General features: G+C 39.1%; 1 protein-coding gene across 1 annotated transcript; it reads right to left on the bottom strand.

Moving 5' to 3' along the window:
• Nucleotides 1-6336: 6336 nt before the first annotated feature.
• Nucleotides 6337-34222, bottom strand: LOC306980644 (uncharacterized protein; the record flags this gene model as incomplete). Its single annotated transcript, XM_079580072.1, has 5 exons — nt 6337-6414; nt 6517-6666; nt 6956-7222; nt 30853-31155; nt 34192-34222. The coding sequence occupies 5 exons, from the start codon at nt 34220-34222 to the stop codon at nt 6350-6352; spliced, it is 816 nt and encodes a 271-aa protein (XP_079436198.1). The 3' UTR covers nt 6337-6349.
• Nucleotides 34223-51362: the final 17140 nt, after the last annotated feature.

Below are 51362 nucleotides of genomic sequence, written 5' to 3'. Positions count from 1 at the left end.
CAAAAAAGTGACAATAATCCAGCAAAAAAAAAGACAAAAAAAATCCAGCAAACATAAGGGAAATAAAAAGTGACGACAATGGCAAAGAGGAGAGAATGCATTTGGTTTTGGCGGGTGGTAAGAGGTTAAGTCATTTTCTTTGCCAAAGCAGTCAGATAATGACTCTTGTCCCATTGTCAGTTTTACTTTCTTGTTTCAAGTGTGATCACCCTCAAACTAGCAAAGTAAACTCGGTCCGTTCAGAAAAAAAGTCTAAATGAGTGAAAACCGCAGATATTTCCTCAACTGAAGTCATTTGTACCAATGCTTGATATATTTACTTTTTGGTGTGAAGCCAGGTCAAATGAGTTTTTAAATCTGTGAGACAGACCACAGAAAACAGACCATGATCACTCAAAATCGTGTTGTACATTTATAGACTATCACTTTAACCTCTTAACTCCCACCTGAACGGATCCCATTTTCTCCAGTTTGGCTTTACCCTAATCAAAAACCTTCTTGGGGAAAAAGCACCAAAATAGCCACAAAAAATTAGAAGAAAAATAGGACGTAAACGCAACAAAAATGTGACAAAAAATCAACAAAAATGTGAGAAAAATTCAACAAAAAAATGACAAAAATTCTACAAAAATGTGACAAAAATTCAGCAAAAATGTGACAAAAATTCAACAAAGATGTGACAAAAATTCAACCAAAATGTGACAAAAATTCAACCAAAATGTGACAAAAATTCAACAAAAATGTGACAAAAATTCAACAAAAAAATGACAAAAATTCAACAAAAATGTGACAAAAATTAAACAAAAAAATGACAAAATTTCGACAAAAATGTGACAAAAATTCAACAAAAATGTGATAAAAATGTTATACAAATTCAACAAAAATTAAACAAAAAAATGACAAAAAATCAACAAAAATGTGACAAAAATTCAACAAAAATGTGACAAAAATTCAACAAAAAAATGACAAAAAATCTACAAAATTGTGACAAAAGTTCAACAAAAATGTGACAAAAATTCAACAAAAATGTGACAAAAATTCTACAAAAAAATGACAAAAAATCTACAAAATTGTGACAAAAATTCAACAAAGATGTGACAAAAACTCAAAACAATGTGACAAAAATGGGGGGAAAAAAAGAAAAAAAACATTCAAAAGGTGATACAACACAGCAAAGTGAGGAAAAAGGTAAGTTTTGTGGGTCTTAGCTTTCAAATGAGGTGTTACACAGGCCTGCATTTGGTTTAGGTGGGTGGTAAGAGGTTAATAAAAATCATTCAACTCAATTCAGCTATGACAAATATGGTGTATAGGAAGCACTAAAGTGAGGAAAATCAATCTAAACCAAATTTAAAAAAAAAAATAACATCTGATTTAAAGCATTTTTTTTTTTTAATTGATGTTTAGGTTTTAATTTTTATTTACACAAATGGCTGCAGTTCAGGCTTAACGTATAATGATCTGCTTCTGTTTGTCTCTTACAGATGTGACCAATGGATCTTCTTCAGATCTGAACACAGGCGACGAGACAGGCAACACAGGCATGATCATCGGCATGATCATCGCTGCAGTCGTTCTCTGTGGGATTGCTTACTTGGGATACCGATGCATTTGTCAAAGAAGGACCAAGCGTACGTATTTTCTATTTCATTATCTTACACTTGTAATCAAACAAAAAGCTCACAACATTTCTCCTGCCTCCATTCATCATGCCAAAAGTCCATAGGTTAACTGCTAATGGTTTGAACACAGGGAATGGACAAGATGGACAAGCTCAAGCAGACGACCAGGGGACCGTTCCTCTTGAGGTCCTCGAACCTCCAGGCCCACGGAATGATGTCATCAACGAGGAACAAGAGCCTCTTCAAGATGACAACGCTGCAAATCCACAACCTGAGGAAGATGGAAACTAATGAGGGCAAGTCACCGAGGCAGCTTTGTGTTTGTAGAGGGGATTCCAGTAAACAAGCAAAACTCCGGTGAATATTGAATTAAAGTCCATCTAGTATTAAAGGCAGTGGATGCAAGTTGGTAGTTTTATGCTCACTACTGCCCCCTCAGGTCATACGTGTAACTGCACCTTCTATATTTAGCTATTCTGACCGAAGTAACAGTAACATATAAGGAAAATACTTCGTTTTAAAATTTTTAAACTCCGTATAGTCCCTTTAACCATCTTTACCATTAGATTTTATAGTTTTTGAAATAGTTTTTCTGTTTTAGTAACAAAATAGTTGAACTGAACTGTGATTTCCAGAAGTATGTCATTTGAATATTTGAAATAATACATTTAAATATTATGTATTTTTATACGTTAAAAAAACGTAAAATGATTGTATATTGTAAGTGTTTACTGTCATTCATTTTATTGAAATATGTAAGACAAGAAATAATGCTGCTCCCAAACATAACTGTATTCTGCCTAGCGGTGTGCAATTAATCGAAATTCAATTTCGATTATTACACTAAACGATTACAAAATTAGTATAATCGGGAAAAAAAACGATTATTTGATTTTTTTAATTTTTTTTTTTTTTTTAATATTTTTTTTTTTTTTTTGCAAAGCAGACTTGCCCTAATTCTGCCTCAGGGTTACAGCACATTTTAATGCTGATGTATATACTGTATATAGAACTGAAATCTGGAGGTTCTTAGCTTTCAAATGAGGAATCATTTGTGTCTGTGAAGCAGACAAGCAATCTTTTTTGTTTTGTTATTTTCAATCTGAGAGCTGCTTTTAAACAAACAAAATGTATCTGAATGTGAAGCATCAGGTGTATGTAGAAAGGTTTATCGAGCTGAAGAGCGACTGTGAAGTTTGTCTGTCGTTGTAATTAGAGGCATTTTCAAACCTTAGCTCCACCATGTATCAAAATGATCCATGGAGAGTAATGTGAAATGACATGAAGTGTGTTTCATAGGTTATGCTTTTTTTTTTTTTTTTTTGCCCTTTTTTATGTAAAATGTAGTATATTCAATAATAATAATTTCATTTTTTTACCTGTGTATTTATTCCTTATGGAAGCTGTGCAACAACACTGTAACTTCAAAGGCAAAGTGACATGTATGCCTGGATTGTTTTCACTTTCTGTAAAGAATAAACATTTTACTCTACATACAACCTTTATTAGCCACTTCCTTATAACTGGGACCACTTGTTTCTAATCTCTGACACCTTCCCTTCTTCATATTTTCATTTTATTCCCCTTATTTGGCAGAAATTGAATTTTCCGCCTGGCGTTTGTCTGGTTTTCCTGTTTCTATCATGTTCATCATGATCATGTCCCATGTATGTTCGTCAATATGCACTGTCCCGACCAAATAAACAAACAAATCAACAATTACATTAGTATGAGCCCCTACAGCATAAATATGATGAAAATATCAACTGTGCTGAAGACAAAGATGTATCACACTTGATGGTGCATCATGAGGGAATGTTTTATAAGCAATAAAATAAAAAAATAAACAGGGCGAGAAACAAGAAACACCCTTAGACCCACAAACATCCCCTTTTACATGGAAATCCTCTGGAAAACCACAGGATGAAGGCCGTGACTGAGTCGAAATGGAGCTAAATGGACCTTAAAGGCACTATACCTGATTTTCTTCTGGTAGTGGAACGAACTTAAACAATTGTGGAAATAACTCTGTGCATCTAATTATAAAGAATTTGTATCAGTTTCATGAACTCGCAGGTGAGTTTTCCAGCATTTCCGTCAAAATCACCCAGAGAAGTGACCCTGCAAGTGTTAAAATGTGCTGATAAACTAGTCCCTGTGGAGAATCGGGATCCTACAAGTATGTTTAGAAAGTTAGGAATGAGTTAGGACCAAAGCTAACATTTTAATTCAGTGTTTTCCTCTTTCATTGTTTCTTAAATCAGCTATAGGGCCTTTAAGATGAGAAACTGGACCAACATTCCTCATTTGCAATCATTTTAAATCACTTTAAGGACTTTCGGTTGTTTTGTTTCCAGTATCTATCGTTGTTTTGTTTCCAGTATCTATCGCAGGGTGCCCAAACGTTTTGTCTCCGAGGGCCAAAATGAAAAAGTGCCTAAGGGTCACGGGCCAATCACCGCGATGTCAGCGTGAGACACATATAACTGCAAATAAAAATAGTTACTTTATTTTCTTTTTTGGTATACATTTGCATTTAATTCTATCTATGCAAATATGCTACAAAAGCCAAGTTTTAGTAGAACACAATCAGTTATTGTAGCAATACAGTGCAACAACACCACCTGTACCTGCACTACAGTGACTTTACCTCATTCATTTCTTTAAAGAACAACTAACCCCAAAATCAATTTTTTTGTCTAGCTAAGTTGTATAAATGGGTATCTTATAGTGTTGTCTACATGTATCTGTCACTATTTTAACAATTTAGTGCATATCTGTTGAAATCCTGTCTTTGTGTCCCAAACCGTCTGTGTGGCGCCATCTGCACCTTATCGAGTGCATTACATGCTTTACTGTTGGTCTCCTTTGTGATTAGCTCTGAGCGGGGCGCTTACGTCAGCAGGAGGGCGCCGACGTCAGCGGCCTCTCTTCTGTGGAGTATAAAAGCAGCCCACTCCGCACACGCCCCCGTAGCGAGTTGGAGTTTGGAATAGCGAGTGTCTTTATATCGATTTTCAGGTTTGCGATTTATTAGCGTAGCTTTTAGTTAGATTTATTAGCGTAGCTTTTAGTTAGATTTATTAGCTTGTCGTAGTTTAGATAGTTATTAGATTTAGTTGTAGTTTAGTCTTAGTGAGAGATTAGTAGCATTTAGCATAAGAATTAGCTAGGTTAGCTGTATTTAGTGTTCTGTATTGTGTAATATTAGGTGTAGTGTTGTAGTCTTGTTTGTTAGGATGGGGAGAAAGTGTAGTGTTGTAGGTTGTCATAGTTCTGTAGGTTTACATTACTTTCCTCAGGACTTAGAAATTAGGCGCCAGTGGCGGCGCGCAATTGGCCTGGGGGAAAACTGCGAACTCCCGCCTCGTGCTGGAGTTTGCAACCAACATTTTACTTGCGATTCCTTCGCCAACTCCTTGGAGTTTGAGCTGGGCTACAGTAAGGCTCTTCGTTTGAAGAATGAGGCAGTCCCCACCCTTGCTCTTCCACGACTGAGCCCACCGACACTGCTGCCCCGCCAGCAGGACGATTTCAGGCGCCAATCTGAGGTGAGTGAGAATAATAACAACCTAAAACTGCTACTAATGTCATGTAAGTAGAATTTCGATAGTGCACGTTGAAATAGATTGTAGTAGTGTCTCAAACAATGCAGGATCTGGCGTGTAAATAAACTATGCACTGGGTGAGGCTTGTGGCTGCGTGTGCTCCAAAGAAAATGCCATGTTAGACCAATTTGAAAGTGTCAGTTCAGCATAAATTCTTTCATAAGTCATATATGTCAACGACCTTTGCAATAAAATTTGGGAAAAGTTGGGAAGTTGATGCTACGACGCTCTATGACTGACAAATACCAAGACACCAGAACAGTGTTTCCTTAACTTTGCGAAAGGAGTGATACAGCGCCCCCAATTTGACGCTGGTGGCCAAAAAGTGTACTGCATCTATATTTGCCATTGAGAATGAATAAGATAAGTAGGTCTCTCTCTGGCGGGCCAACCTAATTGTTCCGGCGTGCCAAATTTGGGCACCCCTGATCTATCGGATTCTACGGTGTTGGCATCAAAAGAGCAGAATCTCTTTGATGCCTTCACATAGCCTTTAGAGTGGAACAAGTATCAAACCTGAGCCCAAATATCAGCAACAGCACAACTTTACTCTCACTGTTATGAAGGACTTTATTTTTTTTTACTTTTGACATCTTTCACATTTGTTGTTCACCTTTGTATAGAGACATGAGTCCAAGTTTCTGAACAAAAAGCCACATCGATATATCTGCAAATGGATTCTGATCTTTAATGCTCATTTCTGTGCCTCACTTTATTGTGTTTTGTGAAATGGTTCTATTTTAGGACTGAAGTTTTTCTGGGTCACTTGCTTCGGAACTGTGGTTTTCACACCTTCAGTGTTTAGCTTCTGACGCTCATTGTTACCGAGAACTGTCACATCATCTGTAACGGAAAACAAAACCTTTCAAATACCAAGAATAATAAAACACTGCCTGAACAATATATTAGCTTTATTGCAAAAGTAAGATACAAGCTTATATTACGTGCAGTGAGGCCAGCAGCTGCATTCATGTTAGATAGGCCCAGTATTTACAAAGACATTCATCATAAAAAGGGTCAAAAAGTAACTTAAAAGTACTTGTGTGTGAAATTGTGCTAAATATGTGGCTTATTTCGATGGGGATGTTGGTTCAGAACGCTTTATCGCTGCAGTTGCATTCATGGTCTTCTGACTCTCCGTAGAGACACGCGCTCCAGCTCCTGCTTCTTCTCCTCGGCTTGAGCTGCAGAGTCAAAATAAAGCTTGTTATAAATTCCGTCCGTATCAGCGATCCTTAAGTGAGAGAGGCGACTTTTACAAACGTCCTGATGAGAGTCAGGCGTACCTCGGGCCCATGTGCGGTAGATGCAGAGGCCGATGCAGAGGATGGCGGTGTAGAGGATGAACAGGAAGACGAAGATCAGGATTCTGAGGAGAGAGATACTCTTCGGCTGAGGAGGAGGAGACGTGGGTGTGGCGATGGTGGAGGGTCGCTCTGTCGATCACAAAAGCATTCCAGTTTCACACACACAAAGAGAGACGTCTTAAATACATCAATGTCAGTTTTACAAATAATCTGAAAAGAAAAAAAGAACTATACACATGAGTCTTTTCACTAATCACTCATCAGGATTCATTTAGTCGCTACATCACCCCATAGTGTCAGTTTACGCATTACAGGCAATGTTAATACATGGGAAATACAGTAAGCAGAGGGCAGCCAGTTTTGGTCATTTTGAGTTGTTTGCATGTTTGAAATAAGTTTTAAAAAAAAGAAGTCAAACCTTTGTGCAGCACGATGAGCTGACTCCCCAGAGACTGCTCCTTAGTCGGGTGCACACACATGTACATCCCCTCGTGAGCCTTGGACACGGGGGAGAGCACCATTTTGCCTCCAGGAAAATTCCCCTTATATTCACCATTTCTGTAGAAGGCGGCCACAAAGTCGGACGTTGGTCTGTGTTGTTCCTCCGCTCTGTAGGAGCAGCTCAGAGTCACATCCTGACCCTCCTCCACCGGGAAAAACGGGCTCTTCAGGATCACCGGTCTGTCTGGGAAATATCGACAAGTCAGGAATGTAAAATGCATCAGGAGTTTAACCCACAACCTTCTTAAGAGTCTCTATGACTGTATAGAGTCTAGAACATGAAAATGCAAGCAATTCTTAATAAACTGGTCAAACTTAACATTATGTGGTGGGAGATGAATATAAAAGTGACAGCAAGTATAGCTCATATAATAATTATAGTTAAACTGCTGTCACAAAAAAGTCACCCGCTGTAGTGCACAGATGGGAGAGTGTGACCAGTGCACAAAGCCCTCTCCAGCACATCCCAAAGATTCTCAATGGGCTTCAGATCTGGACTCTTTGACGGCCGATCCGTCTCATGCTCCCTGATCCACTCTTTCTCAATGTGCCCCATGAATCCTGGCATTACTATCCTGGAATATGCCTGTGGCGTCAGAGAACAAGAAATCCACTGATGGAATAACCTGGTCATTCAGGATAGTCTCAGGATAATCTCATTCTTTGGGCTCAAAGTGTTGCTGAAACTAAACTGACCAACAGCAGCAACAACAGATCAGAACAGTTAGTCCTGACTGTAGTATAGTATATAATCTGTACTTAGTGTCTTTGTGAGCTTGTGTGTGTGTTATTTGAGTAACATGAACGTGCCAGGGTCTGCAGATTGTGATTCTGAACAGGTTTTGAATATACAGTAAGTTCACTACAGGCTGAGTTCTCACTGGAGACAGTGATGTTGAACGCAGTGGTCGTGCACTCCTCCTTGTCCTTGTCCTGGCACCAGTAGCTCCCGGTGTAAGTCCTCTGCATGGGGCCCACTCTGCAGCCCGCGTCCTGAGGTTTACCCCAGGGCGGGGCACACAAGTGGGGGCTGGGCTGGGACCTGGTGCTCCTGTAAACACTCCAGCCGGGTGGGCAGGTGATCCTGAAGCCATCGTTGATGAAAAACTGCGATCTGTTGGTGGAGAGGCTCAGGGCGGCTGTGAAGAACCATCAGATAGATCAATGTCTGCCGTACTTTTCACTTTTAGTTAAACAGGTATAAATACTTTATTGTCCCAGTGAGAAATACAACACTTAAGACTTGTTTTAGTCCTTTCACAACAAATCTCTACATAACGTGCACCTACAGACACCAAATCTCCCAGTTTTGCAACAGTATTTTCAGATTTGAATTTGGATCTAGTTTCTTGCCTTATTTCTTGAGGTTTGGACCAAAAAACATGGCGACATTTTAACCGTTTTTCCATTTATTTATTTTTGCAAGAACTACATTTATTAAAAGACACAGATTCAAAATGATAAATAAAGCCATTTAATCCTGACTTTAACCATTCTGTAGATTTTGTTGCAACAAATCAATGCAGTTTGTTTTTTTCACATAAAATACCTAGTTTCCAGATGAAAAAATATTTTTTTTATTTTTTTTTAACTCATGTGCATTGTCTTAACTAAGTGCAGTCTTGTGATCTGCAATTTGCAACTAGTCGACCATTATATCAATAACTGCATTATTGAATTTTGGTCAAGTGTGCAGCCCTGAGTTTTGAAATAAAGCTAAACTAAATAAAAGCAGAATGAAAAAACAACAACATAAAACCAGACTTAAAATAATAAGTTGATTTTCAGCACAATCTAAAGGGTTCTGTACAACCTTAGATATTGTGAGAAAAGTTCAAATAAAGTCATAAAGTCATATTTACCTGCCACTGCGCAGACTAAAGCGGCTGCCATCGCCGTGTGAAGCTGCAGAGTGACTTTAGCCACATCCTGATTTCTATAGAAATGTTGAGGAAACGTACCTCTCATAACACCCACAACAGAACAAAACAATCTGAAACATACAAACTACATCTGCATTTAGACTGATCTGAGGGCCACACTTCGGACTGATTTCAGCAACTCAAGTTGTGTTGCGAAGTCTTGGCTTTTAACTGTTCAGGGCGGACTCTGTGCAACTACTTCACTCAACTATTATAACAATACTAATAAGTATAAGGCTTCTAGGGCCGGTGTAACGTCGAGATGCACTTCTTTGTCAAGCTGCACTGACAGTATCAACGCGCATGCGCACATGTCTTTGTCTCTCATTCAAGTTTCAAGTTTCAAGTGTAATGGTTTTGTGTAGCCCAATATCACAACAGAAGTCGCCTCACAGCTGCACCGAACATGAAGGCAATAAAACAGAGCAATAAATATGACAATTAAAAGTTCAGGTAAATATAACGGCAAATATAATGTCCAAAGGTGGCGACGAGCGGCGTGGGCGTCCCCCGTCCTTAGACTCTCCAGCACGGCAAGGAAAAACTCAAAAACCCGGCAGGAGAAAAGAGAAACCTTGGGGAAAACCACAGAGGGAGAGATCCACTCCCATGGACGGACAGGCTATAGAGACCCAGGGCCGAAGGATCCCTCAGCAGACGGGCCAAGATCACAGACCGTCCAGTCCTCAGATTCCAGAGTGCAGGTTCCTCCGTTCACTCATTCAAAACGAGTTATGAACAGCTGGTAAACTTTGTCTTGCATAATACTACGTAACTAAAGAGCAGTCGACTCTTTCCTCAGCAACTTTTATTACATTTAAACGCTCATGCTTTCTGATTATTGACAAAACTTGTACTTTTTTTTGTTTTTAAAGCCTATTTTTTCAACAGACAGGTATTTAAAGGCAAATTGTTTTAGCAGCTACATCATTTACTAATTACATGTAGAATAGACTGCCTAATTCGACAGTAACATTTATGAAATCATGTTATTTGCTAAAAAAGCGGAACTCGATGGCTGAATGTAAAATGACTCGATACTTGTCTGACCTAGAAGTAGTGCAACTCGACAAGCCGTCTGTTTCGATTGTACACCGGGACTTTTTTCGATTAATTACGATTAATTCATCACATAAGGTTTAGTGCGACTAAAACTATAATCAAAATTAAAGCCACACCACCACCACCGAATTAAAATACGAGCATTTGTTTTATGACAGATACTGCATTCTAATCATGGAAAATCCCTCATAAATCTACAAACAAACATTAGGGGCATGTTTTGTACTGATGGTGATGTTCCGCAGTGTGTTTACAGCCTTGAACACATTTTCAGCCCTTTAAGCCTGAAGAGCACCTGATTGATTGATTGAGAAAAACAATAATAATAAAAAATAGCATTCTAGCTCGAAACGGAGTGGGAAGAAGACAAGCTTATTAACTCCCACCCCCTATTCAATTAACCTCTTAACTCCCGCCTGAACCGAGAGCATTTTCTCCAGTTCAGCTTTACCCCAATCCAGTAGGCCAGTGTTTGAAAGCTGAGATCTACAAAACTCATCTAAATGGATCTTTTTCCTCATGTCATCATTCCATCTTTTTTTTTCTTTTTGGCAACTTTTTTGTCATTTTTTTGTCATTTTTTTGTCATTTTTTTGTCATTTTTTTTTGTCATTTTTAGTCACATTTTTTGTCATTTTTTTGTCATTTTTTTGTCACATTTTTTGTCATTTTTTGTCTTTTTTTGTCACATTTTTGTAACCCAGTGTCTGTGTACATTGGTGTATGAATGAGAGTATGAATGGGTGACTGGATCCTTGCTGTAAAGTGCTTTGAGTGCCTAATGTAGGTGGAAAAGCACTATATAAGTTAAGACCATTTACCATTTACCATAAATTTTCACCTTTTCGTCTAAGTTTTCTCACTTTTTTGTCACATCTTCATCATTGTTTTCGTCTCAGTTTTGTTGCTATTTTCACAGCTTTTTTCCAGAAGCTTTTGGATTGGGGTAAAGCCAAACTGGAGAAAATGTGCTCGGTTCAGGCGGGAGTTAAGGGGTTAAATAATAATATGGTTGCAACAATAACAATGTTTAGTTGTTTTTGTCTTACTAAACAATTGAGTTAAGTTTGTTACATATTTACAACAAATGCAACAATGCATTACATTAAGTCAACAATCACAGTATGTTACACTTTATAACAAGTGTATATATTGTTTTTCCTATGCCTTATTTATTACCATGTTAGTATTACTGTTATTCATCATTATCATCATCATCATCATCATCATAATCATCATCATCATCATCATCATCATCATCATCATAATCATAATCATCACAGCCCATGTAGCATGACTTTGTGTCAATGATACAGAGCAAACTCTACCTTTATTCATGAAAGGTGTTGTGATGTTGCTAAGACAAAAGACAGAAGGAAAAAAGGTTCCTGTGTCTGAGAGCGTTGTACACAATGAAAATGTGGAAATTGTGACTTCTTACAAATATCTTGGCACGGTTTTTGATGGGTAAAAATGTAATCCATCCATCCATCCATCCATCCATCCATCCATCCATCCATCATCTTCTTCTTCTTCTTCTTCTTCTTCTTCTTCTTCTTCTTTTTCTTTTTCTTTTTCTTCTTTTTCTTCTTTTTCTTTTTTTCTTTTTTTTTCTTATTTTTTCTTTTTTTTCTTTTTTTTCTTTTTTTCTTTTCCTTCTTCTTTTTCTTCCTTCTTTTTCTTCCTTCTTCTTTTTCTTCCTTCTTCTTTTTCTTCTTCTTCTTTCTTCTTCTTCTACTTGTCCGTTCCCGGGCCGGGTCGTGGGGGCAGCTGTTGGAGTTGCCCAAATCACATTGCACCAGCCCCTTATGGCTCCTCCTGCAGGTGGTGGGTCCACAGGAGGGCGGCCTCATGACTAACCGGGCCTGTTGGTCTCTCAATGTTACTGTAACTGGAGTCTGGAGTTGGAGCTTTTCTCTTCCCACTTCTCTGCGCTCTCTTTCATGCAATAACCACTAGATGGCAGTCTCCGCTTGTAGTAAATAAATCTCGTTTCATATCATTTTAAAGTTAGGAAACACGTGATTTATCATAATCGCAATAGATTTTAAATACAGGCAACTTTTTTTTCTTTTTTTTTTAGGGACATATCACTTTAACAAATCCATCCAACTTTACTTTTTGTTGTTGGAAACCAAACGTCTTGGATTGTAATCTGAGCTGCACGGTCAATTACGCAGCATATAAAGAAGTAAAAGTGAAAGTAATTGTGTCATTTAGTCGATACGCTTCGCCATAACCACCGTGACCGCAGACAGAGGCTCCAATAACGCGACAATGTGGCGTTTTTTACTCGTTTTTTATTCGTTCCTTGCGGCGACATTTTTCCTCCAGGCCGACGCACAAGGTGAGAGTGTCTTATCAAAGTCTTGAAGTTTGCGGAGAGAGAGAGAGCGGAGTGTGGAGGGAGATAATGGGAGAGATAATGGGAGAGAGAGAGAGCCGCGATCAAAGACGACTCACGCGTAAATGAGGTCGATTCATGTTGAAAGTTTAGACACTCTGGCTTATTGAGTCCTTTAGTGAGTCCTGTAGTGAGTCCTGTGGGGCTGGTGGGCCAATAGCACTTATGATATTGTCCAATAGCCAGGTGGCCAAATGTATTTGTGGCTATACCTGTTTACACTTCCTGTTTTTCTTCATTTACAGGGAGAGTCGCCAAAATATTAAGTAATCGTAACGTGACTTTGAAATAATTTTACGAGCACCAGTAAAAAGTAGCAACCCAAATAAATACTCTAGCAAACGCATAAAAGGTTGTTTGTAAAAGAGTTGTAAAAGTCAGATTAATGAGAAACAAAACATGTGATCATGGAAATAAAAATGCCAATATTTCAAATAAAATCCTATAGAAACATAAAAAGGAAACATTTAAGTAAGAAAAATTCAAAACACATCTATTTTACGTCAAGATTTTTTGCTTTATTCACAGTGAATTTTACTGTTATTTTTTGCTCAGATACTTGTTACTCAAGCAGAAGTAAAAAAGTATTTTTCATTTTACTTGGCCACATGTAACTGAGTACTATCCACCTACCTAAAAGTACTTGAGTACTGTCTGTGAGTAATTGTTTGTATTCATGTTTCAGCTGTGACATAAATGATGAGAAACAGAACATGACATTATGTGAAACTCCTGATATTTCATGAAAATACCATCAAACTGTATTAGAAATAGAAGTACATGTACTTTAGGTCGACATGATGTTTTTTGTCACAGGAAACACAAGGAACTATTTTCTTAACATTGGAGATGAACCTGATATTGCAGATTTGCAGATCTTCCACACATTATTGTTCTGTTTTCTGGCTCTGGATGACAAATATATTCGTATAGGTATCGGAAAAAAGTACTGTTTATAAATTGTTTGGTAAAATCTCGAGTCAACATAGCTGTGTGAGAATTGCTGTATTTTGTTATTCAACAAACTGACTGAAACAGGGATTATTAGTTTAAATCGTGATTGGCAGGTCCCGAAGCTTTGTCTGGCAGGAATCACTGTTTTTTTTTTTTTTACTGTTTTTAGTGCGGCCGTGAACCTCTTCACGTTTTCAGACAAAGATATTCAATTTAGTTAGAAATCGATCCAAATATGGGTTGTTATAATGCTTTCAAGACATGGTTTAAACCCCATGTAGCTTTATTTTAGGCTCTTTTCAGACCTGGTGTGGGCCTGATTTTATCCTGCTCTGAACCTGGTGGTACTTGGAAGGTCAAACATTTCATCAGTACTTTGTGTGGCTCAACCTTTTCAATTGTAAAGAATCTAAGCTTTCAACCGAGGTATTGTCTGAGATTTCTCCCAGTTCATTTGGAGAGGACTGACATGAATGTATTTCTCTCCGCAGATTTTATTGTGACATGTGACCCTGTGCTTGTGGAGACGTCTGTGAGCAGCGACGTTAACTTGACCTGTCACGTAAAGCCTCCAGAGGACTTGTCTGGTGAAGCTGTAAAGTGGCTTTTCCAATGGCAACAGGGTACAAAAATAGTGCATGTCAGATCGAACGGTGCGGATGCCCATGAGGAACAAGACGACCATTTCAAAAACAGAACAAAACTCCACGTGGATGGTTTGAGCATCGGAGACATCTCACTCACAATATTAAACATCTCTATAAATGACGAGGGGAACTACACTTGTCTAGTGACCATCTGGAAAGACAAAGACACACCATCACCACCACCTCCAGTAATTGGCACTGTCAAACTTGTTGGTAAGAGATGCATGTTTTTTATTTATCAGAAAACATTTATGGAAAATGTGTGAGGACACGCTAAAGGTTTATTAAAAGGCTTCAATAATCATTTCAGGACAAAATGCTTTAGACAAATAGAACATCTCTGACTAACTCAGAATTACTGATGGGATTTTTGGCTCTTTTTGGTGAACTGGATCATTTGGATCAGTTCACCAAAACGAGCCGGCTCTTTCGGCTCCCAAACGGTTCTTCATGTTTTTATTTGCAAATACAGTACAGTATAAATTTAGCAGAGTTTTTGATCCATGGCTTGTCAAATGAACCTTTCGACTAATCCCTGCTCAAAAGAACAACTATGGCTAATTAAGAAAGAAATGAAAATGTCACTTTTAAAGCTGGTATTAGTTTCATATGGACTATTTTATGAACAGTTAGAATCCTGAGTGTTTCTCTCCAGCCCCTCTGCTGCCTGTGTCGGCTCCGCCCTGATCCTGCTCCAGTCTGTGAGCTGCACCAGGCACTGAGAGGGAGGTTTAGCCTGGACTCCTGTATACTGCTGCTGTTGCTTTTGTAATGCGCTCATACACATGAGTGGAAAAGGCAAACATTACAACACATCGCATATACTTTTAACTCCACAAACCCAGCGTAACTCTATCTATTTGTAAAAACCTAATATATGAGGCTGATTTTTCTCAAATCAAAGTGACTTAAAGCTAGAGATGCACAGACTACACTGATGGATTACATCAGTAGAGATCTGGATTTTGTGTTAACAGCAGGTTCACTCCTAACACACGGGCTGCTCACCTCCTTTCTCTCCCCTTCTCTCCTCGATGGTGCCATTCTTTTTCCTTTCCCTCTATCTTTCTCTTTTTTTTCTATGAGAGGCGAGTGTAGTGCAGAGCTTAATAAACAAACAAGTATTAAAACAACAATGAAAAAAAACAGCTTGCAAGAGCCTGCTCTTTGCACCGACTCGTTCACAACCGACCCATCATTGCTCAGAATAATCAAAGTCCCATGAACTCTGCCCCAACAACTCCAAAACTCAAGATGTAATGGCTATAAAACCTCCCAAAGTTTCCCAGTTTTAGCCTGACATAACGTTTTATACTCTTACAAACACATATCGTTACATTATTCATGTTAACAGAGTACAGTTTGTTCATTGGTCCAAGTTTGCTGCAGTTGGGCTGCCTTAGCTTTCATCATATTTAGTAATAATAATGCTTATAGACATTACAATCTGGACATATGCAGGGACCCGAAACAGACGTTTTCAAGGCCTGAACTGATGACCTTTCACACACCTTCCTTTTGGAGACTCTTGTGCAGGCCAATTTACATCATGCAGTGCTGATTCTCAACAATTATTGTGACTATTATGATTTTGATTATGATTAAACGATTAAATGTTTTTGTTGACAGTGAACAGTGGGTCCTCAGATGGCAAAAGAAGACAATCCACAGGTATGGAATACATTAAAACAGCAGTATTATAAAGCAAAGCTTGTATGAAAAGCAGAGGTTCTTAGTTCTCACTGTAGGAAGCTGCCACGTTCTGAGATCACGTTATGGTGTTGTTTCTTACATGACTTTGACTGATTTGTTTTATTTATTTAACCAGGAAGTCCCTTGAGATAAATCTATTTTCTGAGGGAGACTTGGCCAAGAGGCGCTGGTGACATGTTGACATGCAATGATACATATATTCACTGTTTTAACGTTTTACCACGTCTGTGGGTCAGGCCAAGTGAGGCAGGGGGCCAGGGCTGTCCCGCTTTAGAGCATATAACAAGTATCATTCTCAGAAATAGACTATACAAGAAAGCCACAAATTAGCATCAGCTACACACTGAAAACCCTGAAAACATCTGTGTCGTTCACTCGAGCACATCTGGGGTTGGTCATGTTTGCAGAGGGATGGGAGGGCAAACAGACCACATTTGACCCTGGGATTTAGTCCTCCCACCTCTGCCTTAAAGCTTCCTTACTGATCTCAAGTATTCGCTGGTGCATGGCTCACCTGGATTGAAAAACACATGTTGTTTTAAGCGGCCCAACACAGCACTGACATTAATTTTGCATCAGTGGATGGTTAAACCATGCCCTGTACTGAGAAAGACTTGAAAAAATGACGACAGATGGAAATGAGCCTTTTTCCTACATGTAAATCATTAGAAGTTGTTGGTTCGCTCACTGTGTTTATTTGTTTTCAGAAACACCGTCCACAGTGAAACCAACTGATGACCCAGGTAAAGGTAGCAAAACTTTGAGCCTCGTGTGACTTTTTGTTGGTTTTTGGCTTATAAAAAAGAAGAAAACATCGCTGGCACCCAGTGCCTTCTCTTACGCACCTGGTCAAGTTTTTATTTTTGGTTTAGAAAGTAAAGTGAAATCCACAAACATATTAAAAGAAACAGACAAATAACCTAAAATTATAATAATGAAGTAATGAAAGAGAGAGAGAAAAAAACATGAGAAAGAAAAAGGTGACGGGGTTTTGTTCTCGAGGGTTGCGTTGGAACCTGATCAATTCAATGTTAAAGCGAGACGCTGCAGGTGGTTCAGGTCAGGTCATTATATTAATTAGGAAAAAAACATCAAATATGACTACAAGTGCATTAAACACTCTTATTTGTTTGAAAGAAATGCTCATTGGTAAATATTTTTTATTTTTGATCAACATTAAAACATCCTCGAAGCACTACAATCTCGCATTATATCACAGCACGTATTTTGGTACAAGTACGTGGGTTATTTCCGATTGCAAGTATATTAGAATGACACACTGCAGTGCACACAACAGAACGAGCCGAGTATTTCAAAGTTCTCAGACGTACAGAATTTCTCTTCAAAATGACTTTCACTAAAGCTGTTCATGTGAAAATGATGCCAACTTCCCGCAAAATATACATGTCCTAGTTTTGCCTTGATGTTTGATTAAGAGAAAGTAACATTATCAGCCGTATGATCGACACTCGTGCCGCCCAATCACACGTTCCAAATGTTGACGTCCCACAGTAGGACACGTGAGCCTGTACCTCGGATTGTCTGTGTCACTCTATCATTTATTATGAAATATGGACATTAGGCCCATTCCTTATACTTTACTTTTCTTTTTGACATTTTCTCCAGTTCAGTTTAACCCAAATCTAAAAGCTTCACGACTAGAGCTTACAGCCTCATTTGAAAGCTAAGACCATAGTGTTTTCATAGTTTTTTGTTGGGTTTTGGTCACCTTTTCATCCCATGTTTGTCACCTTTTTGTTGCTCTTTCGTGGCTTTCTTATTGATTGGTTCTTTCTTTTCCATCACTCTTTAGTCGTGGTTTTGTTGTTTTTTTCATTGTGATTTTCTGTTTTTTCTTTTGCCATTTTTTTGTTTTTAGATTTGGGTAAAGCCAAACTGGAGAAAATGTAGGTGTTAAGAGATTAGAATAAAAAAGCTTATTATTGTATTCTTGCTATAAATGATTAAATTGTTATATTCTATAGTGAACTGTTCTGAAGATAAATGCATTTTACACTGCAGGAGTAATGCGAGATTGTAAATGTGTTCCTGTATTACGTTTTAATGTAGAGATGGGGTTGGTTTTGATACATAATATGTGCGGGGGCTTTAAGGAAATACGTTTGGGAACCACTGATCTGATAACAACGGATCAACATTGGTTATATTAATATTTATATTTGACTGAAAATATCATTGCAAGAGGCGGGAGGGTTCCTTCAGAAAAGTGCCCTGACAACTTGTTATGCAGAACTACCTACTGTTGAATCTTGTGAAGTTTTGTTTGTATTTGTTCATGTGCTGCTGCAGTGTCTGTTGTTGCTCTGCGGGTTGTGGGGTGTGGTTGGATAAATAAAGCTGGATGATGAAGGTTATCACTTTAAAGCTGAAATCATCACATCCAGAAATACTAAATTATACAAGACAAAGTGAGATAATCAAATGTGGCACGAAGCAAACTAAATCCCTAAATACATTTGTCGTAGTTGAGTTACATAGAAAATGATTTTGTATATTATTTATATGAGACTTTCTTTTCTTTCTTGTCGATGTTACAGGTCATACTGCAGGCATAATCGGCGGAGCAGTTGCGGGAGCTCTAGGGCTGATAGGATTGCTTGGATTGGTCTGGACTGTCTTGGTTTGCTACAAGAAAAAACAATTACCTTGTCAAAAAGGTAAGTCAGATGACTGAATTATTACGTTAGGACACTAAAGTTATGTAATTAATGGTATTTTTATATAGTTTTACATTTTGAATATAAAAGCAGGATTTCTACAGTCCATTTTAAAGCCATAACACCACATTTTTAATGCAGCAAATGCAAAAAATCTCATCACATTTCATTTCAAAGTGTCAGCTCTCAGTCAATGGCGGTTCTTGAGTATCTTCTCAGTAGTTGAAGTGCAGCAGGTTTCGCCTCTCATCCGAAAAGCTTCGTCAGCAACACTCGACAGCCGCTCCGTGATTGGCCAGTCTCCGACACTAGCAGTGGAGCTCCAACCATGACGTCGCCTCCACAGGACGATACCAGTTTAAACGAATCCAAACTGACCCTAACTTTGAGGATAGTGAAGCGTCTTTCAGGCGTGACCATGAATCTGACCAATCAGTGGGAAGAAGAAAAAAAGAAAGTAGCATCCTGGACAGTTTAGATTTACGAGCACAACTGACACTCTTGTTACGCCCCCTTCAGGCTGCAAAGAAAAGATATTGCTTAATGATATTGACTAAATTTGGCATAAATATTATCCCAATTTCCTTGTTTTTTTGAAGGAAGAGGCCACCGTTTTTCCATACTGAGATATGTTCTTACCTTAGCTTTAACGAGTTCTATAGGACCTGTCTGATCTTCCCCCGTGCCTTCAGTCATGTAAACACAGCGCAGACGGCGTTAGCATTTAGCCTCTCCCTCTCTCCTCTATAGCTCCAAAACAGGTCAAGATAGAAGCTACCAAGCTCTTCCACGTTTTCCCTATTTAAATATGGTTACGTGAAGTGTTCCACTACAAAGTACAATTACACAAAATTAAACAATGTGGATTTTCTAAGCGGATAAAAGGGGGAACTATATTGTAAGGCGTAATAATACCAGGAGTAGTTTGAAATCCGTGCAGTAATCTTCACTTTACTGTGCGGATGCCAAACTACTCCTGGTATTATTACGCCTTACATTATAGTTCCCCCTTTTATCCGCTTAGAAAATCCACGTTGTTTAATTTTGTGTAATTATACTTTGTAGTGGAACACTTCACGTAACCATATTTAAATAGGGAATACGTGGAAGAGCTTGGTAGCTTCTATCTTGACCTGTTTTGGAGCTATAGAGGAGAGAGGGAGAGGCTAAATGCTAACGCCGTCTGCGCTGTGTTTACGTGACTAAAGGCACGGGTGAAGATCAGACAGGTCCTAAAGAACTCGTCAAAGCTCAGGTAAGAACATATCTCAGTATGGAAAAACTGTGGCCTATTCCTTTAACTCCATTTGAACCTGATGACTCTAATTACTTTACAATACCATTGCCGCCACGAATAATCTCAATTACATCAGTCATTATAATATTATTGGCAAAGATTTGATACAGTTCACACTCAACTCTTTTACTACATCATGTAAAACTGGCTGAAGTTATTATGTTGTTTTTGTTCCCATGACCATCACTGATCGCAAGAAAACTATGGCAAAATATGTTGTGTTTTTTATGTGTCATTGTCTAATTTTTTTATGATTATATTTTGAAACACAGGTCTCCAACAAGTTTCCACCACGGACGACACAGAAGAAAACAACCGACTGTAGGACAAAAGGTTGCATTCACGTGATTTCCGATTGTTAAAAGAGCCTACAGTTTAATAGAATTTTGGGGCGAGTGTTTTGGGGCAACTTTTTTCTACTGATAAACTGTATCTGATGATATTAGAGTATTATCTGCGGTTCCCACTTAATTGTTTTTGTCTTATATAACCCCACACTGTTTAAAACGGTGTGTGTTCTGCCACCTCATGGCTAAAAAGTAAATGAAATTTGTATTTTCTTTTGGCGAAGGCCCGCCCAGCGATGGAGGAAGTGTAGGTTTTCGGTTATACTTTTACAAAGCATTAGAGTGTGTAATTTGTTGTTTGCACACTGTGAGAATTTTCTGAAAAGTTAATGCTCCCCTTGTTGTGTGAACTAGGAGTGGCTTTCTCATCCAGGAACTTGCTTGTTTAATTTCACTCTCACTCTCTCCTCACTTTGAAATCTTAAAGACTGTCAGTTTAAGGCAGTTGACAAAAAAACGTCCTTTTATTCCATGAGAACAAGAATAAAGAGGAGTAAAAGACATGTGTGCCAAAGCATTCAAGGATCCAGGCAGCAAAATCTGTCATTTTATTGAAAAGACAAAATCGCGTGAATTCAGATGCCCTGACAGAACTTTAGCCGACTGCAGAGTTCAGTCTTTTCTATCAGCATGAACAGAAAACTGCATTAACGGTTCAGACCTGCCCCCACCCCAGTATTAAACTGTCGGCTCTTGTTGGGAAAACATGTAAATACCAAATGTGAACCTGTGTTTTCTGTGTCTGACAACACTCCTCGATACAGTATGTGAGAAGCTTCCTGTAAAATGTGCCTTAGATTTGGAAGTGTCTGTCAAAGAGGTGCTGCTTCTGAAATGCACTTGAAAAATATGAGGGAGGCGAGATGAGGACGATACTGTGGCCTTCGACGTCACAATGCAAGCGGTTCTCAAGCTGTGGTGCAGGGAACATTAAAGGGGCTGGAAGCAAGTTCGCCATTTTATACTCACTACTGCCACCTCTGGCCATATATGTAACTGCACCTTCTATATTAAGCTCGTGCATGACGGCAATTCGGGCCGAAGTGATACATTTTTGAGTGACCGTACAGGATTTTAGAGGCAGTTGTGGTGAACAGGTCTGAGCTCATTCTACACATTAGGACATGGCTGGAACATGTAGGGGGAGGAAAATACTTAATTTTAACATTTTTAAACTCCTTATAGTCCCTTTAAGGAGTACTGTCTTTATTCTCTCAGAGCAGTGGTTCTCAACTCGGTGAGTCGCGGTGGCAAAAAGAAAAATGAAAAACACCCAAAAAAAACTAGCCAATGTTAATGCAGCTGGTGTGACTGGACGGTATCGACTCTGCATTTGGATTATATCTGGGACCTGTCAGAAAGGACCCAAGGAGCTCCGTTTGTGGAGGCAACAGCACTCACACTGTTTATAGCAGCAACCTGTCAAACTATAACTATTGTGCAGGTTTTGGTTAAAACTAGGGTGACCGAACAACCTAGTTTACCCGGCACAGTCCCAGTTTTGAGCCCTGTGTCCCATGTCCCACGTATCCAATCCCAGACCACAGTTCTGTCCTGCTTCAGATTTCTTTCCTTACGTTTTGCTAAGCAGTAAAAGGCTGATGGTTCCACATATCAACATGTGGAACCCGTGAGGCAGGACTTGTCATTGCAGCTAAATGTTGGGTCCCGGGGCCACACCAGTTGAGAACAAATATCTGAGAGAGTTATACTTTTATGTTGTTTTTTTTTCATTGTGTAGGAACGACTTTGCCTTTTGACCAGGGGAAGCGGTTCTAAAACGCCGCCTGGTACATGGCGCACCAAGTCGGAATAATCCAAAGCTGAGTAGAGCCATGTTGCACTGAGTAGAGTTGGAAATCTGTGAAGTAGGAAACTGTTATTGTGTGATTTTGTGCTGCATTTAAAGGGAATACTACAAACTACAAACATGTGAACTTGTGTCGACACACGCGGCACAAATTTCACTTTATGATCCATTCCTCGTTTGAAAGCTAAGGACCGAGCTTCAACGATTGACCCTTATTAGGAGTAAAGCTCATGTGCTGGGATTATGAAATGAAAGAAAGTCCCTTTTTATGTTCATTTCTAACTAGTTTTAGCCACAAAATCTGGCAGCTCTTTATCTGTGAAGCTCATTCTGATCATCTCGAAAACATTTCCATTCCTGTAATCGTGACAGAATCTTGGGACGCAGCTCGGCCGGACTTATCAAATATTTACAAAGCGTACAGTGCTCTCTGAAGCTCAGGTCAAATATTAACAGGGCAGCTCAATAAAAACACTGAAGCTCTTTTGTGCCAAACCGTCCTGAGAGTGTTTGTTTATGTCTGTCTTTGTATATTTTTTTGTACAACTGTGTCCCTCCAAGTGATGTCAATGATTTCTATTTTTTAATGAGGGCTTTTAAAATCCCTACTTTTTTAAGAAGACAAATAATAATTATAAATAATATATATTCAAATGTTCTGCCTTTGTGTTTTCATTGTATAAAGATTCTCGGGCGACAGACTCTATACTTAAAATCCAGATTCAACTCATGGTGCAGATGAGTCTGAAATATTAACCTCATAAGCCCCGCCTTAACCGAGTGCATTTTCTCCAGTTCGACTTTACCCAAATCTAGAAGCTTTAGAGTTTAACAGCCTGTAGACCAGTGCCTCATTTGAAAGCTAAGACCTACAGAACTGATCAAAACAGACATTTTTCCTTGTGTTGTTGTCGTGACTTATGCCGTTTTCGTCACAGTTTTGCCTCCTTTGTGTTGAGTTTTTGTTTGCAGCCCTTTCATCGCTTTTTTGACACATTTTGTGGCATTTTTGGGTCACGTTCTGATGCTTTTGTTGCGTTTTTATCCTCGTTTTCTTTTAGATTTGGGTAAAGCCAAACTAGAGAAAATGTACTCGGTTCAGGTGGGGATTGAGAGGTTAACTGCTGAACTTATACAAGACTTAGTTTAGATAGACTTTTCAGATTAACATTAAAATATAACTTGCTGTCTTCGAACCGCAAATCACAAAATAACATGAACGTCTGAAATGGTTTTAGAGTCTCTGCATTGGCTCCCGTGTGTTTCAGGATCAACATCTTAAAGAGGGGGTATTATGCTTTTTTCAATCACACAGCACCAGTCGTTATCACACTACAATGATGACGAAACCTTCTGTTGGTCTGTAAATGCAGTAAATTAGAATAACTGCCTTGTATAAAATTGTAGTGAATGTCTTGAAATAGGCCTCTGTCTCTTTAAGAACCTCTGACTCTTTCCGACACGCCCCCTCCACACGCTGTCTGTGGCATCAGTGGGGAGGGGGTTCTGCTGAGGAGCAGTGGTTGGTTACTCGGCTGGTGATGAAAGCTCGGAGGCGTCTCCAGGAGGTGGGGGCGTTCCTAGGAGGACTCAGGCAAACCTATCCCTAAAATGGCTGCCATCAGAGTTTTTACAGATTACTCAAAAATACGTGAATGTGCCAAGGCAACACTTCAGGCATGTTTTTAATGAGGGAATGACAGAATAACATGATGTAAAGTTTGAAAATGTCGATTTTGCATAATACCCCCCCTTTAATGTTTTTTAAATGTCTTAATGGTCTTTCAGAACTGCTTTTACCTCATGAACCTTCACGGCCCCTTCGCTCCTCCAGCAGGGGTCTCCTGGTTATTCCTAAAGTCAACAAAAAGACTTTCCAATATTACAGCCCACCTTAGCTTTGACCTAATATTTATTTACATGAATTCTCTGTCTTAGTATTATACAATAATTTATTTCTTTAGCTTCACTCTTTTTTTAATCTCGTGCTATTTCATTACATGTTAGCCTAGTTTTACCTGTTTTTAATTTGTAGCCTTTGTGTCATTGCTTTTAAAGGAATAGTTTTCACATACTGAGGTATGTTTTTACCTTGTAATAATACCAGGAGTAGTTCGACATCCGCACAGTAAAGTGAAGATATTACTGCGCGGATGTCGAAGTATTCCTGGTATTATTACGCCTTACAATATAGTTCCTCCTTTAATCCGCTTAGAAAATCCACATTGTTTAATTTTGTGTAATTATACTTTATCGTTTAACACGTCACGTAACCATATTTAAATAGGGAAAACGTGGAAGAGCTTGGGAGCTTCTATCTTCACCTGGTTTGGAGCTATAGAGGAGGAGAGGCTAAATGCTAACGCCGTCTGTGCCGTGTTTACGTGACTGAGGAGACGCGTGAAGATCAGACAGGCACACATGAACTCGTCTAAGCTCAGATAAGAACATATCTCATTATATAAAAACAGTGGCCTGTTCCTTTAATCTTTTATGTTTAAGCATGAAAAGCACTTTATGAATAAAGTTTGATTTGGCTTGAACAATACAAAGGTCCACCTTGTCACAAAAATCAACACCACATTGTGTAATAGGAATTTTATTAACTCTTAAACATTATCTGAAGCTAGCAGTAAGTCACTCATCATCATGCTCATCTCTCTGTGAGGTCCAGAGTCTGAGAGTCTGTGGTTGGAAACTCATCTAAATGTGATAAAAAAAAGCGCAGATTGGGCAAAAAGTGAATTCAGGTCATTTGAAGTGTTTGCATCCGGGCGAGAGTCAAACCACAGGCACAGCCCACGTTCAGAGAAATTACAGACCGTGTCAGCGCAAAAGCCACAACAACAGGTGCCACGAAGATCAACGAGAGAAGACGGAGAAACTCTCCAGAAAACAAAGAACAAACATCGGGTCCGCTCAAACCACGACCTCCATCACCACGTCATGGCCTCCTCGTCTTTCACCGTCGACCCGAGCGGCTGAAAAACAACATTTCATCACAATTTATCTGTCGCTCAAAACAGTGGAAACAATCAGAACATGTTTGAATATTTCCTTCAACTTAACCTCTTAACTCCCACGTGAACCGATCCCATTTTCTCCAGTTTGGCTTTACCCTAATCAAAACGCTTCTTGGGGAAAAACACCAAAATAGCCACAAAAAATGAGAAGAAAACAAGGATGTAAACGCAACAAAAATGTGACAGAAATTCAACAAAAAAGTGACAAGAATTCAACAAAAATGTGACAAAAACTCAAACAAAAAAGTGACAAAAATTCAACAAAAATGTGATAAAAACTCAACAAAAAAGGGACAAAAATTCAACAAAAATATGACAAACATTCAACGAAAATGTGACAAAAATGTGACAAAAATTCAACAAAAATGTGACAAAAATGTGATAAAAACTCAACCAAAAAGTGACAAAAATTCAACAAAAATTCAACAAAAATTCAACAAAAATGTAACAAAAATGTAACAAAAATTCAACAAAAATTCAACAAAAATTCAGCAAAAAAAATTACAAAAATGTGACCAAAAAAAAACATTAAAAAGGTGACACAACACAGCAACAACACGAGGAAAAAGATCAGTTTTGTGGGTCTTAGCTTTCAAATGAGGTGTTACACAGACCTATATAATGGCCAAAGAGGACAGAATGCATTTGGTTCAGGCGGGTGGTAAGAGGTTAAACGAGGTTTCACTTCACTTTTCTATATCCAGGAGAGTGAAAACACCAGTTTGAACTTGTCTGTGTTTGATCTCCTTCTGGATCAGTCTGGACTTTGCTCTTTGTTTGGGGAGATTAGAGAGATTTGCCAAACACTTCAGCGACGTGCTTCTGTGATGGTTCAAGCTTTGTAACAGATTAACAGATTAACAGATTCACGGCTCGCCCTGACTCGTGCAAACACAGAGAGAGTTCTACCTTTCCGCCGGTCTCTGTAAATGAGCCCGAGCAGCACCGTGGACACCAGGTAGGGGGCGCTCACGACCACGTGGCACAGCACTCGCAGCAATGACGGAGAACCGGAGGAGGAAGACGGCACCGGATCTGAAGAGGAAGAAAAAAAAGGTGAAGATAACGTGGGGCAAACAACAAGGTGAAATGATCTAGAAGGCGATATAGAGAAAGGCACTTTTAAAATTGTGTTACAGATTAAAGGCATAAGGCAAATGTGTAGATACAGAATCGCCCATAAATGATCATGTTTGAAGCTGCCAGAGGGAAACCACAACGGGAAAAGGACGACTCGTTCACCCATTAATCCAAATCTGCTTTAAAGGGACTATAGGGAGTTTTAAAATGTTAAAATTATGTATTTTCCTCCCCCTATGTCCTAATGTGAATGAGCTTAGACTTGTTCACCACATCTGCCTCTAAAATAATATAGAGGGCAGTTACACATATGGCCTGAGGTGGCAGTAGTGAGTATAAAATGGCCAACTTGCTTCTAGCCCCTTTAAGAAATGCAGAATTATGATTATATTTTCTACTTAATAAAGATACAGAGACATGAAGAGGAGCAATGTGATTCAACAGTCCCTCAGTAATGCTAACCGTGATGCTAATGTTAGCTTCAGGCTACATGCTAATCCCAGCTTCGAATCCCAGTTTTTCCCTTTTTATTTGCTGTATCAAAACCTCCATATGGACCTGATTTTGAGTTTACTTGTGTCTTTTAAATACGTTCCGCTCACCCTCTGAACCCTCAGTTTGAGTTCCTAAACTCTAGGAGGCGATACAGAGCCCCACTGGGTAAAAAGGCTGTGTTTAAAGGGGCTAGATGCAAGTTGGTCATGTTATACTCACTACTGCCACCTCAGGTCATACGTGTATCAGCAGCCTCTATGTTAAGCTCGTGCATGACGGCACTTCAGACCCGAAGGAACACCTTTCTGAGTGACAGTGCAGGATTTTAGAGGCAGTTTTGGTGAAAATACATAAATTTAACATTTTTAAACACCATATAGTCCCTTTAAGAAGTCTTTTGTCGCTTGTGCTGTGAGAATTCTGAATGAAGCATTGACCTGAACACAATCTGATATTTTTTCTGTTTTATTTTCCTATGTTTCTTTTTCCAATGTGTTTTTCTTCTGGGCATATTTGTATTGTCCTTGTCTTGTGTTTTTATGTGTCATGACGATAAGCCAAAGCTGAATTTCTACCTCGGTCGAAGATAAAAATCTAATCTAATGTCCATAGTCCACCAGAAAAAGGCTTGTGTAAAATTATGATTAACCAGCTTCATTCTTGTCCATTGTAACTTTTCTTTCTGTCAATGTTTTCATTTAAAAATAAAATCTTTTATGCTTAAAAATGACCAGTGTTGCCAATATCCACCTGAATAATGGACAGAGCCAGGTTTAAATGTGTTTGACTTTAGGCCAGGTTTTTTTTTTTTTTTTATCTTTATTTGAATTGGGACAGTGCACATTAATCAACATGTGCACAGCCATATAGGCTTATATTCAGCCGTTTTCAGGCCGCGACCCCAAAAATCCCTCAGCAAAAAACTCTGGACTACTTTATGTTAAATGTAATCAGCTTTTGTAATAACTTAAGGTGCAAAACATTAAAAATCTGGCCTAAAATCACTCAAATATGCCGTTATCAATCAAAAATACATTAAAAAAAAACATAGTCTCAAAATCATCTTGCAACCCCCACTTTGGAAACCACGGAGTAACAGAGATTTGCTCAGAGAGGATTTTGGATTTCTATATTTATTTATATATTAAAAAAACCTCTTGCTCAGGTCAATACTGTAAAATGTGGCGTCTCCTTGAAGTGCGGATGTCGTCACCACAAAGTGAGAAAAATGACTAAACATGACGTCAAACTGATAAATGAAACTCTGGAGGGGGTTTTTGGAGGGAAAACAATGTTGGTTGAAAAGAAAAACCCGTTGACTTAGTCTTCTGAAGTTAAAACCTCCTGAACTGAGAGCATTTTCTCCAGTTCAGCTTTACCCAAATCCTGTAGGCCAGTATAACGCCTCATTTGAAAGCTAAGATCTACAAAACTCATCTAAATGGATCTTTTTCCTCACGTCGTCAGATTTTTTTTCCCATCATTTTTTTGGGGGGGGGTATTCAACTCATTTTTAAAAAAAAATTTCTTCTTTTTTTTTCATTTTTTTCCACATTTTTGTCATTTTTTTTGTTATTTTTCCGTCCATTTTTTGTCACTTTTTGTCACACTTTTGTCATTTTGTCGTCATTTTTTATGTCATTTTTTTGTCAATTTTTTGGTCAATTTTTTTGTCCAATTTTTGTCAAATTTTTTGTCAAATTTTTTGTCAAATTTTTATCAATTTTTTGTCAATCTTCGTCAATTTTTTGTGACATTTTTTGTCAATTTTTTGTGACATTTTTGGCACTTTTTCATCAATTTTTGTCATTTTGTGTTATTTTTTGTCATCTTTTTTATCACATTTTTGTCATTTTTTTGTCATGTTTTCCGTCAATTTTTTGTCACTTTTTGTAAATGTTTTGTCATTTTTTGTGTCATTTTTTGTGTCATTTTTTGTGTCATTTTTTGTGTCATTTTTTGTGTCATTTTTAGTCAATTTCTTTTGTCATTTTTTTTGTCAAATTTTTTTGTCAAATTTTTGTCAATTTTCGTCATTTTTTTGTTGACATTTTTTGACAATTTTTTGTGACATTTTTGGCACTTTTTCATCAATTTTTTTTCATTTTTTTCAATTTTTTTAACCACATTTTTGTCATTTTTTTGTGTCATTTTTTGTCAATTTTGTATCACATTTTTGTCAATTTTCGTCCATTTTTTGTGACATTTTTCGTCAATTTTTTCTGACATTTTTGGCACTTTTTCATCATTTTTTGGTCAAATTTTTGTACATTTTTTTGGGACATTTTTTTGGGACATTTTTCGTCACTTTTTTGTCAAAGTTTTCTCACTTTTTGTCACATTTCCATCATTGTTTTCGTCTGTTTTGTTGCTATTTTCACAGCTTTTTTCCAGAAGCTTTTGGACTGGGGGTAAAAGCCAAATTGGAGAAAATGTGCTCGGTTCAGGTGGGAGTTAAGGGGTTAATCAAAGGAAAGATCTCACCTTTGACGGTCACTCCATCGGTCACGGATTCTGTAAACTCAGGGCTGATGGTGGAGTTTCCTGAAACAAAGGAAAATCTCGTTATATTTTCTCTTCTTATACATCACACGATCCTCAGTCTGTTTAAAGGCAGGGTATGTAGTTTTTGTCATAAACATTCCTTTTCAACATGAAGCTACATACCCTACCTTTAACTACAGCGGGAGGAGGAGATGGAGAGGCTGAGGAGGCTGATGGCTCTGCTGCTGCGGCGGAGGAGGAGGTGGTGTGAAGGAGGGGTGTGGCTGAAACGGCAGGATGAAAGAGGAGAGTGTTTATGAGAGCGGGAAAAGGCAAAGGAAGCGAGAAGAGGAGATGGGACTGAAAGAGGCGGGACCACTCTGTGACATCAGCACGTGGGCGGGTCAAAGGTTACACTAACTCCTCGGATCTGGGGCTTCTGCAGGTGTTCTAAGATTCAGAAACACTATGAGCCCAGAGAATGAGATCAGCTGTTGACCTGAACATCCTGAATGATCAGGTTTTTCCCTCAGTGGATTTCTTCTTCCATGATGGCACAGGCGTATTCCAAGATGACAACGGCAGGATTCATCAGGCTCACATTGTGAAAGAGTCTCTTAGCTTCCACCATATTCAAGCACATTCTCTCCAGTTCGACTTTACCCAAATTGAAAGCTTCTCGACTGGAGCTCACAGCCTATCAGGTGACATCACAGTGGCCTATAATATTAGATAGAGGAAAAAATGTTTTGTTTTTAATGACATTTTCGGTCATGGACCCAGGTGACTGATATTATGATCTTTTTTGTAATTTATACTTTTTTTTTTTAAACTGGCTCCGCCCCCACTGGGTCCGGCGAAATCACACTCTAGAACCTGAAACCCAGCAAATAGGCCAGTGTAACACCTCATTTGAAAGCTAAGACCTACAAAAAGATTTTTTTTCTTGCATTTTCCTCACTTTTTCGTCACATTTGTTTTATTTTTCCTTCAATTTTTTGTCATTTTTTGTCCATTTTTTAATCACATTTTTGTCATTTTTTTTGTCATTTTTGCGTCAATTTTTTGTCATTTTTTGTCTCATTTTTATCAAATTTTTGTCAATTTTCGTAATTTTTTTGTGACGTTTTTTGTCAATTTTTTGTGACATTTTTGGCACTTTTTCGTCTCTCTCTCTCTTTTTTTCTACTTTATTGTGTCATAATTAGCAGGTCAGAAATCACACAATATTAAAAAAAATAATAATTCCACACCCAGTGAAAAAAAAAATAATAAAAAATGTTGATGATAAATGAAGAAGTCAAAAAGAGAAAAGAAAAAAAAAATCAATTCCATCGATAAAATTAAGTAAAAAAGAAAATTAATTACACATACATACACACATACATACAGACATATACATATACACATACACATACAGATATGTTTAGACACAGATATGCAAACATCCACATGGCTGTATCATGTCACAAGGCGAGACATAAAAGAATTGCATTGATCTCCTCCCAAAATCTTAATTTCTTTTTATAATTATTTTTAATAATTCAGCAAAAATGAAGAAAAAAAAAAAAAAAAGACAATACGTCTCAATTTTGACGTTGCTTTCACACTTTTTCCAAGACACTTTTGGATTTGGGTGAAGTCGAACTGGAGGTTAATCCTATTGGGAATCTTTGGGATGTGCTGGGGAAGGCCTTGCGCTGTGGTCGCACTCTCCCATCATCAATACAAGATCCTAGTGAAAAGTGATGCAGCACTGGATCATTTTGCTGAAGCTTTTTGAAACAAACAGCGTGAAAAGCTAAAGATAGCCAGATATTAGAGCATGTGACCTTTTTCTTTTATATCAGTGTATTTGTTAACGTCCCCAAAGCCACGCTCTCAAGTCTCGTTCTTACCGACGATGGTGATGTTGAAGGTCGGGCCGCGCTCCTCGCTCTCTGACTCGCACCAGTACGAGCCCACGTCCGAGGGGTAGATGGGCCAGATGACGCAGGCGCCCTCGGGCTCCTGGAACCCCCACCCGGAGCGACAGGCCTGGACGCCGGAGGACCGGGTGCTGCGCTTCACCTTCCACACGCCGGGGCCGCCCTGGTCCTCGCAGCTCAGGCGGACCGAGTCGTACAGGCGGTACCCGGGCTGGAGCGGAGACACCAGGATGGAGGAGGACGGGGGGAGGACGGAGGAGAGGATGGAGAGAGCTGAGAGGGAAGGGGGAGAGTTCAGTTCAGTTCAGACCGAGGAGCAGATTAAACGCTATATTTTTAAACCTTACTATGTCAATATGCGAGACTGCAGGTGAATAGGGAAACTTTTTAAATGTAGAGATATATGTTTGAAACTTTTGCTGAACATTACGGACATAAATATGAGGAAAAAATGTATTGAAAGTTTTCTGTCATTTCCTGTTTTCATATAAAAATAAGGAGTTTTATACCTACACTGCAAAAAAAAAAAAAAAATCTAGATTAGTTTAAATGTCTCAGTTTGAGCATAATAATCCAAATATTTGAGTTGTTTTGACAAGCTAAGATGAAGTTGGGTGTTTGATCAAGGTTATTTCACTTGTTCTGAGAGGTTAATTTATTTCAGGCAATTTTCTTTGGCAATGTGGTAAGAAAATTGGTCTTAACCCAGTGGCAGGATTAAATTAGAACATCTGAAACGCCATCAAAAAAGCAAAATATTCTTGGTCAAATCAGGGGAAAAAAATCAACGAGTGGAAACAGCTCAAAACAAAATACATTTCCTCAATTCAAGTCATTTAAGCCAATGCTTGATATTTATTTTTTGCAGTGTAAAAATGCTCCAAATTTTGGCAACAAACTGGACTGTGCCAGGTTTGAATTTCTGGTTTACACATTAGTCACGAAGACTTTTTCAGAGGGATTTTAGATTTTGTTTAGGTTTAAAGGGACTAGATGCAAGTTAAAAATTCAAAAACCTTGTTATTTGAAATTCCAAACTCAATACATCAGGTTAGGAATTACATATTAAAAAATCTATATACTGTATCGTTCAGTCCGAGTTTGGAACATTAAGTAGGAAAATGCTTAAAGCCACACCGTGCAGAATTTTATCCATTAAATAAAACTGAAATGTAAGCTTTTATTTTATGACAGATATTTTCATCATTGAAAAGTACCTCTCAAATGTACAAACAGACATTTATGAGGCTCACCCCTCCTAAGATATGACTGTAAACTTTACTGGGAGTGAGTGCGTCTTCAGCTCGTCTCCATGGAGATGTGACAAAATTAAACAGGTTTGTTTTTCATCCAAATCCACTCTTTTATTACACAAAGCACTAACAGCAGTTTCTGTGTTGAGCTGGTCATTAGGAGCAGGTTTTTGTTTTGCTGCATCAGTATCGTCCAAAATGTTGCGCAGTGTACCTTTAAAATGTGCAAACGTTTCATCAAACAGAGTTCAACGAAACAAGACTGTCCTCCAACAGGAAACTACACATGGTCGTTTGTTTTATCCCTGAATTCCGACCATATAAGACGTCTCCTGAAACGGCGCCCCCAGGCTCTCATTGAGGACATTACATTTAACCCGATTCAGAAACGACTTTATTGTACGTAGTGTCTCTGACCAACTGTATTTCAGATTGTTTATAATATAATGATGATAATTATTATTATTAAGAAACACCACTGGATATGACAAGCATTATGACGTAGCTGACCCTTCAGCCAATCAGAGCGCAGGCTCACCTGCCCAAACGCCCTCTGGCTGATACACGTGTTTTCATTGGACGGAGCGTGTGTCCGTCAAATGTAGTTAAAAAACCCGCGAGCTAAACACAGCTGTAATGTTTTATATGTTTTATCTTTAAATGACGAAACTGCGGAGAAATGAACGACCTCAGTTTCATCAGGACATTTGGCAGCACGTGCTCTAGAGGAACTTTGAAAGAGACGCAGGACTTTGTGGAAAACAGCAGGAGCGAGGCCTGACTCTGCCGGGGTGACGAGAGGAGTTTCCCCGCGTTGTGTGCACTGGATCCCGGCGCGGATCCGAGGCTCACCGCGGTCACCGGACAACCGGACACACGGGTGACACGGAGTCTGAGACACGAGGACGTTTGAGGACAGAGATGGAAGTGACAGGAGAGATATGGAGCTGGCAGTGACGCATGTGGAGGAGAAGAAGGACTCACATCAATGGTGAGCAATGCTTTAGTGTCGCTGTTGTTGTGAGTAATAATATAATATAATATAATATAATATGAGAGTGCTGAACTGTGACGCTGCTGCGGTTGGCGAGGTGATGCGTAATAGCGCAGAGCGCGCTTGGAGAGCCTTTGGCACAGCTGGACGACCTGTTCCTCCACAGGTGTGGCAGGGCTGAAGATCTGGGACTGGCAAATTTGTGATTCATTTCTTTGCGTCGCAGTTGGTCAGAGACACTACGTACAATGAAGTCGTTTCTGAATCGGGTTAAATGTAATGTCCTCAATGGGAGCCTGGGGGCGCTGTTTTTGCAAACGTCTTATATGGTCGGTATTCGGGGATAAAAAAGATGACAACTTGTGTCGTGTGGATTTGAAAGACTTGGTTCATTTCAGCCCAAACGGCCACAGCCTCAGATCATCCTGTTGGTGTTTTAGCTTACACAGTAAAACATGTTGAGCAGTGTCTTAGTTTTCCTGTCACAGTTTATTCAATGACTTTTAATGCTTTTTCATTCCCTGGTCAGTGCAATAATCACACGTCACTGTGAAGATTAGGCACCTTTGTTTGTTTGTTTCCAGGTGAAAGTTTGTTTTATAGAGAAGAATTTGATCCAAAACCTGGAAATTGAAACAAGCTGAGTTTTGCCTGAAGCGTTTCCCTTTAGGATATGAAAACATTTAAACAGAAAAAGTTATAAAGTAAATTTGACACAACAGGAAACTTTGAAGCCAAATGTCCGTCGAGCTACGATTTCTCTATTTCCGGCAAACGTTTTCAACGAAACTTATCAAGAAATGTGAATATTTTCCAAGAAAGTTAGATTTAATACCGGTTCGAATCCAGTTTGGTGCTTTTAATTCACTTTCACAGCCCAAGTTCTTTTGAAACCAAAGTGTTTTCAAACTCTCTTGTCACACAGGATGTCGCCGCGACTAAAGGTGTGAAAACTGCGGCGCAAAAATAAACTGTTGTGTAAAAGTAAGACACAAGTAAATGTAATACCTGAACAAAGTCAAACATAAACACAAGATAATATCAGATAATAAAAATACTTACGCAGCAGCAGAGAGAGAGGAGTCGGCTGCATCCTGTCAGTGATCTGAAACTAGACTGACCTGGGTGTGCGAGGCGCAGACGAGGCGCAGACGAGGCGCAAAACCAGGCCAGAGCACAGGAAGCGGCAGAAGAAAGCAGAGCCAGTGAGGGGATGATGAAGGAGGGTGAACCGTTTACTGTCACGCGGGTCAGTACGGGTCAATACGGTCAATACGGGTCACACGCGGTAACGAGAGCAGACGTGTAACATGATGGACATTTTCTCAAGTTCAGTTTTACCCAAATCTAAAGCTTCTCTCTGGAGTTCACAGCCTGTAGGCCAGAGTAACGCCTCATGTCTCAAGCCCAGACCTACAAAACTGATGTGACATTTATGTTGCATTTTCACTGGTTTATGTCACGCTTTTGTCTGATTCTTAAAGAGGGGGTATTATGCTTTTTTCAGTCCCATAGCACCAGTCTATATCACACTACAATGATGACCAAACCTTCTGTTGGTCTGTAAATGCAGTAAATTAGAATAACTGCCTTGTATAAAATTGCTCTCTCAAAATGGCTGTAGTGAATGTCTTGAAATAGGCCTCTGTCTCTTTAAGAACCTCTGAGCCTTTCCGACACGCCCCCTCCACACGCTGTCTGTGGCATCAGTGGGGAGGGGGCTCTGCTGAGGAGCAGTGGTTGGTTACTCGGCTGGTGACGAAAGCTCGGAGGCGTCTCCAGGAGGTGGGGGCGTTCCTAGGAGGACTCAGGCAAACCTATCCCTAAAATGGCCGCCATCAGAGTTTTTACAGATTACTCAAAAATACGTGAATGTGCCAAGGCAACACTTCAGGCATGTTTTTAATGAGGGAATGACATAATAACATGATGTAAAACTTGAAAAAGTCAATTTCGCATAATACCCCCCCTTAATAATAATAATACATTTTATTTATACAAGAAACCTCAAAGTGCTACAACAGGTGAATAAAATTAGCTAAAAACTAAATGAACACTGACATAGTAAAAGAAAGCAAGCACAGGAACAAAAAAGACTAATAGGCCTTTTTAAATAAATGTATTTTCAGGCCTTAATAATAATAATAATAATAATAATAATAATGATAATGATAATGATAATAATGCATTGGTTTTATACAGCACTTTTCTGGACACTCAAAGACGCTTTACATTGCATTATTCATTCACTCCATACTTGGTGGTGGTAAGCTACTATTGTAGCCAAAGCTGCCCTGGGGTAGACTGGCGGAAGCCAGGCAACCAGTCTGCGCCATCGGCCCCTCCACCACCAACCACTCACTCACTACATTCGGGCTTCCTGGTGTTACCAAACGGTTACCAAACTCCCATCCAAGCACCGACCAGGCCTCTCCCTGCTGAGCTTCAAAGGTCTGACGGGTTTGGGCAGAGCAGAGGCGGTTTGGCCACATACCGGCCTCAGGGACTGGCAGGGCGTTCCAGAGTCTAGGGGCGACTGCCTTAAAGGCCTCCCATCGTGGAGAGCTTGGTCACGGGCTGGTGAAGGGTGTGGGTGGAAGTGGAACCGTAAGCTCCTTGTGGTGGGTGTGGGGTCAGGAGCTCAGGGAGGTGCCGGGGCTGTTCCATGGACACACTCGTCTGTGAGGAGGCAGATTTCATAGTGGATTCTGTAATGGACAATGAAGGGACCGGAGGACGGGGGTGATGTGCTCATATTTGCGCCTCCTCATCAAGATCCTGCACAGTTCTGGATGTGCTGGAGCTTCAGCCGGCTCTTACCAGGGATCCCGACGAGGAGGGCTTCGCAGTAATCCAGCCTGGAAGAGTCGAAGGCATGGACCACTTTCTCAGCGTCTGACTTTGAGGGGGGGGGGGCGGAGTTTTGTAGGTGATGCAATAAGGACACTTTGCAGAGGTGGATACGGTTCTCAAATGAAAGATGAGGATCAAATCTGACCCCTGGGTTTGTAACGAAGGAGGAAAAGGGAAAATGTTGTGGCCCGAGAACATTGTATATGCTGGATGACTGGATTTGGTGCCGGGAGCCGATTAAGATGGTTTCAGTTTTGCTGCTATTCCACTGGAGGAAGTTGTTAGTCATGATTTGTCATGTTTTGTCATGTTTTGTCATGTTTTGTCATGTTCAGGAGGGGGTTCAGCGGTGTTTGATTTGAGTTGTTCTGACTTGTAAATAATCTGATGTTATTTGATCATAATCACAGTTCTATCCTGTTTTGTTGTTCGACCATGTGGACGCCTTTGGGATGGTTTTTCATTTCTCATCACAAGGTGGCGCCAATGTGCAGCATATTTAGCTCATAAATACTGTATCTGCATTTTTCTCTTTCCTTTGTTTTACTAAATGATGTCAGAGCATCAGTGTTCCATGAATAAGAGGAAAAAAACACTTTTCATTGTTTTTATTTGCTAAAACATCTTAAGTTAATGCAGTAAAAAACAAAATCAAAAATATATATTACAAAGATTTGTTTATATTATACATATTCACAATATGTACAGCATATTTACAAAGTATTATAAAGGATACCAGAGTGTGCACATCAACTGTTTAACAACTTAAAGATTCACTGAAACACTTGGGGGAAGAAAACCTCGCACGGGAATCACATTTTTCCTGCAGACTGTGAACATAAATATCACACATAAATAAAGTCCAGCCAGAATCAGGTCCATATGGATGTTTTTTCACAGCAAATTGTTCAGTAGAAGCGGAAAACGGAATTTGTTGCTAACGTTAGCATATGTAGCATGAAGCTAACGTTAGCTTTTTTAAGTAATTATGGGCTGTTTGCTCCGCTCCAAGTCTCTGTATCTTTATTTAGTATAAAATATATATTTATAATTCAGCGCTTGTTAAAGCTGGAGAAAGTTTAGTTTCTTCCCGTCTTTGTTTTCCCTCTGGCTGCTTCGAACATGAACTTTTAATATTCCTATTGTGCATTTTCCAAACCCTGCTTTAACTTCACGTGCCTTATTTCAAACCTAAGCCTCAAAACCACAGGCTGCGTTTCACAACATTGGGTGGGGCATTTGTAAAGAAGAAAAGAAAACAGACAAAAAAAACTAAACATGAGAAGAAGCGAAAACCCATGATCAACCAGAAACAGGCCTTTGTATCCCTGTCAAGATGCAAGGTGATATTTAAAGGGAAAGTACCTGTTTTTATACCTGCAGTGGAACAGTGTGTTTGGTTCAGTGTCATTATAAGTCAATATTGCAAACATTAACGGGTCACTTTGCTCCATGAAAGTTTTGACACGTTTCTCACAGCAGATTGTTCAGTAGAAGTGAAAAAACGGCATTCGTAGCTAGCCGTTAGCATTAGCACGATGCTAACATGAAGCATTGTGTTAGCATTTGCCGTTATTTATGTATTTATGGGCTGCTGAACCACTTTGCTATATCAATAATTAGTAGTTTAATAAGTAGAATAATTATATAAAGTTTAGATTTTTCCCCCTTAACTGTTTTCAAACATGACCATATATGGGCGATTCCAGAGATGCCGTCTGTATCTTTATTATGATTGGTTGATGTTGTGTATGTGTCAGTAACTCCTATAGTGACTCCGACTCGGTCACATTTGGACTAAAAGGTTCAAAATGAGGTTTAGTCCCTTTAAGCTAACGTGGTGCTAGAGGTTTATGGCACGTTGTTTTTGTCTATCCCCGTTTTAGCAAAGTCATCTTGCTCTGGCTCTTCGGAAAGTTTGTCAAATTTGGACCCTGACAGGGAGAAACGTCGACATTGAGTTTTGAGATCGCCTAAAGCCGCGGAGCAGGAATCGGAGACACTCTGCGTTCTCCGCACCGGGCTCTTCCTGTTCGGGGATTTGCTGTAAAGGCCGGGTTTCGGGATCGGAGAAATGGCGTCCTGCCTGGTCAGCTTCGTGCGTCTTTCTTCCTCTTTCTGCTCGAACTTGGCGGATCTGGAGGCGCCGTTGATCTCGCACGTTGCCGTTCTCGTGTCCAGCGACCCGGCGGCGTTGTCGATGACGTCGCCGAATACTTCGTACAGGCTGCCCTTCCGGCTGTCGGCCTTGGAGACGGTGGAGGTCGGCGTAGAGCAGATCACGTCCGGCGGCACTGTGCTCGTCATGGTCACTCTGGTTTCATCCATTTCCACCTTGAATGAGTCTCGGGGCAGTAAGCTCTTGGTTTCCGAGCCGCCGCTCATCGTGGATTCAACCGAAGTCTGTTGTTGCATTTTATTCTTGCCGTCTGTAAAAAAATAAAATTTACATTAGAAAAAGTCTGTGAACCATTTTATATTGAAATAAAATATAACACATAAAACAAAACACTTGGATCTGGTTTCCTTTTGGGCATTAACAGCTGAGCAGTTTAGTTTCTCATCGTGACTTCTCATAGGTTGGTTTTATTTCGACACTGGAATATTTCTGAACGTCACTGGAGACTGAGTCAGTGTTTTTCAACGTAAGGAAACGACCGCGGAGACGGACGGATACAGAGATACGGAGAACTCGTTTGTAAACACATTATAAACCTGTTTTTCAATGATTATTATTTAACCTCTTAACCCCCACCTTAACCGAGCACATCTTCTCCAAGTTCAGCTTTACCCAAATCTAAATGTTCACCGCCTGTAGTCCAGTGTAACGCCCCATTTGAAAGCGTTTTTGTCGCTCTTTTGTTGTGTTTTCATCCATGTTTTTGTCAGTTTTGATGCTTTTGTGTCACTTTTTTATCGTTTTTGGTCATTTTTCTGTTATTTTTTAATGCTTTTTTGTCATTTTTTGGTCATTTTATTGCTTTTTTTCACAATTTTTAAAAATAGTTTTCATCACTTTTTTGTCACTTTTGTGCGATTTTTGTTGAATTTTTGTTGCTTTTTTATTTTAAAAAAATACTCACGTTTTTGTCTTTTTTTTGTCATTTTTATCACTTTTTTCAATATTTTTTCCATTGTTTTTTTAATCACTTTTTTTAACGATTTTTGTTGCTTTTTTAATTTTTCATCATTTTTTAAATTGTTTTTAATTATTTTTTTGTCACTTTTTTGTCATTTTTTTATTGCTTTTATCACTTTTTTGTGGCTTTTTAATTGCCTGTTGTGTTGCTTTTGTGCTTCATCATTACTTTTTGTTGCCTTTTTTGTTGTGTGTCTTTTTTTATCACTCCTTTGATGCTTTCCTCTGGAGAAAATGTGCAGGGTCCGCAGGTGGGGGTTAAGAGTTTAAAGATAATAAAAAGCCTTGGATAAATGTGATTCAGATTTGATCCATAAAATGTGATTATTGGTTTTGCAGGATGTGTTTGTTGCACATGATGCATCTCGGGTTCAGGAAACTCCGACTCTAATAAAACCATCTGAAAGTTCTCCCAGAAACAGGAAGTCGGTCACACGGGCGACGCCTCCTCTGTCTGAAAATAACATGAGTTCACATTTGCTGATTCAGCGTGTGGGAAACTTGCCTGATTTGCAGCAGAATTTGTGGACGAGAAAAACGACGCCCACGACACTCAGAATGACCAGCCCGGCTCCGACTCCAGAGAGGATCATGGGAAATGTGCAGGACTCTGTCACGCCTTCTGCAAAGTAAAAAACACAGTGACGTCAGTGATGGTTATCTGACACTACTGTGATTTAGATAAACCAGAGGAGCAGAGGTGAAGGAAACAAGGACCAGGCTAAAAATAGATCTGTGATAACTCCATACAAGTTTATAGTCCTGGTTAAAGTCCAACTTTATTTATAGGAACATTTCAGCTCTGAACCTCTGAACCTCTGAACCTCTGAACCTCTGAACCTCTGAACCTCTTTTCTCCAGTTTGGCTTTACCCAAATCTAGAAGCAAATCGTGCCGGAAAATCAACAACACAATAAAAAAAATCAACAATAACAATAATGTCACTTTTTTTTTAATCATTTTTTTGTTGCTTTTTTTAAATCCTTTTTTTCGGGTCACGTTTTTGTTGCTTTTTTGTTGCTTTGTTGCTTTTGTTGTTTTTTGTTGCTTTTTTTTATAACTTTTTTGTCATTTTTTTAATCACTTTTTAGTCACTTTTTAGTCACTTTTTAGTCCTTTTTTGTCCTTTTTTGTCACTTTTTTGTCACTCGTTGCTTTTGTATCACTATAATCACTTTTTGTCACTTTTGTCACTCGTTGTTGCTTTTGTGTCACTTAAATCACTTTTTGTCACTTTTTAATCACTTTTTTTTGTCATTTTTTATCACTTTTTAGTCATTTTTTGTTGCTTTTTAATCACTTTTTTGTCATTTTTGTCACTTTTTTGTCACTCGTTGCTTTTGTATCACTTTAGTCACTTTTTGTCACTTTTTTCTTTCAGCAATAACACATAAAACTAAACTAAAGAGTGATGAAAAGCAACAAAGCAGTGACAAAAATACGACATAAAAGCGCCAAAAACACGACAAAAAAAGGCGATTACAAAAGACGAAACACAAAGACAAACACACTTCCAAAACGTGATGAAAAAGCAACAAAAAGTCAACAACAAAGCTACGAAAGAGCAACAAAAATGTGATGAAAAACGCTTAAGGTCTTGGCTTTCAAATGAGGGGAGAAGCTTTTAGATTTGGGTAAAGCTGAACAGGAGAAAATGTGCTCGGTTCAGGTTGGGGTTAACCTCTTAACACATTGATAGGCCAGTGTAACACTAAATTTGAAAGCTAAGACCTACAAAGCTTTTTTGTCACTTTGTTGCCTCATTTTTCTCACATTTTTGAAGCGTTTTTGTGGCTTTTTCATCACTTTTTTATTGAATTATTGCTTTTCTTGCTCTTTCTTGTTGCTTTTTCATCACTTTTTTATTGAATTATTGTTGCTTTTCTTGCTCTTTCTTGTTGCTTTTTCATCACTTTGTCTCACCCTCGTCTTCACGGCTGTTTTGACGTCATTGTGCGCGGCAGATAATAAAGTTTTTCTATTCAAACCTGTGCCCTTTAGACTCTTTCATCATCAGGGATATTTTTAGACTCTCCGTGTGCAGCGTTTGCCTCTCTGAACTCGGGTGTGTCTTACCTGGGATTAACAAATGTGCGTCTCTGCTTTGTCCAACCTCAGCAAACTCTGCCCGACACTCGACGCTGCAGAGACAAAGAAAACAAACTCAGTGACGTCGGAGGTTAAATGTCAGCAATAACAGGTCATTTACTCCAGCAGCAAATATGAAGTGAAAACAAAGGCTTGAAAGACTCGTCCAAATCACTGACAATAACATTTGAAATGAGGCGTCACTGGAGCAATAAACTAACAATAAACTAACCATAAACTAATGATAAGTATGTGTAAGGGTATGACGTCGGTGCAGCTTCACTATTCAATCTCAGTTTATTGAATTCTTGAGACATGAAACCAGAATCAACTTTTCTACTTTTTACCACACATTTACATACATTTCTTTATTATTTGGTGGCATTGCCTTTAAACTGTATAATTTGGGTCAAACGTTTTGGATTTCCTTCCACAAACTTCTCACAATAGTCACAACAGAACCGGTGTAACTGAGACACATGTGTAGTCCTCCTTGTGTGCCTATTTCAAAACATTGTCTTTGTTTTCCTTAAAGGGATATTTCAGGATTTTTGACATAGGGCCTCATTTCCTAGTTATCCACAGTGTTAGAATTATTAGAATAGAATAATTTTAACCATTTTGCATTTAAAATAACTTATATTTGAGCAGCATCAGCTTCGTGATTGGATAAGCTACGCAGCGGCGGAGTGATCTGCTAGAAAATAGTCCCTCAAAATGCGATCGTTCATGTGATGCAGGTCAGTTATAATCGACATTTATATGGTTAGTCTGGTGTTATAAGTGATTTGCCTCAGGTGCTCTGTGGAGCGGGTCACACTGTTTTTAATGCAGGCTAGCTGATACCATAGAAATGCACTAGCCTAGCACTAGCCTAGCGCCACGAAACTCTTCAAACATAAGAACTGCATGAATTACAAAAAAAATATCTCCAGAAGTCAGCAACACTCTGGATAACTAGGAAATGAGGCCCTATGTCAAAAATCCTGAAATATCCCTTTAAGTCACTTTGTACCAGTTTGGCTTTGGCTCATTGTCCATTTGGAAGAAACATCTGTGCTCATGCTTTAACCTCCTGGCTGATGTTGCTCCAATATTTCCACATCGTGTCTTGAAATTGCTCCCAAAGATGAACCAGACTTGTGCTTCCAAGGACATGACATCATCATCTGGGCTTTCCCAAATATATAGTAATCCTAGTGGATTTCTGACTATGTAGAGAAAAAAAAGTTTAAAAAAAATTATATCTCTCATTCTTCTGGCACTTAACAAATAGAAATAATTTAGAAAATCCTAATAATCCTAATTAGTCTAAAAAAGTAGAAGTAAATTCTGGTTTTATGTCAGACCCTAAGAAAAAAATGCATATGTGTCTTTTTACATAGTGTAAACATATGGTTCCTGCTGTACGTCAGAAATTCTGACTTTCCAGTCTGAAAAGTTTCGAATACTTACACGACAGAAAACCTTTTACATTGCATTATGTGCAAATATGCAAAATCATTTGTAGCATATTTGATGCTTTAAGATGTTGCTACATTTTGTGCTATGCCCCGTGGTTGTAGTAATTCCTTTTGCGTCTCTGACAGTAAAAAAAAACTTGGAAAAAGTGGCGGCGGGTGGCGTTTTTGTCATGAAACCCACAAAAAAACTATTGAAAAAACTCATAATTGGACTGTCTTTTTTGTGTTTTATCTTTTACACCTGTGAAAACTGCAACTCTCTTTTAAATATGCAAATCACACACATTTGTGATTTGCATATGTGTGGAGGAAGCGTTGATATGCTGAGAGAAGCCCATAGATAACAGTGTTTTCTGCAGGGCCATTAGGCTTTTACAAAGTCTCAGATTCATTCAGGTACAAACTGGCAACGCCCTGTTTGATTACAGTTCTAGTTTCCTCACATGGACTTACGGCGAACAGACATGATGTCAGCTTTACCTCTTGGCGCTGGGCGGAGCCGTGAAGCGCAGTCCCAGTCTGTAGCAGCCGCTCTCGTTTTGCTGAACTACTTGGTCGGCCTTTAAAGTGTGTCCGTCTCCGTCCTTCAGCGTGAGGCGCGGCAGGTTCAGGAAGCAGGCGCGCACTTCACAGCTGAGGTTCACCGTTCCACTCCCGACCGACACCACGGACAGCTCCGGGGCCGGGACCACGCCTGGAACAAGGAAGAAAATCATGTAGTGGACTAGAAACAGATCCATCACGCACACAGTCAAGCCAAAGTCAGGTCCATGTGCAGGTTTTTTCAGTAGAAGTGAAACAAACGGCAGTTGTGGCTAGCGTTAGCATATGTTGCATGAAGTTAGCGTTAGCTTCCTGGTTAGCATTGCTCGTTTTTGGAATAAAGTTTGTCGTTTGTCCTGTAAGTGCTAAAAGGTTTCGACAACACGGCAACAACGCGAGGAAACATCAGTTTTGTCGGTCTTAGCTTTCAAATGAGGTGTTTCTCTGGCCTGTTGTCTGTAAAACTCCAGTCAAGAAGCTTTTAGATTTAGGTAAATGCACTTGTGAAGGCGGGGGTTAAGAGGCTATTTATTTAACTATTCATGGGCTGTTGAACCTGTATCTTTAATATATATTCAGAATTCAGCGTTTATTAAAGTAACGGTGGAGAGATTTTTTTCTGTCTTTGTTTTCCCGCTCTGGCTGCTTTGAACATGACCATATATGGGCAATTCCAAACATGGCGTCACTTCAAGGATATCCCTTTGGCTCAGAGCTCTGTGTCACATGATCAGTAAAAACAAAATTTATTTCTTTAAATCTCAGTCAGATTTTGAGCGATGTGAGTATTGTGTCACTTGACTAAGGTTGTTCGATTATTGAAAAAATAATAATCACGATTATTCAGACGTTTTTTCGTTTTTATTGTATCTTTATTTTATTTATTTATTAATCAATAAACTAAGCTGAACATTTTCTGTTTTCTGAACAGTCATAAAAGTACAAATGATTTCAAGTATGCCTTGATTAAGGAGAGGTCTCTGCTTCACACCTGCCCCCTGCTGGCCAGCGCTCACACCTGCGCAAGTAAACTGAGCAGCGTGGCCTGATGACGTCATCACACAGCGCCGTTTGTTTTTATGTCAGGCAAAAGCATGAGATGCGAAGGGGAAATAATCCCAGCGGCCTGAAAAGCAAGTCTGCTTTGCAAAAAAAAAAAAGTAAACAAAAAAAATGTTGAGGGGAAAAAAAAAAATTATAATCGTTTTTTTTGCGATTATGCTAATTTTGTAATCGTTTAGTGTAGGAATCTATATCTTAATCGAATTTCGATTAAGTGCACAGCCCTACATATGACCTCATATTGCGATAATCACTTTGCTCTACACTGGAAAAAGGACCTTCTTAAACAAGGCCGTGGGAACCCAGGGTGCTGAGGGTGCTACAGCAGCCCCTAGTGGGTAGTGTGTGCAAGCAATATCGATAAACAGGGAATGAGCACAGAAAAGGCATTTTTGGGGTCAATCTCTTCCTTCAGCACCCCCTAACTAAACTATGTTCCCACGGCTCTGTCCTTTAATGAGATAAATGACTTCAAATCGCTGGAATTAAGGAGCTTTATGTTGAAATTGATTCGGTTTGAGCTAATCTAGCTAATCTAAGATAAGATAAATGCCAAAAGAATAAGCAGAAATCCCACTTGTAATCAGACAAATTAACGTCTACATTTTGAAATGATACAAAATAATCTGAATATGAATAATCTGAATTGTTCCATGTTTTCTCTCCCCCTTTCATTACCGTAGAATCATCCGAAAGGTCCTGCCGCACTAACATACTTGTTGAACTGCATTTCAATGGTGACTAGACAAAGCAGTGTTCCAGAGAAAGCTCCTCTCATACCTGAGGAGTCACCTGCTGTTATTGGAAACCCCGCGTGTTGAATTAAGTGTGTTGAAACCGACACACCCGGGAAAAAATGTGACCGACCGTTAAGAACCTCGACATAAACTGGAGGCTCGTCTGGAACAAGACTGAGCGTGTTCTGGTGAAAGACTTAAAGGGATTAGATGCGAGTTTGTGATTTTATACTCACTACTGCCACCTCAGGCCTTATGCGTAACTGCACCGTCTATATTAAGCTTCACCTCTTTCTGAGTGACAGTGCAGGATTTTAGAGGCAGTTGTGGTGAACGGGTCTGAGCTCATTCTACACATTAGGACATGAGGGGAGGAAAATACTTAATTTTTACATTTTAAACCCCATATAGTCCCTTTAAAGCTGAGAATGAATCACAGACCTTTAGTTTGTCAGCTGATGTGACGGACACAAACCCCCACTTGAACAGTTTCTGCACTTCGTCACTACCTAAATGTAAAAGCTTCTCGACTGGAGCTTACAGGCCAGTGTAGCGCCTCATTTGAAAGCTAAGACCTACAAAACTGATCTACGATTTTTCCTTCTATTGTTGCAAAGTTGTCGCCATAATTTGTCACTTTTTTTTTACTTTTTTGTCACGTTTTTGCACCTTTTGATTGCATTTTTGGGTAACGCTTTGGCATCACTGTATTTTACACTACCCTTGATACATTGTACTTAACTAAATGTAGTACTGTGTAATGTACTCTGTAACAATGTGTAATAACTTGTACCTATGTAGTACGTACACAATGGAATAACTTGTTTTAGTACTTAGGGTTAGGGTTTAAGGTTAGAGTTAGAGTCTAACCTTAACCTACAAACTACAAATACATATAATTCCACTGTGTATCTAACCCATGGGTACAAGTTATTACACATTGTTGCAGAGCTCATTACATTGTACGACATTTAGTTTAGTACAATGTATCAAGGGTAGTATAAAATAAAGTGATGCCAAAGCTTTACCCAAAAATGCAATCAAAAGGTGCAAAAACGTGTCCTCATAAAGCATTAATAAGGTATTAATAAACATTAATAATGTGCCTGTAAAGTATTAACACACTGCCTATTATACTTTTATCTGTTAATGAAAATAATGAATAATACGCTTATACAGAGCCAACTCTTACCCTAACCCTAAAATGATTACTAATGCTTAATGAGCACACTTTAATCTAAATACCCATTTTTGTAACTTTTTGGTTATGTTTTTGTTGCTTTTTCTGTTTTTGTAACTTTTTCATTGCAATTTTCATACTTTTTAAATACTTTTTCATCCTTCTTTATGTCTCATTTTTGTCGCTATTTTGACAGTTTTTTTCAAGAAGCTTTTAGATTTGGTTAAAGCCAAACTGTACAAAATGCTCGGTTAAGGTGGGGGTTAAGAGGTTAATAATGGGTTAACCGTTTAATCCCGGGCGGCTGGTTTAAGGAGTGGCCGGTTGTGATTCACCTCATGTCCTTCCTGGGTTTTTCTGTCTCCAAACTTCATATACATGTTTATGCAAAGGCCATAATAATGTTAGAAAAGTAAAGTTGGAAGAAGCAGCTGGATCAATATAACCCGGCCAAGTGTTCGTGCCAACTTTTCCCCTGGGAATCCACAGCCGACTGGTTTGTCCACATTATATCTCACAGTAACACACAGGAAGAGTCAGTCACTTTGAACCTGCGTGTCTATAATCTTTGAGTTAAAAAGTCCATTACACGCGATGTGGAGGCTCTTTGCTCATGTCACGCTATTCGCTTTACAAATATTATCCTAACGTGAGAGCGAGAGGGCTGGGATACAGAGATATTAAGGGTTTAAGACAAAGGGAATTCACCCTGAGCTCGTATTGCTGATGTGGCGCTGTGGACGATTACAACTATTACATGTTTCATTGTTCTGAATGGAATTAAGCCTTTGAATGTGCCAATGATTGAAAGGGAGTCAACGTCATGTCTGTTTCCTCCCATGAGCTCTGGCTTTGCTGCTTTTTCCGCTTCTATTGAAGGTCAAAGGTCATAGAAATCACAGGAATATGTTTAGCTAAGCCTGTTCCTGAATGTGCACATATTGTTTCCCGTCGAATGGTTGGAGAGGTTCTGTCCTTTTCATGGATGTGTATCCGACTCCACAGAAAGAACAAACTGTAATTTGAGCTAGCATTTAGCTTAGAGGACACTTTAGACGCCAGTGTCTCTCCTTCATTCATGATTTCTAACTAGACTTTGAGCTACATGTGGTCGATGGTTGGTAACAGCTGAAAACATCTGGATACATCATAAGTTGCCATGTTTGGTGGCTAATGCTAACGGACTAGCCAACTTGCTAACTGTCTGCATTCCTCTGGATCGAACGCTGTAAACTCTATCCTTAAGATTAGGGTTAGGTTTAGGGTTAGTTTGGAATGGTTTAGTGTTAGGAGGTATCCGGGCAAGACTCGTAGCTAGACCACACAAACCTTCTATTGTTCTGGCTAATGGACGTTCACTGGAGAATAAGACAGACAAACTGCTAAGCTCTTCACAGAAGATGGTAACAGACAGTTGTGGAGCAGAGGGAGCTGAGCAGCAGGAAGAGGAAGGAGGAGGAGCTGACCAGTGCAGGACACCACGCTCTGAAACAGGGACAAACCCAGGAGGCGCTGCACCGTTTCAGAGGATCAGAGGAGACTGAAGACAGACATGTTTTAACCTCTTACCACCCGCCAAAACCAAATGCATTCTCTCCTCTTTGCCATTATTGCTGGATTTTGTCATTTTTTTGCTGTATTTTAGTCTTTTAGCTGGATTTTTTTGTCACTTTTTTGCTGGATTTTTGCCTTTTTTTGCTGGATTTTTGTCATTTTTTTGCTGGATTTGTGTTTTTTTTGCTGGATTTGTGTCATTTTTTTGCTGGATTTTTGTCTTTTTGCTTGATTTTGTCACTTTTTTGCTTGATTTTGACATTTTTTGCTTGATTTTTGTCACTTTTTTGCTTGATTTTGTCATTTTTTTGCTTGATTTTTGTCATTTTTTTGCCTGATTTTGTCATTTTTTTGCTGGATTTTTGTCTTTTTTTGCTGGATTTTTGTCATTTTTTTGCTGGATTTTTGTCATTTTTTTGCTGGATTTTTGTCTTTTTTCTTTGCTGGATTTTTGTCACTTTTTTGCTAGATTTAGATAGAGATTTACATCCTCATTTTCTTCTCGTTTTTTGATAGCTTCTTCTATTTTGAAGAAGCTTTTAGATTTGGAGAATTTGGAGAACAGGAGAAAACATGTTCAGGTGGGAGTTAAGAGGTTAATGTTGCTAACGTTAGCTGCTGAGCTTTAGCTTGAACGTTTAATTCATCGTTAGCATCTCCGTCAGGCAAAAAGGTAACTATCCTCATCGATTCTTATCCATGAATATTAAAATGGCGGTCGGTCGTTATCGCAGAGGTATCACTCATTGTGTTGGCGATTCAGATTCTTTTATCGCTTTAGAAAAGTTGACTTGGAAGATCTAAGTGTTCGTGCCAACTTTTCCCCTGGGAATCCACAGCCGACTGGTTTGTCCACATTATATCTCACAGTAACACTTGTTTCACTTCAGGAAGAGTCAGTCACTTTGAACCTGCGTGTCAATAATCTTTGAGGTAAAAAGCCCATTACACACGATGTGGAGGCTCTTTGCTCATGTCACGCTATTCGCTTTAAAAATATTATCCTAACGTGAGAGCGAGAGGGCTGTGATATGGAGGCATGTGGCTTCAGACAAAGGGGAGTAATTTACCCTGGATCATAGAAATCACAGAAATGCCTTTATCTATCCAAACCTTTTCCCACAAATGTGCACATATATTTATCCGTCTAATGTATGTGGAGGTATGTGTGCTCCTTTTCATGGCACTGATGTTATTTCTGTGGTTTCTTTATCAGAGGATGTTTCAGGGACGTTGGATGTGTTTCCGACTCAGAAGAAAATGTGTTACTGTTTAGTGTATTGTAAACGTAAACAATTGTGAGGAAAAACACTGTGCATCTAATAATAAAGCATTTGTTACAGTTTCATGAACTGGCGGGCGAGCAGTTCTGTTGCAGACACTCAAATCTGTTTTTAAAGAACAATTGAAGAACTATATTGTGTTGATTATCTTTGAGGATGGAGAATGATGTCGAGTTTACACTGTACTTGTTGTATTTTCTTTTTATAATGTATTTTATGTCTGTTGTCTGTCATATTGACTATATTTTTGTATATGTTTGCTTTTAACAAGGACCCCAGGAAGACAAGCTGGCTGTGAAGCAAATGGGGATCCTAGTAATAAAATAAAATAAAATAAACTCATCCCTGTGAAGAATTGGGACGCTAAAAAAATGTTAGGAAGGTTTGGAATGAGTTGAGACCAAAACTAACATTTTATTTCAGTGTTTTCATTGTCTGTTTTAAATGAGGTACAGGAACATCGCTTAAACTACCGTTGGGTTAGGAAAGGCAAGACTCGTAGCTAGACCACACAAGCCTTCTATTGTTCCAGTTAATGGACTTTCACTGGAGAATAAAACAGATTAAATGCTAAGATGGTGGGGAAAGACTGTGGTGGAGCGGAGGGAGCTGCGCAGGAGGAAGAGGAGCTGACCAGTGCAGTGCTGCCTTCAGGGATCCTCTGAAACACTGCCTCCCGGGTTTGTCCCTGATTCGAGCCCCTTAACCCCTTAACTCCCACCTGAACCGAGCACATTTTCTCCAGTTTGGCTTTACCCCAGTCCAAAAGCTTCTGGAAAAAAGAGCAACAAAACTGAGACGAAAAAAATTATGGAAATGTGACAAAAAAGTGAGAAAACATTGACAAAAAAGTGACGAAAAATTGATGAAAAAGTGGCAAAAATGTCGCAAAAATGTCACAAGAAATTGACATGAAAATTACGAAATAATGTGACAAAAATGTGACAAAAAATGACAAAAATTTGATTAAAAAAATGACGAAAAAATGACTAAAATATAACCAAAAATGACACAAAAAATTTGACAAAAAAATGTGATAAAAGATTAATGAAAAAATGACAAAAATGTGACAAAAAATGACCCAAAAAATGACAAAAAAGTTACAAAAATGAGTTGAATACCCAACAAAAAAATGATGGAAAAAAAAATCTGATGATGTGAGGAAAAAGATCCTCTCGGTTCAGACGGGAGTTAAGAGGTTAATGAAGAGTTCGGGGCTTGAGGGACATTCACACAGTCTCAGTTTGTTGAGATGGTTTGATGGTGTGTGAGTTTAAACGCTGACACATGCCGTCTGCTCTTCCCCTTTAGACCCCGATTCATGTTTAACTCACCCACAACCAGCTCCACGGCCTTGACATCCTCCCTCCTGCTTCCTTTGTTCCGGATGGTTTTGCACTGGTACATCCCGGCATCCGACTCCCTCACGTCCGACAGCCTCATGGAGAAGTTCCCCTTGTGCAGGAGCGTCATGAAGAGGTGCGTCCGAAACTGGAAGTCCTCATGCTTGTCTCCGTACATGTGGTAATTCCGAAAAACCAGGACGAACGGAGAGGGTTTTAAGCCTGCCTTGGACCACTCGATGGTGGGGATTTCCGAGTTCACAGGGACGTTCTGTTGGCACGGGAGGATCGCGTGGAGACCGACGAAGGCGAACACTCGCTCTAGGGGGTCGTCTGCAGAAGTGCCTCCCAGAACTGGAAAACAAGCAGAAAACAAAGGAATAAGTGCAAAGTCAAAGTAATGGACTCAATTTATGTGGAGCTTTTCTACTTTTATCAGGCCCAAAAAGGAACCAGTCACCCATTCACTCTCTCATTCATGCACCAATGTGGAGGCAAGTAGGGGGAAGTGTCTTGCCCAAGGACACGACAACTGGAGAACCTGAACGGATCCCATTTTCTCCAGTTTTGCTTTACCCTAATCAAAAAGCTTCTTGGAAAAAAACACCAAAATAGCCACAAAAAATAAGAAGAAAGCAAGAAAAAGTGACAAAAATTCAACAAAAATGTGACAAAAATTCAACAAAAATGTGACAAAAAATAAAATAAAAAAGAGACAAAAATTCAACAAAAATGTCACAAAAACTCAACAAAAATGTCACAAAAATGAGAGAGAAGAAAGCAAGAGAAGAAGAAAGCAAGAAATAAAAGCAAGAAAAATGTGACAAAAATTCAAACAAAAAGTGACAAAAATTCAACAAAAATGTGACAAAAAAATCATCAAAAATGTGACAAAAAATCATCAAAAATGTGACAAAAAAATCATCAAAAATGTGACAAAAAATCATCAAAAATGTGACAAAAATTCATTAAAAAATGTGACAAAAAT

The sequence above is a fragment of the Gobius niger genome (assembly GCF_951799975.1).
Source record: "Gobius niger genome assembly, chromosome: 21".
Lineage (NCBI taxonomy): Eukaryota > Metazoa > Chordata > Actinopteri > Gobiiformes > Gobiidae > Gobius > Gobius niger.
This window is presented reverse-complemented; position numbering and strand designations above follow the sequence as displayed.